Source organism: Mesoplodon densirostris, chromosome X (genome assembly GCF_025265405.1).
Source record: "Mesoplodon densirostris isolate mMesDen1 chromosome X, mMesDen1 primary haplotype, whole genome shotgun sequence".
NCBI classification, from domain to species: domain Eukaryota; kingdom Metazoa; phylum Chordata; class Mammalia; order Artiodactyla; family Ziphiidae; genus Mesoplodon; species Mesoplodon densirostris.
Genome location: NC_082681.1, coordinates 85,271,132 through 85,343,220, shown reverse-complemented (window position 1 = coordinate 85,343,220; position 72,089 = coordinate 85,271,132). Strand labels below are relative to the sequence as shown.

At 41.2% G+C, this 72,089-nt stretch overlaps 1 protein-coding gene across 3 annotated transcripts; it reads right to left on the bottom strand.

The window, feature by feature from the left end:
• Positions 1 to 18,094: 18,094 nt before the first annotated feature.
• ZC4H2 (zinc finger C4H2-type containing) lies at positions 18,095 to 53,927 on the bottom strand. 3 transcript variants are annotated; one of them, XM_060087092.1, is made up of 7 exons: positions 53,782 to 53,849; positions 45,597 to 45,746; positions 43,144 to 43,190; positions 25,214 to 25,385; positions 23,215 to 23,387; positions 22,184 to 22,346; positions 18,095 to 19,541 (listed from the first exon to the last, which is right to left on the bottom strand). In XM_060087092.1, the coding sequence occupies exons 2-7, from the start codon at positions 45,690 to 45,692 to the stop codon at positions 19,428 to 19,430; spliced, it is 765 nt and encodes a 254-aa protein (XP_059943075.1). In that variant the 5' UTR covers positions 45,693 to 45,746; positions 53,782 to 53,849; the 3' UTR covers positions 18,095 to 19,427. The 3 variants fall into 3 exon arrangements, with proteins under 3 accessions (XP_059943075.1, XP_059943076.1, XP_059943078.1); XM_060087093.1 differs by lacking the exons at positions 43,144 to 43,190; positions 45,597 to 45,746 and having other exon boundaries at positions 53,782 to 53,927; XM_060087095.1 differs by lacking the exons at positions 22,184 to 22,346; positions 43,144 to 43,190; positions 45,597 to 45,746 and having other exon boundaries at positions 53,782 to 53,916.
• Positions 53,928 to 72,089: the final 18,162 nt, after the last annotated feature.

The following is a 72,089-nucleotide window of genomic DNA, read 5'->3' as shown; positions in this document are numbered from 1 at the left end:
TCTTTGTCTCTTCTAATAGTCTTTATTTTAAAGTCTATTTCGTCTGATATGATAATTGCTACCTCAGCTTTCTTTTGATTTCCATTTGCATGGAATACCTTTTTCCATCCCCTTACTTTCAATCTGTATGTGTCTCTAGGTCTGAAGTGGGTTTCTTGTTGACAGCATATATATATGTCTTGTTTTTGTATCCATGCATCCAATCTGTGTCTTTTAGTGGGAACATTTAGTCCATTTACATTAAAGGTAATTATCGATGTATGTATGTTCCTATTCTCATTTTCTTAATTGTTTTTGGTTCTTTATTGTAAGTATTTTCCTGCTGTTGTGTTTCTTGCCTAGAGAAGTTCCTTTAGCATTTGTTGTAAAGCTGGTTTGGTGGTGCTGAACTCTCTCAGCTTTTGCTTGTCTGTAAGGTTTTAATTTCTCCATCAAATCTGAGTGAGATCCTTGCTGGGTAGAGTAATCTTGGTGGCAGGCTTTTCTCCTTCATCACTTAAAATATATCCTTCCAGTCCCTTCTGGCTTGTAGAGTTTTTGCTGAAAGATCATCTGTTAACCTTATGGGGATTCCCTTGTCTGTTATTTGTTGTTTTTCATTGCTGCTTTTAGTATGTTTTCTTTGTGTTTAATTTTTGACAGTTTGATTAATATGTGTCTTGGCGTATTTCTCCTTGGATTTTTTCTGTATTGGACTCTCTGTGCCTCCTGGACTTGATTAACTATTTCCTTTCCCATATTAGGGAAGTTTTCAACTATAATCTCTTCAAATAATTTCTCAGTCCCTTTCTTTTTTTCTTCTTCTTCTGGAACCCCTAAAATTCGCATGTTGGTGCAACTAATGTTGTCTCAGACTTCTCTGAGACTGTCGTCAGTTCTTTTCATTCTTTTTTCTTTATTCTGCTGTGCAGCACTTATTTTCACTATTTTATCTTCCACGTCACTTATCCGTTCTTCTGCCTCAGTTATTCTGCTATTGATCCCATCTAGATTTTTTTAAATTTCATTTATTGCTTATTGTTGCTTGATTTATCTTTAGTTCTTCTAGGTCGTTGTTAACTGTTTCTTGCATTTTGTCTATTCTATTTCCAAGATTTTGGATCATCTTTACTATCATTATTCTGAATTGTTTTTCAGGTAGACTGCCAATTTCCTCTTCATTTGTTAGGTCTGTTGGGTTTTTATCTTGCTCCTTCACCTGTGTGTTTTTCTGTCTTCTCATTTTGCTTATCTTACTGTGCTTAGGGTCTCCTTTTTCCAGGCTGCAGGCTCGTAGTTCCCATTATTTTTGCTGTCTGTCTCCAGTGGTTAACGTTGGTTCAGTGGGTTGTGTAGGCTTCCTGGTGGAGGGGACTAGTGCCTGTATTCTGGTGGATGAGGCTGGATCTTGTCTTTCTGGTGGGCAGGTCCACGTCTGGTGTTTTTTTTGTGGTGTCTGTGGAGTTATTAGGATTTTAGGCAGCCTGTCTGCTAACGGGTTGGTTTGTGTTCCTGTCTTGTCAATTGTTTGACTTAGGGTGTCCAGCACTGTACCTTGCTGGTCGTTGAGTGAAGCTGGGTGCTGGTGTTGAGATGGAGATCTCTGACAGATCTCCTCCGTTTGATATTATGTTGAGCTGGGAGGTCTCCTGTGGACCAGTGTCATGAAGTTGGCTCTCCCACCTCAGAGGCACAGCACTGACTCCTGGCTGCAGCACCAAGAGTCTTTAATCCATATGGTTCAGAATAGAAGGGAGAAAAATTAGAAAGAAATAATTAGTAGAAGTAGAAAGAAAGAAGGAAAGAAAGAAAGGAGGGAGGGAGGGAGGGAGGAAGGAGATAAGGTAAAAAAGAAGAAAGATAAAGTAAAATAGAATAAAGTATGATAAAATATAATAGTTATTAAAATAAAAAAATATTATTAAGAAAAAAAATTAAAAAATTGGGAATGGATAGAACCCTGGAACAAATGGTTGAAGCAAAGCTATACAGACAAAATCTCACACAGAAACATACACATACATGCTCACAAAAAGAGGAAAAGGGGAGAAAATCATAAATCTTTTTTTTTTCTAATTGGGCTGGTTGGTGGCATCTTCTTTTTTATTTCTTTCTTTATTCATTCATTCATTCATTCATTATTTATGGCTGTGTTGGGTCTTCGTTTCTGTGTGAGGGCTTTCTCCAGTTGTGGCAAGCGGGGGCCGCTCTTCATCGCGGTGCACGGGCCTCTCACTTTCGCAGCCTCTCTTGTTGTGGAGCACAGGCTCCAGACGCACAGGCTCAGTAACTGTGGCTCACGGGCCCAGTTGCTCCGCAGCATGTGGGATCTTCCCGGACCGTGGCACGAACCCTTGTCCCCTGCATTGGCAGATGGACTCTCAACCACTGCACCACCAGGGAAGCCCGAAAATCATAAATCTTATTCTCAAAGTCCACCTCAGGCTTCCCTGGTGGCACAGTGGTTGCGAGTCTGCCTGCCGATGCGGGGGACACGGGTTCGTGCCCCGGTCCGGAAAGATCCCACATGCCACGGAGCGGCTGAGCCCGTGAGCCATGGCTGCTGTACCTGCGCGAACGGAGCCTGTGCTCCGCAACAGGAGAGGCCACAAAAAAGTCCACCTCCTCAATTTGGGAGGATTCGTTGTCTATTCATGCATTCCACAGATGCAGGGTACATCAAGTTGATTGTGGAGCATTAATCCTCTGCTTCTGAGGCTGCTGGGAGAAATTTCCCTTTCTCTTCTTTATTCTCACAGCTCCCGGTTCTCACCTTTGGATTTGGCCCCGCCTATGCGTGTAGATCCCCAGAGGACATTTGTTCTTCGCTCAGACAGGACGGGGTTAAAGGAGCAGCCACTTCGGGGACTCTGGCTCACTCAGGCTGGTGGGAGGGAGGGGTACAGAGTGTGGGGCAAACCTGGGCCGGCAGAGGCCTGCGTGACATTGCTCCAGCCCGAGGTGCGCCGTGCAATCTCTCGGGGAATCCGTCCCCGGATCCCGGGACCGCAGCAGTGGCGGGCTGCACAGGCTCCCCGGAAAGGGGTTGTGGACAGTGACCTGCGCTTAGAAACAGGCCTCTTGGTGGCAGCAGCAGCAGCCCCAGGGTCCCACGCCCATCTCTGTGGTCTGCGCTTTTAGCCGCGGCTCGCGCCCATCTGGGGAACTCCTTTAAGCAGTACTTTTAATCCCCTCTCCTCACGTACCAGGAAACAAAGAGGGAAGAAAAAGTCTCTTGCCTCTTCGGCAGTTCCTGACTTCTTCCCGGACTCCCTCCCGGGTAGCCGTGGTGCACTAACCCCTTCAGACTGTGTTCATGCCGCCAACCCCAATCCTCTCCCTGTGCTCCGACTGAAGCCCGAGCCTCAGCTCTCAGCCCCGCCCACCCCGGTGGCCGAGCAGACAAGCCTCTCGGGCTGGTGAGTGCTGGTTGGCACTGATCCTCAGTGCGGGAATCTCTCTGCTTTGCCCTCCACACCCCTGTTGCTGTGCTCTCCTCTGCTACTCAGAAGCTTCCCCCTCTGCTACCCACAGTCTCCGCCCACAAAGGGGCTCCTAGTGTGTGGAAACCTTTCCTCCTTCACGGCTCCCTCCCACTGGTACAGGTCCCATCCCTATCCTTTTGTGTCTGTTTATTCTTTTTTATTTTGCCCTACCCAGGTAAGTGGGAAGTTTCTTGCCTTTTGGGAGGTCTGAGGTCTTCTGCCAGCATTCAGTAGGTGTTCTGTAGGAGTTGTTCCACGTGTGGATGAATATCTGGTGCATCTGTGGGGAGGAAGATGATCTTCACGTCTTACTCTTCCACCATCTTCCCCAGAATCCTATCTCTTCTTCATTTAGTTGTTCTTGTGGGTTTTTATCTTGTTCCTTCGTTTGCAACATATTTCTGTCATCTCATTTTGTCTGACTTTCTGTGTTTGTGGTCTCCTTTCCACAAGCTGCAGGATCGTAGCTCTTCTTGGTGCACGAAGTTGTTGCAAGGGCTTGTGCAGGCTTCCTGTTGGCAGGGACTGGTGCCTTCCCTCTGGGGGGTCGAGCTGGGTCTTGTCCCTCTGATGGGCAGGGCCGTGTCAAGTGGTGCGTTTTGAGGTGGCTGTGAGCTCAGTACAACTTTAGGCAGCCTGTCTGCTGATGGGTGGGGCTGTGTTCCTGTCTTGCTGGTTGTTTGGTCTGAGGCATTCCAGCTCTGGAGACTGTAGGCTGTTGGATGGGACCGGGTCTTGGTACCAAGATGGGGACCTCTGTGAGAGCTCACGCTGATCAATATTCTCTGGAGCGTCTGCCACCAGTGTCCTTGCCCCCAGAGAACCTATCCTGGAACGACGATTTAAAAGATGGCTGCTGCCTTTTCAGCAGACTCCATGGAAGACCAGAGAAAATGGAGAATCTTTCCAAAGCTCCCCAGGAACGACAGTTTAAAAGATGGCTGCCTTCTCAACAGAATCCATAGACAACTGGAGATAATGGAACAGAATCTTTCTGATATAGATCACCAGTGAGTTATAAAAGGATATAACTCAGGAACAGCCATATAGATGAGATGCATAAGACAAGGTATGTGGGGATGGCGTGGATCTTCCGTGCTCTCTCCAGGCCTGCCTCTCTCCCCTCTCTCCATCAAATCCTAATGAGAGCCTTGCTGGGTAGAGTATTCTTGGTTGTAGGTTCTTCTCTTTCATCATTTAAAATATATTGTGCCCCTCCTTTCTGGCCTGCAGAGTTTCTGCTGAAAAATCAGCTGATAGACTTATGGGAGTTCCCTTGTATGTTATTTGTTGCCTTTCCCTCCTTGCTTTTCATACTCTCTTTGTCTTTATTTTTTGTCATTTTGATTACAATGTGTTGTGGTTTGTTCCTCTGTGGGTTAATTCTGTATGGGACTGTCTGTGCTTCCTGGACTTGGGTGACCATTTCTTTCCCCAGGTTAAAGCAGTTTTCAGCCATTATCCCTTCAAATACTTTCTCCGGGCCTTTCTCTCTCTCTTCTCCTGCTGGGACCCCTGTAATGTGAATATTAGCGCCCTTGGTGTCGTCCCTGTGGTCTCTTAAACTGTTCTCATTCTTTTCATTCTTTTTTCTTGTTTCTGTTTGGCAGCAGTGATTTCTACGACTCTGTCTTCCTGCTCACTGATCCGTCCTTCTGCCTCACTTAGTCTACTATTGATTCCTTCTAGTGTATTTTTCATTTCAGTTATTGCATTCTTTAATTCTGTTTCGTTTTTCTTTATATTTTCTAATTATTTGTTAAAACGTCCAATTTCTCACTCTGTGCATTCATTCTCCTCCCAAGTTCTTTGATCATCTTTACGATCATTACTCTGAACTCTTTCCCGAGTAGATTGCCTGTCTCCACCTCACCTAGTTCTTCTTCTGGGGTTTTATCTTGTTCCTTCATCTGAAACATTTTCCTCTGTCACCTCATTTTGCCTAAATTGCTACTTGTATTTTTATGTATGTGGTAGGTTGGCTACGTTCCCCAATCTTGGAGAAGCGGCCCTCTGTAGGAGACATCCTATCTGTCCCTGCAGTGCACTCCCCACTCATCCCCCCAAGGGCCAGGGGCCAGCTGGTCCCAGGGTTGTGTCTGGCCTGTGTTTGCAGACTTGATCTGCAGGCTGTGAGACTGTAGTTTTCTTGCTGCTGGTGTCTGCCTCCTGCTGGATGAGGCTGGTCTAGAGGTTTGTGTAGGCTTCCTGGTGGGAGGGGCTGGTCCCTGCACCCTGGTGGGTGGAGCTGCGTCTTGGTCCTCTGGTGGGCAGGGACTGTGTCCAGGGATATGTCAAGAGGCGGCTGTGGGATCAGGAAGTCTTTAGGCAGCCTGTCTGCTGATGGGTGGGGCCGTGTCCCCACCCAGTTGGCTGCTTGGCCTGAGGCATCCCAGCACTGGAGCCTTCAGGCTGTTGGATGGAGACAGGTCTTGGTGCCAAAATGCCAGCCTCTAGGAGAGTTCACACACGTGAATTCTCTCCGATATAGCTGCCACCATTGTCTCTGTCCCCAGGGTGGGCCACAGCCACCCCCTTCCTTCCAAAACCAGCAGTTAGGTCTAGTTTGGTGTCTTATCAAAGTACTGCTTTTGCCCTTGGTCCCAGTGCACATGAGAATTTGTGTGCGCCCTTTAAGAGTGAAGTCTCCAATTCCCCCAGTCCTGCGGAGCTCCTGCAATCAAGCCCTGGTGTCCTTCAAAGCCAAATGCTCTGGGGGCTCCTCTTCCTGGTGCTGGACACCTGGTATGGGGGTTGCTGACATGGGGCTCAGAGCTCTCACTCCTGTGGGAGAACCTCTGTAATGTAATTATTCTCTAGTTTGTGGGTCACCCACCCTGGAGGGTATGGGATTTGCTTATACCATGAGTCTTCCCCTCCTACTAGTCTCGTTGTGGTTCTGTCTTTATGTCTTTAGCTATGGAGGATCTTTCCTGGTAGGTTTCAGTCTTGTTCAACGCTGGTTGTTCTGCAGATTGTTGTGATTTTGGTGTGCTCATGAGAGGAGGTGAGCTTAGGGTCTTTCTACTCTGCCATCTCGGCTGCTCTCTCCTGGTCAGGGTGCATGGGATGGCCTCATCCAGGGCCACCTGCAGCCAGGCAGGAGTCTGCCTGCCCATCGGTCCCATCCTGTTTCCTCCTACTGCCCGAGTGAGCATAGTCTCGCTTCCTCCAGACGGCACTAATATGGTGACTTTAGGCAAATTACTTAACCTCTGAGCTTTAGTTCTTTCATCAGTAATGTGGATCAATTAATGCCTAGTTAGAACGATGGTTTGGAGTATAACAGATATTCCAAGTATGTTCACTTCAGAAGTCAGATAGAACTGAAATGCCAATAGGATGGCCCCTTCAACTCCACAGGAATATGTTTGCATATGAAACCAAGGAGCCTTCTTGGGAAACAGTTACCCTAAAGGGTGGGAGAGTCAAGAATAATGGCTCAGTGTTCAGTGGAAAGATTCTGAGTACAGTACAGGGTCTGCCACTCACATTTGCCCAGTCTCTGAGAACCCATTCCTCAGTCTCATGAAAGTTGGACTTAGAGATTTCACTGGCAACTTTGCTTGTGTTACATGGAACTAGTGAAAGTAGAGTCTGCTTTTCCTCATAAAACAGACCAAGTGGCTCAAGAATCAAGCATAGAAAGGGGGCATCACACCAGGGAGCAAGAGGAAAATGAAGTGAAATGACTGACACCAGGTAGTAATCAGAAGGAATATATTAGCAGAATACATGAGAACCTCCTGAGGATTCCCAGGTTTCCTTAGGAGGCATTTCAATGTCCTTGACTTCCCACTGAGGGAGTCTGGGTAGAGCTAGAAAGAAAAATGTTACTATTAATTTGTGGTCCATTTTTCCCCAGATGATTTTATAATGAAAATTTTCAAGCGTATACACAAATAGAGTATAGTGTGATCAAACCTCAAGCACCCACCTCCCAATTTTAACATTTGTCTGCACATGGGCATTCTATATCCCTCTTTACTCTCTCAACTCCTTATTGGAGTAGTCTGTAGCAAAGCCCAAACATCATTTCATTTCATCCTAAAATACTTCAGTATGTATTTCTAAAAGATAAGGACCCTTTTCTTTTCCTCCCAAAATTACTGCTGTATCATTATCACAGCTTAAAGTGTTTACAGTTTCTCATGTCATCAAATAGTCAATCAGTGCTCAAATTTCCCTGACTTTTCTTACACTTTACAGTTAGTTTGTTTGAATTGGGATCCAATCTAAGATCTAGAAATTGTATTTTGTTGATTCATATCTTAATTCTCTTTTAACCTACAAATTATCAGTGATAGGCAGATTAATGGCACCACCAACATGTCCACATCCTAATCCCTGAAAGCAATGAATGCATTAGGTTACATGGCAAAGGGAAATTAAGGTTGCAGGCAGAATTAAGTTTGCTAATTAGCTTATCTTACAATAAGGTGATTATCCTGTATTATCTGGGTGGGTCCAGTGTAATCACAAGGGCCCTGAAAAGTGGAAGAGGAAGACAGGAGAGAAGAATCAGAGGGAGATGTGAGTAGAGAAGAAAGTCAGAGAGATTCAACATTGCTGGCTTTGATGATGGAGGAAGGCGGCCATGAGCCAAGGTGTGTGGGCAGTCTCTAGAAGCTGGAAAGCACAAGGAAATGGATTATCCCCTAGAGCCTCCAGAAAGGGAAAGAGCTCTGTCAACACTTTGGTTTTGCCCCAGTGATACCCGTGTTGGACCTTTGACTTACAGAACTGTAAGATAATAAATTTGTGTTGTTTTAACCCACCAAGTGTGTGGTAATTTGTTAAAACATCACATTGAAAGCTAATTCATTCTCTTACTCTCTTTTCTCTCTCTCCATTATTTCTTGGTGAAACCACATTTGTCCTACAGAATCTCCTACATTCTGAATTTACTTGATTGCATTCCTATGGTGTCATTTAACATGTTCCTCTGTCCCTTGTATATCCTGTAATGTTGTAATTACATCTAGAGACTTGATCAGATTCATGTCAACTCATCAACATAGCTACTTCATAGGCATTGAGTGGTCTTCCTTTCCCAGGTGATTCTGTGGCATCCAGGCCATGGACCAGCATTTGGAAACCACTGATCTTGTCTGACTCCCAGGAATATTGAAGCCCAGAGAGAAGATGGGACACACACAAGATCACACAGGAAGTTAGTGGCAGAGATGTGACTATAATTCTGATTTGAAATTCACAATACCACCAGATCCTGGGGCTAGATGGCTCCTCAAACGGTCATTGAGGCAGAGCTCACATAATCAGCTTTTTAGGTGATTCAACATTTAGCTCATAGGGTAGCCTCAATCTTAGAAAAAGATTTCAAGTCTTTCACCCTAAACTGCTGCCAGAATGGAAAAAAAAAGAAGAGTCAGTTTAACTGGACCCTGGCTAATCTTGCGGTTTGTTCTTCTGGGGAAGCTCTTCCTCAGAGTGACATTCTAGCATGGTCATCCCAATGTTGCTTCTTGCCACCTTCTGAGTCAGGGTTCAAGAACATAGATAGCCCTTGTGACAGAATACACTCACAAACACACACGCGCGCGCACATACACACACACACGCACGCGTGTGTGCAACTAACATGAGGAGAGTTTGTTTGTTAAAATTCGTAAAATCACTTTATCATCCATTATGCCATTTGATCCTCCTCAAAGTCCTGGGAGGTGTTCTGAGCAATAACTATTACCCCCATTTTACACATGAGCAAACTGAGGCTCAGAAAGGTAAAGTGACTTACTCCAGGTCACAAAGATTTCAGACCTGTCTGACCCCAGCCTCTACATCCTTGGGTCCCCCAGCCATGTCTTCTTCGCAAACTAAGCCCCTCATGTGTCCACCTGCAGGCTCAGGCCCATCACAGGCCCTGAGCCAGTCCCCATCAGAGTAACAGCTTGGTCAGCAGCTTCTTTGTACTAAGCAATAAGACTTGGAATTAAGATGTATTGCTACCCAGATCACTAAGGAATAAAAGCCACCATTTATTGAGCACCTACCACCTGCTAAGTATTCTTCTAAGCCCTTAGATGGATTCCCCACCACACTATTTTCCACACTTTATGGAAGAGGAAAATGAGGCTTAAGAGAGATTATTGACTTGCCCAAGATCACACAGCCAATAAGTGGAAGATACAAGATTCAAATTTGAACGAGTCTAACTGTAGACTGTGCTTCTCCCCTACCCATGCTGCCATAACACATGAAATTCTGAGCACCCATGTGGCCTCTGGGTGGCAGCCCTCACTCCTCTTCACTGAAGGGACAGGAAATGATCATGATCAGGGTCTAACTGCACGGTGCTAAAGGCTCAGATGAGGTTAGGGACCATGAATGCTAAGCAGGGCCAAGCTACCCAGGGCTGGTAGGTGTTCCCAGCAGCACTTGGCTTCCCGGGAGAACATCAGCAATGATCTTTGATTTGAGGTTCTCCAGGTAAGGTGGAGGAAGGATGGGGACAAGGAGAGCTGAAGGTATTGGCAAATGAAACTCTGAAGCAATGGACCAGGAGGTCCAGGCTGGAGGAGAAAGGCGGGATGGATCCCAGGCCTGAGGTTTCTGTGGGGTCCAAGAATAGATAGGCAGAAGGAACTGAGAGAAAGGGGAAGGAGACTGGGAAACATGGTAGAGGTGTGAGGGGCAGAAATGGGGACATGGTGTCATAACATTTCAGAGGTTATGAGGTTATCCCTTTTGGATGTGGACAGATCTTGGAATTCCAAGTTGAGAAGGAGCAGAGATGAAGGTCCAACAAGCTTTGATCTGTAACTCGAGGGAACAAATTCCTTCTCTTGAGATGAGCCTCAGGCAGTAAAGACCATCCTGTTCCTGGAAGGGGTTCAGCCTCAGTCTTCCTAGATGGTATATGGAGCTGGATTTTTCCCCAAACACAGTTGGCTTGTCCCATGGGACTGAGCTCCTTTTTACCCCCGCCCCTCCATCACAGCTCACTGCCATGCAGCAACAATGGCCAGAGGCTACCTTTGGTCACGTTGAAGACAAGATCACTTAGGGATGCCTCAGAGAAGAGGGTATCCAGTAGAAGGACATCTAGCTACTTTGATGAATCAGGGCAAAGGTGGCATCATGAACCTAGAATAGGCTGGAACTCAGGAGGAGACCTCGGTTCTAGCTCTTCCTCTGCAGTAGACTGATTTGTGACCTCGTGCCAGTCCCTTCCTTTCTCTGGGCTTAATGTACCCGTTAGCATGAGGATGAGTTTGAGTAAGGGACTCTAAGTACCTTTCCAGCTCTAAATTCCTAGGCTTAAATCTAACAAGGGATCAGCTGTGTAAGGAATGGGAACTAATGTCTGGCAAGTTATTGAAGAGATTTTAATGGGATCACACAGGGATTATTGAATTTATTTTTGAAGCTTTAAGGTGTGCTGCCGTTTACTCCTCTGATTGTCCAGGGATAACTGCTGAGTTTCTTCATACCGAAGTTGATCAAGCTGGTTGCATAACAGAGTAGAGGCTGCTAAGAGCCCTAGGCTGGTTGAATACCTATCATATTATTGGGCTCTGAGGCAAAACTGAAACTGGGTTTTCTCCTTGCTTCCCTCCTCCAATCCTGAACTTAAGGAAGAGAAGGAGTGTGTCTAAATTAACATTTAGAAGATGGACTAAATAGATACATCAGGAAACCTCATTAATCTTCCAGTAGTCACCCATCAGCTGGCATTGCAGCATAGACTTAGGTCCTCCCATCTAACTCAACACCTTCTCCATGCTGTGGTTAATCATGACCCATCCTGCAGAATGCTTTGGGGGAAATTAAAAAGGGAGTTTAGAAGGCTTCTAGAGTGGCCTACAGGAAACAATATGGATGTCTACCAGCATCTATCCCCCTGCCACTAATGGCCACAAAAGAGAGAGTCAGAGAGGGGAAGGGAAGCACTGAGAGATACTGGGCAATTCCAGCCAGAGCTGTACCACTGTTTGGCTTGGGCAGTGCTTAGCATGATGGGAGGCAGGACAGGGGAAGGGGAATGGAGCAAGTGTATGATTACCATTTTCCTCATAAGACAGGGCCAGGACTGGGCCAGCTAGTCTAAAAAGTCTACTGACTGAGGTCAAAGTTGTATTCAGAGAGGCCACAACCAGAGCATAAGCCCCAAGACAGCATGCCAGTGGATGAGCTGAGGTTCCAGCATTGCTCAATCAACCCCAAACCCCAAGACCCAAGGGGGACCAAAGGTATAATCAAGGTCAAGAGCGAAGAGTGTGCATTGCAAAAAGATGAAATTGGGGCAAATGCAGGTCAGGAACAAGCAAGGGGGTGCCTCAGAGACTTGTCATAAACAGCCTTGTGGCATTTATGAGGCATGGGGTACCTAGTTTGTGCATTTCTCCAGTTGGCTTAAATGGTCAGACCAAAGATGGAGCACCCCTATCTCCAGCACATACATGCTATTCTCTGGTAAGGGTTGGCCCTTGACTTCACTTTATTGGTGAAGGAATCTAATGTGTTCATGAGCGTTCCTGAGATGGAAGGTGGCTTTTCACAAGCTTTCGCCTGGCCGCAAACCCTTTACTGCACCAGAAACTGGGTCTGACTGTGGTGCTAGTGGAAGTCCAGACTTCCTCCATTCTGCTCTCCAGTTCCCCACCTCAACTAGCTGGGGCTGGACACAGGGCTAGAAGATGGGGAATGTGCTCTAGGCAGGCCAGGTGGAGCAGTGGCAGATAAGTGAATCTTCATAGACGTTGGCAGCTGGAAACAGAATGCCATGGGGTTTGTTTCCTTAGTAACTGTTTCCAGATTTTTGCAGGGGTAAGGGTGATAAGGATGGCCTCTGTATGGAGATTGTCTTCTCTGGTGCTCAGGGATGAGTGTTGGTTTCACATTATTCCTCTGTAAACTCCAATGGGTCCTATAGAAATTTTTGAAGCTATGCTGGTCATGCAAGTGGCTGACGGCTGCTGGTGGTGCGCTGAGGGGTGGGGTAGTAGCAGAAGTAATTGCCACCATTGGGGTAGAATGGAGAACAGCAGCCAGTTATACCCATAGATTCAGCAGTGGTGAATCTAAGCTTAGTGTCAGTAAGAAGTGTAACATCTGAGGTACTCTCTTGCTAGGCTCTGATTATTCCTGGGTTGTGGATGATAGGCTAGAAAGACAAAGGTGGAGAGAGCACTGAACAATACTTTCCAATGTATCATCGCCCAGTCCTGCTGTGGCTTTAGGACGACACTCACGTCAGTTATGCAGTTCATGGTGATTGTGTCCAGGAGCACTTCCATTGAATATCAGATTGCGGATATCTTTGGAAGACTGGTTATGCACTTGAGTTTTGGTGTCTGATTTCTTAGGTTTGAGCCCCAGCTCTGCAACTCACTGCACGACCTTGGGCAAGAAACCTAACACACTTGGCGCCTCCGATTTTTGTGAAATGGGGATAAATAATCGCACATATCTTTTAGGACATCTGTGAAGGTTAAATGTGAGCATTATGTGAAGCACACAGTTCCATGCCTAGACCATAGTAAATGCTCACTCAATAAAGAGAAGCTATTATACTGTGTCTCTTTCAGGTCTATCTTCACCCCAATGCATGTGTCACAGAGGGACATACATTAGAAGGCATCGGACCAAAAGCAGAGCCATCAAGGGTCCTGGCAATCCATGTTTTTTAAGGGATATGGTGCCATGCCAGAGTAGCATTAGGCAGAAGGAATGCACTTCTCTGCACTTTTCTCTTGGGAACCAATAAACAGCCATTTGTATTCTTGGGGAACCCCTAGGCTGACTCTTCACTTTTTCCTGGTGCTGCCATGTATGGACATCTGTTCCTTGCTCCTTTTGGATGAATATAACTACCTGCCTGCTGTGCAATCATCCTCTCTGCTTTCTGGATGGAACCCAGAGGCCTCCTGGTGGGCAATGTGGTTACCTGGTCAGGATGTGGAAGAATGTCTGGAGTCAGGGTTGGCAGTAGGACTCAGGGATCAAGGGCAGTGTCTCAGGCCCTTGGAGTTGTCAGGGTTATGGAATTTCAAGCTCAGACGGCTAGGATAAGGTGATGTATGGAGGAGAACGGCGGAGGCATTAACTGCCTCTGCACTGGGTGTGCACAGCAATGTGCTGGGAGGTTCCGTAACAGGTTCTCCCCATCACCAGCAGGGGGCAGCATCTGCCCAGGTGGCAGGGTAAGTGGGTCAGGGCCAGATCTGAAACTGTCTGCCCAGAGCCCCTGAGCATGCTATGACATGAATTAGAAACAACAGGTGACAGCTGCCCTTAACACTACCAGAAAGAAAGAAGGCTCACAGTACTGCTGGGCCTAAGACTGTGGGATTTCCCAGGATGTAGGACTTTCAGTTTTAAAACCAGAGCAGTCCTGGGCAAACTGGGACAAGTTGGTCACCCTAAGTAGGAACGCAGCGCTGTCTCTCCCTCTCTCTCCATTATCATCTGTTCTACCAGGTGCTCTGCCAATTCCACATGGTGGGGGCGGGGAGGGGTGGTCAGTGAGAGCTATGCTGATTATACAAGAGGTCAAATTAGAAAGTGGGAATGCTGGGGAACAAACCAAGGCTTTTAGGCAGAGAAGTAACATTACCAGGTAGATGTATTATGGCCCCGACATTTTATTATGAAAAAAATTACATATACAGCAAATTTTACAGGTAGCACCCATATGCCCGCATCTAGGTCCTACAATTAGCATTTTACTGGACTTCTTTTATCACATATCTATTCTTCTATCCATCCACCAATCCACCTAAATTTTGATGCATTTCAAAATAAATTGTAGACAGCACTACACTCTTCCAAGCGTTTCTGAGGTTTAGTGGAGTCAGACAGACCCAAATTTGAAGGCATTTGACTTCTACCAGCTTAAATTTTCTCATCTCTAAGTTGATGACACTGAGTGTTGGTAGGAAGATTTGATTTGTTTACTTTATGAAACACTCAGATAATGCTTTCTGTGTGCAACTCATAAATATTATCTCATTTAATCCTAGTAAAAATCCAATGAGGTAAATTCTGTCATCACCCCCATTGTACAGATGAGGTTTCAAGAAGTTAATGAGCTCCCTGAAGGTCACACGATCAGCAAATGGCATTGCTGAGAGTTGAATCCAGACTCTCTGACTTTGGTATCCACGGCCTTGACCACTACACTATGTTTCCTCCCACAGCACCCACTAAATTATGGACATCCAGTGAATGGTGACCCTCGCCTTCTTTGTTTTTAAATCTTTCACTGCAACCCCACAGAGTAGGTATTATCTCCAGTTTACAGATGAGGAAACTGGAGGTTGGAAATGTTTGATAACTTCCTCAAGAATGCACTGCTAATAAGTAAAGAATTGGGGATTTGAACCCAGGAACGGCTCATTCCTGGGTCAGTGTCATTTCCCTGTACTGCACAGTACAGAAACCACTGAAGTGCACATGAGCCTAGACCACTTATGGGGGATTCTTTTTTAGGGATGGTCTTTCCTCTGCCATAGTAGAAAAGAATGTGGTGAAAAGAGGGGCTTCTGCCTAGTTCCCATGAGGGGCCAGTGTCTTTCTTTTTATAACTATGAAACAGACTCAGTGCCAAGTGGCAGCAGAGCCTCGGAATCTCATCAAGCTCCAGAAAAGGAGCCATGAATCTTAGCTATCAACTCTCCCTCTGAGGGAGGCCTTACATGGGGGCAACCCCTTCCCTACTGTACCCTGCCTCCTCTTCCCTTTTCTCCCCCACCCTTCTCCTCCCCCTCCCTTCCCTTTCTCTTCTTCCTCCTCCTCCTCCTCGTCCTCCTCACCATCATCAGGAAGCCAGTCATAATCATTATCATTTTCTTCCTCATAGCTATCATTTACTGAATGCTTCTCAAGTGCTGTTCTAGGCACTTTACATATATTATTAGCTCATTTAATCTTCACAACAATGCCATGAGGAGAGGACTACTACTATTCCTACCTCACATATGAGATATTGGAGCCCCAGAGGGGTTAAGTACCTAACATAAGGGCACCTGGCCCTGAGTTAACAGCCTTCCCAGAGTTCACCTTGGGAGATGTTGATCATTGCAAAGATGCTGATAATCGCTATGGGAAAGCTGGGGGCATAATAGTAACAGGGAACTGGACTTTAAGAGCCGAATTGCTAAAATTGCCTGGCCTTCCCCTGTGGAGTGAGCACCTATCCTCAGTGTAAAAGCGACCCATCTGTCACAAAGCATGTATACAATCACCCCCACTGTGTCAAACGTGTAAAGAGAGCCCCAAATCGGGTTATTCCCAGATTGGAAGGCCTGGGTTCTAGTTGTGGCTTTGCTCTTAACCTGCTAAATGACCTTGGGCAAGTCAGTTCCCCTCTCTGGGTCTCATTTATAAAATGTAATACTACATGCTCTACTAACAGTACAGGGCTACTTAATGTGAGCATTAAATGAGAATGTTGAAGAAGGTGCTTTTTACAGCATCTTACCAATATAACAAATAACTTCCCTTACTCTCCTCCTCTTCCTTCATCTCTCTCTCTTTCACCTGCCTCGTCTTCGTCTTTTACTCTGTTTTGTTCCTTCTCTTCCTTTCTTTAGTCTCCTCTAACCAGGTCTCAGACTTATCTGAAGAACTGCTCTTAGGCAGAAGAAACACAGGCTTTAAAGGCAGACACACCTAGCTTTGCCTCCTGGCTTTGCCCCTTCCTAGTTGTTTGTTGGGCAACCATTTTACCCTTTTTGAGCCTCAGTTTTATCATCTGTAAAAATAGACACGCATAATGCCTTCCTTGTAAGGTTGTTTTTGGATGATGTGGTAGGTTGTCTGCAAATACGACCAAGAATTGCCCCCATCTCTGGCATACATGCAGCTCCTCCCATCAAGAGGCGGAGTCTCTTTTCCCCACTCCTTAAATCTGGGCTGGCTCTGCGACTTGCTTTGACCAATAGAGTACAGCAGCACTTTTGCTGTATGACTTCTGGTCTTATGCCACAAAAGGCCTTGCAGCTTTTGTTTTCACCCTCTGGGAAGACTGCTGCCACATAAAAAAAAAATGTCTCACTACTCTACTTGGAGAGAGAGGCCCAATGGAGAAAGAAAGGCCCTGGAGAGTAAAATACTACAAAGGGAGGTGGGAGGCCCATCCAGCCCACAGCTGTTTCAGCCACCACAGCTGAGGTATCAGACAAGTGAGAGCACACATCTTGGGTCCTTCAGCCCCAGCCAAGCTGTCTGAGGCAACACCACATGGAACAGAAATAAACCATTCCCAGCAAGTCCTGCTCAAATTGCAGAATCACGAGCAAATAAACGGTGGCTGTTTTAAGCCACTAAGTTTTTGGGTGGTTTGTTTCACAACAGATAGCTGAACCGGAAAAATTAAATGAGATAGTAGCACCCCACCCAGTGGCTGGCAGGTATAGGTGCTCAACATTTGATTGTTCCCTTCCCATTCAGAGGTGTTCCCTGGGAAACAGCTGACCTGGCTAGTTGTGCTGCAACGAATTGACAGATCTGACCTCCAGTGTGCCAAAGATGCAGAGCAATGACCACTTCTCTTATACTTTACAGGGACCTGCTGAGAGCTATACAGGTTAAGGTGTACTCCAAGTTACACAGCTGAGTGTCCTCCCTTTGCCCAGACTGCGTCTAGGCCACCTTAAAAGCAGGCTCGTAGCTGAACAACATCTGGGGTGGTAGAGTCATGTCAGCTAAGACAAATAGTGTTTCTTTTGACCGCTCATCCGATCAACCTGGTGCCAGAGGCACAAGGGGTAGAAGTACTTACTATATGCCTGGCACTGAGTGCTTACTATATGCCTGGCATTGCTCACAACAGTGCCAGAAGTAGGTACTGTTATTTTCCCCATTTTTCCAGATGAGGACACTGAAGCACAGAGAAGTTGGGTTTCTGGAAAGCATTGGGACAGTTTAATGCACAGGGTATCAATTAGGGAGCCCTTGGGATCAACACTTGTAGAAGAAAAGGGAAGAGAAGGAGGCAGGATTGGACAGAGGGAGCTATTGAACTGCAACTCAGTCTTAATGGAAACCACAGTCCACCCATGGGGAGCTCTGAAGCTGGGATGACCCTTCGGAGTTTTTCCCTATTGTATCCTCATAGGAGAACAGGCCTTTACATCCCTGCATCAGTCACTGAATTCCTAGTCTCTGATTTCTAGTTCAGAGTTATTTCACCTACTCCTGTGTTCAAGCCATCCCAAAAGGGAGAAAAGCTTTAAAAAGTGATCATGGAGAAAACGTAGGAAAAAAAGTGGACTCTGGTACCAGACAAATCTGTGTTCAAATCCTGAATCTTCTCTTACTAGCTGTCTGTTTAACTCTGTACAAGTTATTTAACTTCTCTGAGCTTCAGTTTACATTTTTGGAAAAGGGCAATAAGAATACTTAGCTTGAAAGGTTGTTTTGAAAATCATATACAATCATCTATATAAAGCATCTTACATAGAGACTTGACACAGAGTGGTCACTGCATACATGGAAATTATTATAAAAATAGGGTAAATTATTATGCGGCGGTGTGCCTGGTTTTCTCACTTGTAGGGAGGAGTGAATAAGAGTAAAGAAGAGCTACCCAGAAGGGGAAAGGGCATTACATCTTTTCTGTTACCTGGTACTTGTAGGCACTGAGTCAGCATTTACTCCAATGAACAAATGTTTATTTAAAAGGATTTGTACAGACAGAACGCTCTTACTTTCAAAGAGCAGAGGAACCTTTTATATATTATGAACACACGGACAACTGTGGCAACTTAAAACTACAGCTAAGAAAGGAAGGAAAAATATCCCCCCTCCCCAGCCAGGAGCTAACACTTTTTCAGTCAGCCAGCCCCCATCCCTGTCCCTTAAGTTTGAGAGTGACTTGACTAGAGATGTGGCTTTGGAGGAGGGAAGAGCTGTAGGGCTTGGGGAGCCTGGTGCCTTTTATTTTGAGAGGGAAATCCACCTGCACAATCCACAGGAAAAGGGGTGGCCAAAAGCTGACCTGAGCTGAGGCTGCCTTAGAGAAGAGAGACTGGAGTAGAAGTCCCACCTACCTGCATGTGTAAAGTGATTGGCATTCACTTGAATTTCAACCCACTACTCTGACCTCTAAGATATACCATTTGAGTCAGTACCAGAGTAATGGTTTTGGATAAAAGGCAACACAAATGTCAGCCTGGGGCCTCTCCAGCCTAAGGCAGCCCCGATAGCAGAGCCCTCAGACCAATGACCTAGGCAACGAGTTAGGCGGGACTTGTGGAGTGGGTCTGGCTCCCTGATTTCACTGTGGGGAACATCTGCTACTGATTTTCAAAAGCTAGGGTTTATTATGGGAGAAAAGCCCACAGATTTTAGGATCCCCAGACACATAGCCTGGTACCTGAGAACTTTAGTATATCTGGGAAACTGCCAGGTGGTGGGGTGGTGAGCTCAATAATAACAGCCAGGCCTCCCAAATGAATATGAAAAGGAGAGCTTGTCCAAGCTACCTCGGGCCTTGAGGATGAGATGAGGTTGCGGGTGGGGGAGATAAATGCACCAAGCCTATTGAAACGTCCAGCAAGAAGACTGTGGTCCCTTCAGAGCCTAAGGCAAAAGTACAGGGAGGGGGCACACTGGTGCCTTCACCTGAAACAAGATATGGGCCTCTCCAGGCCCTCAGACCTTAGGCCCCAGGCCTCAGGCACAAGAGACAGGGACTCACATCTGGGACTTCCGCCTTTCCCTTAGCTCCAAACAAGGGCAGGGGTTGAAATGTGGGTGAGAGAGAAGGGATCTTCAGACACAACTGTCATTAGCACCTGAACCACATCTCTTCCTAAACCAGAAACTCCAAGAGCAAAAAGAAATAAGAGAAAAGTGAGAGAGGGGTTGTGCTTCCATCACATTAAATAGGAGACTTTGTAGAGGTGGGGAAGGGTGGTTTCACATGGAGACATCAATCACTCTGGCCAAGGGGAGGGGTTATGAGCAGCAGAGCTCTAAGTGTTCTCCTTCTTTTCATTCATCCTGCTTCCGTTTTGGCTTTTTGGGGTTCCTGGACCGACTCTTGGCTTTGCACAGAGGGCATATAGGTGCATTCCGGTGAATTTGTTGGTGACATGACAAGCAGGCCTGGTGGGGGGCACAAGACAAAGCAAGTTAGTGGTCAGATTCTTCTAGGCCATGGCTCATCTTTCCCAGGGGCCCCCACAAGCAATTGCGATTTCCCAACAGGAAGGAGCAAGACCTAAGTAGTGAGTCCCAAGTAGCGAGATCTGTGCTGGATGTAAGGGATGCAAAGGATGTAAGGGAGTGAAAGTCAAAGAGGGGTACTGAGGGAAAATATCCAAAATTTGGCAATAAGGCAAAATGTGAATTGCATATTCATTAAGCATTATACTGGAGCATGGTCTAACAGGCTCACTCAAGGATTATTTAATTCTCTAGGACAGGTATCAATAAACTTTTCCTGTAAAGGCCAAGATAGTAAATCTTTTGGACTTTCTTTTCAGGTCAAATGATTTTAGTTGCAACTACTCAGCTCTAACTGTCTTACATAAAAGAAGCTATAGACAATACATAAACAAGCAGAAATGTGTGTGGGCCAATAAAACTTTATTTACAAAAACGGGGAGCAGGTCACACTTGGCCTATGGGTTCTGGTTTGCTGACCCTTGCTCTAGGAGACTGTCTCTTTGTTTGACTATTTACTACTTATTTAAAAAAATTGAAGTATAGTTGATTTAAAATGTTGCATTAGCTTCTGGTATACAGCAAAATGATATAGATGATAGATAGATAGATAGATAGATAGATAGATATTCTTTTCTGTTATGGGTTATTACAGGATATTGAATATAGTTCCCTGTGCTATACAGTAGGACACTGGTGTTTATCTATTTTATACACAGTAGTCTCTATCTGCTAATCCCAAAAGCCTAATTTACCCCTGTCCCACCCCCTTTCGCCTTTGGTAACCATAAGTTTGTTTTCTATGTCTGTGAGTCTGGTTCTGTCTTGTAAATAAGTTCATTTGTATCATATTTTATATTTCACATATAAATGATATCATATGGTATTTGTCTTTCTCGGTCTGACTTACTTCACTTAGTATGATAATCTCTAGGTCCATCCATGTTGCTGCAAATGGCATTATTTCATTCTTTTATATGGCTGAGTAGTATTCCATTGTATATATGTACCACATCATCTTTATCCGTTCATCTGTCGATGGACATTTAGGTTGCTTCCATGTCTTGGCTATTGTAAATAGTACTGCTATGAACATTGGGGTGCATTTATCTTTTTGAATTAGAGTTTTCCCTGGATATATGCCTAGGAGTGGGATTGCAGGATCATATGGTAACTCAAATTTTAGTCTTTTAAGGAACTTCCATACTGTTCTCCATAGTGGCTGCACCGATTTACGTTCCTACCAATGGCGTAGGAGGGTTCCCTTTTCTCCACACCCTCTCCAGCATTTGTTATTTTCAGAATTTTTAATGATGGCCATTCTGACCGGTGTGAGGTGATACCTCATTGTAGTTTTGATTAGCATTTCTCCAACAATTGGTGATGCTGAGCATCTGTTCATGTGCCTATTGGCCATCTGTATGTCTTCTTTGGAGAAATGTCTATTGAGGTCCTCTGCCCATTCTTTGATGGGATTATTTGTTTTTGTGTTATTGAGTTGTATAAGCTGTGTTTATATTTTGGGAATTAAGTCCTTGCTGGTCACATCATTTGCAAATATTTCCTCCCATTCCGTAGGTTGGCTTTTCATTTTTGTTTATGGTTTCCTTTGCTGGGCAAAAGCTTATAAGTTTGAATAGGTCCTATTTGTTTACTTTTGCTTTTATTTCTATTGCCTTGGGAGACTGACCTAAGAAAACACTGGTACAATTTATGTCAGAGAATGTTTTGCCTGTGTTCTCTTCTAGGAGTTGTATGGTATCATGTCTTACATTTAAGTCTTGAAGCTGTTTTAAGCTTACTTCTGAGTATGGTGTGAAGGAGTGTTCTAACTTCATTGATTTACATGCATCTGTCCAGCTTTCCCAATACCACTTGCTGAAGAGACTGTCTTGTCTCCATTGTATATTCTTGCCTCCTTTGTCGAAGATTAATTGAACGTAGTTGAGTGGGTTTATTTCTGGGCTCTCTATTCTGTTCCACTGACTATAAATACTTTTCCATTAAATAGTATACTATTTGACTATTTACTATTGATCAGGGCCCAGATGCTGTGACTTAATGTTGATAAGGCACAAAAGGTTTTTGCCCAGTAGAGATGCAAATTATTTTTGTTACAAAGAAAAGGTAATCACAACGATTGCAGTTTTATTTTCCTGTAGGACATTAACCAGTTCTGGATTTAACATTGCAAACGTATTTTGACATTCCTTTCCTTTCTTGACTATATAATTATCTGTTCCTCTAATGCTTCTGGAACCAGCTTTGTAATGCTGCTGGCTCCCTCGTTAATGACACAGGTTCACTATATATTTGTCTGAGTCACGTTTCTAACGTTCTGAAAATTATACTTTAGCAGAGCCTGCCAATCTCCCTGCATTCTAACCTCTCTGAGAATATGAGGCAACAAGACCAGTGGCTCTACTACAGCACACATACACACCACCCCTTCCTCTGTGTCCCAAGTGAAGGCTGTTTTAGGAAGACCCCAAATAAGTAAGGCCAAAGCCCCAGACCCAACCTTCCATGGGGCTGCTTGAGGATACCTTGCTTCCTCCACAGTCCATACCCAGCTCACTCACCTTCATAGGTGGGGGCTGCTGCCTGAAGGTGGCTGTCTGCCGAGTGTCCTGCTTCCTAGCCACTTGGAGTTGTTGGGCGGCAGCGGCTGCGGCGGCCAAGGATTCAGGGATCGGGGGCTCCTGCGGCTCCGTCTGCCACTCTGCTTTCTGCTTCTCAAAGTAACTTTGGAGATGAGAGACATTAGCTGGATCATTCTGAAAGCAAGGAGAACCTTGCCCCTCTTAAGGACTCCATGCTACAGAATGAAGGGGGTTGGGTTGTGGCTCACTGTAGGAAATTCCTGCACCCTCTCCAGCACAAGGCTCTTCTCCCTGGGTACCAGGCCCCCTGTGTGTTGGGAAGGGTACTCCTCCTGCTCCTTGGCTCTGACAGGCCCAGAAAAATAAAAAAAAATCCCAAGGCTAGCCAAGTCCTCCAAGGGCATTTTTCTACCCTCCATCCCATGTTCCTTTGCAGTATTCCTATTAAGTGTCCTCAGGCCTCTGCTGGCATACCTCTAGGAATAAGAAGCTCACCACTTCCACAGGCAGCCTGCTCTACCTTAAGGAAGTATGTTCCCTTGTATTCCTTCTACTGAACTGAGCTCTGTATCTCTTTAAAGTAAGCTTAGTTCTTAACTCTAGATCTTAAGATAAAGTTCCAGGCTAGCCCCTGGCGGCCATGAAAGCTCGCCCTTCTGTGTTTTCAAGGTTTCTGGACACCCCTTCTAGACCTTGACTTGGGAGGTGACCTCTTAAGAGTCACAGACACATACACACACAAAGAGTCATAGACATAGTCTTGTATTGTCAAAATTGCACAAGGAACTTTAAAAGCCATCTAGTAATTCTAGTCTAATCATCTAACAGCCCAACACAGAGACTTACCCAAGGTCATGCAAGGAGTCGGTCGCTGACAGGCCTGGGTCTAGGACTGGGTACCCTGACTTTCAGACCAGGCTTTATGTGTGTATATATACGTGTGTGTATGTATACACGTGTGTGTGTGTGTGTGTGGTGTATGTTGCAGGGACAGGAGGCAGGCAGCTTACTCCAAGGAGAGCTTCTCCTCCTCTTCACATAGGTCAGGGAGCCTCTGCAGGCCCAGAGTCATGCGCAGGGCATCCACATGTTCCTTCAGTGGCTTATACTCATCATGTAGCCGCCGGGTCGACTCTAGCAGCTTGTTTAGGTCATTCTCAGACTGTTTGATGGTGTTTTCCATCTGGAACACAGAGTGAGGCAAGCACAGAGAAAAGACTCCAAGATTCTCAGTGAGGCTGTACAGCTCATTGGATAATAGCACAGGCTCCAGAGCCAAACCAATCTGTGATCAAGTCCTCAACCCACTATGTACTCTATGTGACTCTTGTCAAGCCTCAGTTTTTTCATCTGTATAATGGTGGTAACAATCATACCTACCTCGTATAATCTTGGTGAAGATTCAATGATTGAATTCATATAAGTGCTCAGTACAGGGGCTAACACAAAGTAAAGGCTCAATTAGTGGTAGTTATTATTCAAATATAGCATCTTAGAGCTGGAATGGCCCTTAGAGCTCACGTAGTGCACCCTACCACCATTTTACAGATCAGAGAATTGAGACTCAGAGAGAAGAGTTAACTGCCTCAGAGAAATGCTTCCTAGGAGCAAAGTCTACATAAAGACTCAGGGCTTCCGCCTCCCAGGCCGGTGGCTTTTCTCCTAAATCAGTGGTTCTCAAAATGCAGTTACCATGGGGCTTCCATGGTGGCGCAGTGGTTGAGAGTCCACCTGCTGATGCAGGGGACACGGGTTCGTGCCCCTGTCCAGGAGGATCCCACATGCCGCAGAGCGGCTGGGCCCATGAGCTATGGCCGCTGAGCCTGCGCGTCCAGAGCCTGTGCTCCACAATGGGAGAGGCCACAAGAGTGAGAGGCCCGTGTACCACAAAAAAAAAAAAAAAAAAAAAAAATGCAGTTACCAGCTCAGCAGCGTCAGCATCAACTGGGAACTCATTAGGAATGTAAATTCTCAGGTCCCACCCCAGATATAAGCAATCAGAAATTCTGGGGTGAAGTCCAACAATTTGTGTTTTAACAGGCCCTCTAGGTGACTCATGAGGCATGTTCAAGCTGGAGATCCACTGGCCCAGATTTTCAGCACCTCTGTGACTAATACCTTGTTTCTTTCTCTATCCTTAGTTAGCTGGCAGCAGAACTGCCAACTCCTCATGAGACCCTGATATCCTGTGATCTTGTGACACAGAAAATCCCAGGTAACTACTGTCCAAATTGCATTCATATTTCCTTTAAGGCCCTAGGCTTGGCAATATCAGGAAGTAGATATTGCCACAGAAATGAGTTTCCCAAGAATAGAAACTTAGCTCCTTCAAACGTGATTTAAAAAAACAAATCTCATTATCATAGGCTCTAAGGGTTAGAAAGGGCCTTACAGGTCAGCACCTCCAACCTCCCTCTTGGTGAAGGAATCACCAATACTGCAGCCCAGACAGGTGATCATTCAGACTCTGCTTTAATAACTCTAAAAAGTGGGGGTCTTATCACCATAGCAGGCAGTTCATTCCCCACATTCCAAAGTTCTCCAAAAGAGAGACTGTAATGAGGGAGCCCCAGTTGGGTAGGCTGGCAGAGGTGGTTTGTTTGGCTTAGCTGGAAGCTTCGGAGCCCTAAATGTAAGTTAGATCCCCAAGGCATTCTGCCTCCTCTGCTTTTCCCCAAGGCTAGCTCTCAACTCCTAGGCTCCCAGAATGAGAGCACATCAGTGCTGAATGAGACCTCAGAGGTGACTGAATCCCTCTCATGGTACAAAAAAGGAAAATGAGGCCCCGAGAGAAGAAGGAACTTGTCCACTGATATACAGCCGATCAGTGACAGAGCCAGGGCTGGATCTCAGAACTCCTCGATTCTTCCATTTCAACATAGCCTGATGCCTACTCCCCCAAGTTGGCCACAGCCACATCTCAAGGAGAGTCCACAGCACTCACTACTGCCTATTCCTCCTCAAAAGGCCCAGAAATAGGCTTCAGGCAGCCAGCCAAATACCACATACCACATTGATATCAGCGTGGATCAGTCGGAGTTCCTCCACGTGGGCCATCTTCTCCTGTAGCAGGAGGTCCATCTCCTGCTTGTATTCCTTCAGGTGCCTCTCCTCTGATTCAAGGGCCTCAAACTCAGCCTTCAAACGGGTCTTGATCTTTTCCATCTGCAGGGTCTTGTTCCTGCCATTCCCCCAAAGGAGGAGACAGACCAGCAGGAGAAGGCAGGAAAAGGGAAATGGAGTACAGAGTTAGGCCGTGAGCCAGGGCTAACTGGTTAAGCCATCTTTCTAAGCTTCCCTCTCTTCAGGCAGAGGCAGCCTGAAGCCATCCCCACAAAGGCAGGAGATTCTTTCTTCTAAGATAAAAGCTCAGTGTGTCCCGAACAGGGATGATTTTGTTCCTTGATGGAGCAGTTGCAAACGTGGGGCAGGTTTTAGCTGTTAGATTGATTCAAGGGAGAGCACTACTGGCATTTAGTGGATATGGGCCAGAAATGCTAAACAGCCTCTCAATGCACAAGAAAGTCCCACATCACAAATAACTCCCACCCAAGATGCCAACCATGACCTCTTGAGAAACTCTAGAGCAGCACTATCCAATAAATTTTCTACAATGATGGAAATTTTCTGTATCTATGCTTTCTAATACAGTAGGCACATGAAGCTACTGAACATTCAAAATGTGGCTCGTGCAACCGAGGAACTGAATTTTGAATTTTATTTAATTTTAATCAATTGATTAAAATTAAGTTTAAACAGCCACATGGGGATAATGGCTCTCATATTGGACCGCACAGCTCTATAGGGTCCCCTCATCAGTTCCAGAAGAGGCAGGAGACAGGAAGATCTGCAGCTCATTTCTTTTCCTAGAAAACATAAAACCTATGTCTGGTTGTTAAATCCCAATTGCATACCCTCTGGCTCAGTAATCCCACACCTAGCAATTTATTCTAAGGAAATAAGTCAGGGAAGCAAAATGTTAATACACAGGGATATGCTTTCTGGTCTATGGGCAAAATTGGAATATTTGGCAACCACTAAAAGGAATCATTATGAAGACTTGTGACATGGAAAATGTTGAAGATACTCCATGAAAAAGGTATATACACTAGGATTGCAATTTCAAAATACACATGCATGTGACTAAACAAAAGGAATTGGCAAGAGTACAGTTTCAAGGACCTTTGAGACCACTGAAGCCTGCCTAAATGAAAGAGCCACTAAACTTTGGAAGGAAGCCCCTCCAGGGCACACTGTTGCCCTCCCACTTACTCTCTACTATCTGGTTCTCAGGTTCTGTCTAGCCATCATCCATTACTCAGATTAGGCAGCTCCTTTATTCTGCCTCAGTAGCTGGCTTTCTCCTCCGCCCCAGCCCATCCCATGGTTACTCTTGCTCCACACCCTGGCCTCTGGCCTCTGACCACAGCCTGCTTCTGTGTTCATTCTCTCTCCTTTCTTCAGCATTGCCTGTGGCTCCTGCCTCAAGAGGTGGCCCTCAATGGCACAGAGCCACAGAAAGAATTATGTTAGGTGGGTAGGATGAGAGGCGAAATTTTTCTTTCAATATTCAAAAATCTCTTTTCAAGTTATTATATTGCTTTTACCTTAGACAAGGTTAAAAGGATGGGTGTTATTTTCCCATCTGTAAAGAAGGAAATTGGGAGTTCAGGATGGTAAGTTGCAGTAAATGGGATGTTGGGATTTGAACCCAGGGCTCTCTAACACCACCCACTACTACACACTGCCTGACTGGGGTTACCCAGACTAAGGGGCATAAACATACTGAGGGTTCTCGGTATACCTGTTTGACTGCCTTGAAGAGGGATGATAGTGATTTCTACTGGTCAGTTAATCCACTACTTAGAGCCCCCTCCCATCTAGACTTCTAGTCTCTTCCTCTAGATTGCATACAGAGCAGTCTAAACTTCACCTATCCCTTCACCTATCCTTTACAGATGGGAAAACTGAGGTTCAGAGTGATATAGTGTCTCACCCTGATTCATACAGACATTTTGTGGCAGTGCTAGGCCTAGAACCCATTTCTGCAGGCAGAGCCATAATTTGAAAGGATTTTAGATTCAGACGTGGGTATAATTCCTGGTTCTGCCCATGACTAGCTATTTGCCCTTGGACAATAAGAATAACAACTACATTTAGAGTTTAATTATATTCATTGAGCACCGATTATGCACCAATTATAGAAGGCTTAAAGATACATTCATTCAACAAATACTTATGGAACATTTTTCATGTGCCAGCCACTGTACTACGTGCTAGAGATAGAGCAGAGAACAGGACAGCCTGTGGACAGGAATCTTCATCTAATGAGGAAAATAGACCCTGAACACATGTAAAACTAAATGATAAGTAATATGGATGAAATGCAGAATTCAATGGAAGGACACACCAAAGGGTTCTAACATAGTCTGAGGGACACTGTAGTCAAGGGGGCTGTCACAGGAAGCTCCCCTGAGAAACTAAGAGTGTGACATCTAAGCTAAGACCTGGAGAATGGGTCGGAGGTAGATGGTGTGTAGCAGGTAGACATAGAGGAGAGCAGTCCAGGCAGAGAGAATACTATTTGCAATGGCCCTAGAACAGAAAAGAATATGGCACATTAGAGGAAGTGAAAAAGGGTCAGTGTGGCTGGAACACCTACTGCAAAAGAGGTGTGTGTGTGTGTGTGTGTGTGTGGTGGGGGATGTCTGAGATAAAACTAGGGAAGTTGCCAGAACACAGCCTGGATATTAAGATGAGGAGCAAGTACTTTTATCTTCAGGAGAAGGGGGAATCATTGTAGAACTTTAAGCAGCAGGAGAGTGACATAATCTGATTATCTCTTTTCACTTCTCTCAGCCCTGGTCTCCTCATCAGTAACACAGGAATAATAATAGCACTTACCTTACAGGTTCTTTGCTGAGGGCTAAATGAGCTAAGACATGTAAAGTCCCCAAGCAGAGTATGTGGCACGTGGTGAGCAGTCAACAAATGATAGTACCTATCCCTCCCCACACTGCCCAACTCTTCTGCTATGGTTATCTCCTTTACCACAGTGGTTTAAATTTTGTTATAAAGAGCCTACAATGGGTAGGATGTGTGTATAATGTGTGTGTGTGTGTGCGCACACATGCATGTGTGCACATGTACTAGCATGAGTAGCAAGGTATATTACCACTTATGAAGACTATAATAATAATCACTGACATAAGTCACCTCGTAATGTCAGTATGAATAATGGCATTTTATAGGGCTGGCCCAAGCCTTCCTAATTTGTAATCAATTCAGTTAAGATGCTAGCAACTACTACTAAATGAAATCAGGGGTGAGAGGTCTCTCTCACTGACACTTCATAGAAATCCACATAGTACATGTTTCCCTGCTTGGATGAATCCCTTTTATCTAATCCTCCCTCCTCCATCCGTGTCCAATTCTGCTTATAGACAACCCCATGTTGTCGGGCAGGGGACACTGCAATCCCAGATTAAATCCAAATAAACCAAAGGTTTTCACCTGGTGGGGTCACAGTTAAAGTGCTGCCTGGAACTGGAAAATCAAAGGCACAAAGGCTTCCTCAAAAGCACCGTGGTATTTCCTCTCCTTCGGGAGGAGGGTTTTCACCAGCAAAATGGCAGCTTTATCCTTTGGATACGAGGGCCAGGGTAGCCACAATCCAAGGTGTTTTGGAGCCTTTTTCTATTGTCCACTGTGGCAAGAAATGGCAAGGACTAGGGACCCTGACTAAGGGGCAGAAGGGTTAAGACTCCTCGTTATGAGAGGGAAGCAGAGTTAGGAAGATGGAGTTCAGAAATAGCCTCTATTTACTGCTATTTCTAAAGTCAGTTTCTTGGGGGCTGGCGGGGAGCCCGGCCTGTGATTTAGTGGAGGGACAGCGGTGTCACTGCAGCCTTTGATGGTACCACTGTTACCTCTCAGCAGTGGTTTACCAAGGGCCGGGCAGTGAGAGCAGTCCACCCCAGGTGTGGAAAATAAAGAGGTGCATTGTGTGCAGAGAATTAAGAAAATAATAATAGAACCAACTAAAGTTGGTCTGCTCTTTATTATCACCAGGCACTGCCAATTCTAAACAATGTCCTCTGAAGGACATCTGGGCTGATTCCAGTTTTTGGCGATTATGAATAAAACTGCTATGAATATCCAACTATGAGTTTAGTGTGACCGTAACTTTTCATTCCTCTAGGATAAATGACCAAGACTGCAATTGCTGGTTTATATGGTAATTGCATGCTTAGTCTTTTTGAGAACTTGCCAAACTGTTTCCCAGAGCGGCTGTACCATTTCACATGCCCACCAACAATGTATGAGTGATCTAGTTCCTCTATGTGTCCAGCCATTTTGCTTGAACTGTTTTAAAAGGTATATGGTGAGACCTCAAAGTGATCTTCATTTGCATTTCCCTAGTGGCTAGTGATACTGAACATCTTCTTATGTACTTATTTGCCATCTGTCTGTCCTTTTCCAAAAAAATGTCTGTGCATGTCTTTGGCCCATTGGATTGCTTGTTTTCTCAGGATTGAGTTTTGAGAATTCTTTATGTGTCCTAGATATGAGTGCTTTGTCAGATATGAGGTATGCAAATATTTTCTCCCATTTATTAGCTTGTCTTTTCATCCTGTTAACCAGGTCCTTAGCAGAACATTTAAAAATTTTTTGATGAAGTCCAATATATATATATATATATATATATATATATATATATATATATATATATTTATATATATATATATTATGGATAATGCTCTGGTGTCATGTCTAAGAGTCTTCACTAAGCTCTAGGGTCTGCAAATTTTCTCTTGCGTTATCTTCAGAAAGTTTTATAGTTACATTTGTGTCTACAATCCACTCTGAGTTAACTCTGGTACAAAGTTTGAGGTTTAGATTGAGATTCTTTTTGTTTGTTTGTTTGTTTTTGCTTATGGATATGCAATTGCTTCAGTACCATTTGTTTTAAAGACTGTCCTTCCTTTGTTGGATTACTCTTGCACCTCTGTCAAAAATCAGTTGGCCATACTTGTGTGGGTCAACTTCTGGATTCTCAATTTTGTTCCAATTACCTATGTGTCTGTCCCTTTGTCAGTATCACACAATCTTAATCACTGTAGCTATATAATAAGTTTTGAAATCAGGAAGAGCGATTTCTCCCATTTATTTTTATATCTCAAAATTATTTTTGCCATTCTAGTTATTTTGCCTTGTCATATAAATTTTAGAATAATTTTGTCTATATCTACCAAAAATCTTTCTGGCATTTTGATGGGAATTTTATTAAATTTGTACATCAATTTCAGAGGATTGGCATCTTTACTATATTGACTCATCTTCCAAACCCTGGATATAGTGTCTCTCTATTTAGATCTCCTTTCATTTGTCTTATTAGCATTTTGTAGTTTTCAGCATAAAAGTCCTATACATCTTTTGTTAAGTCTTTGTTACACTTAAGTTTTTCATGTTTCTGAGTGCTTGTGTTTTCATGTTTTGTAATTGTAGTTTCCACGTGCATATTGCTATTTTTTTTAATGCTGATCTTACATTCTGCAATCTTGCTGACTCATGTATTAGATGTAGGAGTTTTTTTGTTTTTTTGTTTTCTTTTTGACTTATCAGGATTTCCTACATAGACAAATCATGTTATCTGCAAACAAAAACAGTTTTATTTCCTCCTTTCCATCTTGTACGTCTTTTATTTACTTTCTTGCCTAATTGTCCTGCCTAAAACCTCTAGTGCTATATGGACTAGCAGTGCTGAGAGTGGACATCCTTGCCTTGCTCGTGATCTACGTAGGACAGCATTCATTCTTTGACAAGTAAGTGTATTGTTAGCTAGCTGAAGGGTATTTGTAGATGTACTTTATCAAGTTGAGAAAGTCCCCCACCCCCATTCCTAGTTTTTTAAAGAGATTTTATCATAAATATGTGTGGACTTTTGTCAAGTGCTTTACCTGTATTAATTGACATAATCATGAGATTTCTCTTCTTTAGCCTTTTGATATGATAAATAACATTGTTTGATTTTTGAATAACAAACTAACCTTGCATCTCAAGAATAAACCCCTCTTGGTCATGGTGTCAATTGTTTTTAAATATATTGCTGAATTCTATTTGCTAATAATTTGATAATGATTTTTATATCTATAATCATGAAGGATATTAATTTATGATTTTCTTGTATTGTCTTTGCCTGAAATTGTTTCAGGGTATTAAGGGCTTCATAAAATAAATGGAGATGTGTTCTTTCCACTTCTGCTTTTTGGAGAGACTGTTAAGAAATGGGGTTAATTATCTTTAACCATTTGGTAGAATTATCCAGTTAAACCAAATGGGCATGGAGGTTCTGGCTTTGAGGGTTGTTACTTTACAAATTTAATTTTCTAAATAGTTTCAGGGTTATTCAAATTATCTATTTTATATCGGGTGAGTTGTGGTAGTGTTTTTTGAGAATCGGACCATTTCATGTAACTTGTTTAATTTATACGAGTAGAAGTGTTTATAGTATTCCTTTGCTATTTTTTTGAAATCTGTGGGGTTGGTAGTGACATTTTCGGTTTCATTCCTGATGTCTGTAATTTGTGTCTTCTTTCTTTTGTCTTTGTTAGTGTTGCTAGAGGTTTTTCAATTTTATATACTTTTTCAAATATTCAGCTTTCCATTTCATTGATTTCTCTACTTTTCTTTCTGTTTCTAATCATCAATATCTGCTCTTATCTGTATTATTTCCTGTTTTCTGCTTGCTTCGGTTTTATTTTGCTCTTCTTTTTTAGTTTCTTGAGGTAGGAGCTTAGATTATTAATTAGAGGCACTTCCTATGTTCCAAAGTAGGCATTGGTGCTAAAAATTTCCCTCTCACCACTGCTTTAGCGTCATCCCATTTTGATATGTTCATTTTTCATTTTGATATGTTTCATTTTCATTTTCACTCAGTTCAATGTATTTTTTATTTCCCTTGAGACTTCATCTTTGAAACATGTGTTATTTTAGTTCTTTTTTTATTATTATCCTTTTTCCTGGTATTTTTTCTGACTTCTTTATTTCTAGTTTGACTTTATTAATGTCAGAGAACACACTGCATTTCCTGTCTTTTAAATTTGTTAAGAATTTTTTTTGTATCCCAGAATATAGTCTATCTATATTGGTATATGTTCCATGGACACTTGAAAAGTATGTGTATCCTGTTGTTGGGTGGAATGTTCTATAAATGTTAATTAGATCCTGTCACTGATGGTGTTGTGGAGCTCTATACTCTTGCTGATTTTCTGTCTAGTTCCATCAAATGATAGACGTATGTTAAAGACCCCAGCTATAATTGTGGCTTTGTTTATTTCTTCCTTTGGTTCTGTCAGATTTGGCTCTCATATTTTACAGTTCTGTTGTTGGTGTATACCCATTTAGGACTGCTAGGTCTTCTTGGCAGACTGACACTTTTGTCATTATCTAATGTACCTCTCTGTACCTAGTAATTTCCTTTGCTCTGAAGTCTACTTTATCTGATATTAATATATCCATTCCTGCTTTCCTTGGATTAATGTTTCCATGGTATATCTTCTTTCATTCTTTCAACATACCTATATCTTTATATTTGAAGTGAGATTCTTGTAGACAGCATAAAGACGGGTCATATTTTCTAATCTTCTTGGCTGATTCAGTATTCGAATTGCAGTATTAAGGCCATTTATATCTGGTGTACTTATTGATAAGTTAGGACTTAAGTGTATCATTTAATTTTTGTTTACTATTTGATCTCTCTCTTATTCGATTCTCAGTTTTCTTTTTGCTGCCTTCCTATCTTTAATTGAATGTGTTTTGGGATTACATTTTACCTATACTGTTTTTAAGTGTATCTCTTTCTATAGTTTTTTCAGTGGTTGCTCTAGGTATTATATTTCATAATTTGTCATAGTCTTCCGTGTCATCTTTTTATTAGGGTGAGTGAAGAGTAGAAACATTACCTCCCTTTATGCCCCCTTTGCCCTCCACCATTTATAATATAACTATCTGAAATATTTCTCCTACATAAGGGTTATGTTTGTAGAGAACCATATTACTGCTTCCACCATCAGAAATGATTTAGAAAACTAAACAGGAGAAGGAAAATGTACTGTATTTTAATTATATTTTTACTCTTTCTCTTGGTTTTTCTTCCTTCCTGATATTCCATGTTGTCTTCTTTTAGGAAAGATTCCTTTAGCTATTATTATTTTAGGGTAGACCTGCTAGTGACAGATTCTCTTAGTTTTCTTCATCTGAGAAAGTCTTAATTTATTCCTCATTCTTGATGGATTTTTTTGCTACATGTAGTATTTGCGGTTGATAGTTCTCTTCTTTCAAGACTTGAAAAATCTTGTGCCACTTCTTTCCGGCCTGTATTTTTTTTTTTTTTTTTTTTTTTGCGGTATGCGGGCCTCTCACTGTTGTGGCCTCTCCCGTTGCAGAGCACAGGCTCCAGACGCGCAGGCTCAGTGTCCATGACTCACGGGCCTAGCTGCTCTGTGGCATTTGGGATCTTCCCGGACCGGGGCATGAACCCGTGTCCCATGCATCGGCAGGTGGACTCTCAACCACTGCGCCACCAGGGAAGCCCTGGCCTGTATATTTTCTGATGAGAAATTCACTGTCATTCAAACTATTTTCTCCTATAGGTAAGGTGTAATTTCTCTTTGACTAGTTTAAGGCATTCTTTGTCCCTAATTTTCAGACACTGACCATTATGTGTATTGGTGTGGATTTCTATGAGTCCATCCTCTTTGAATCGGTTGGTGTATATCTCTTGATAAATCTGGGGAATCTTCAGCCATTATTTCAAATATTTTTTTTAATTTCACCCTCACTTTTCTCTGTAGACAAGGCCTCTCAGTTGTGTAATTCCTCCTCCTTCCTTCCTTATGCCTTCCTTTCCTTTTATCCCCATTTCCTACACCATTTACACCCCACATAGGCAACCATTCAAAAGTCCTTAATGCCTATTTATTGGGTTGCATGTGTTCTTCTAAAGGGTAAATTATTGATGTATATTAAGGAGAGAAAAGGAGAGGTGGAAGGAGAGGGAGAGGGAAAGAGAGTGTGTGTGTGTGTGAGAGAGAGAGATCTAGAGAGTGTGAGTGTTATGGACTGAATCATGTCCCTCCAAAATTCATATGTTGAATCCCTAATCCCGAATGTGAGTGTGTTTAGAGGGGGGCCTTTAGAGAGGTAATTAAGGTTAAATGAGGTCATAAATGTGGGGTACTAATCCAAATGGACTGGTGCTCTTTGAAGAAGAAGAAGACACACCAGAGGTTGCCTTCTCTCTCTCTCTAATGCACAGAGGAAAGGCCATGTGAAGACATAGCAAGAAGGCAGCTGACTATAAGCCAGGAAGAGAGGCCTCACAGGAAGGCAAATTTTCTTGCACTTTGACCATGGACTTCTAGCCTCCAGAACTGTGAGAAAAAAAATGTCTGTTGTTTAAGCATCTCAGTCTGTGGTATTTTGTTGTGGAAGACTGAGCAGATTAACACAGATTTTGGTACCATGAAGTGGGGTACTACTTTAAGAAAAACCTAAAAATGTGGAAGTGAATTTGGAACTAGATGAGGAGTAGAGGCTGGGAGAGGTTTCAGGAGCATGCTAGAAAAAGGCTATATTGCATTGAAGTGACTGTTGGTAGAAATGGACATTAACGATGCTTCTAGTGAGGTCTCAAAGACAAAACAGCAACATGTCATTAGAAACTGGAGAAAAGGTGATCCTTATTATAAAGTGGCAAAGAATTTGGCTGAATTTTGTTCTAGCGTTCTGTGCAAGGTAGAGCCCATGAGCAATGAAATTAAATATTTAGCTGAGGAGATTTTTAATCAAAGTGTTGAATGTGAAGTTCAGCTGCGTATAGTAAAATGCAAGAGGAGAGAGAGAAATCAAAAGAATCATTAAGCAAGATGAACCAGAACTTGAAGATTTGAAAAATTCTCGTTCTATCCATATTGCAAAAAAATATAAAGCATCTTATGGAGAGAACACCAAGGATGTGGTTAGAAAACCAATCTTTGAGGAGATTACTCATGATTTTAATTAGGTATCCCAGCAGAAGTCAGGAACAGACACGAGATTATACAAGCACAGACACTGTCAGTATGAACCAAGGGGAGCAGAGAGAGGATGAAATAAAGGAAAGATTTTGGAATCTACAAGGCAGGACAATAGAGTTACTTAGCTGCAAACATGCTTCATCCTTCAAGTAAAGGAAAGAATGACACCAAAGGTGATTAAGAGATCATCAGGGCTGCCATTCCCACCATTGGGTCTAGAACTAATGGGCCCTGGGGCCAAGGCTGTTACCTCCTCAGTTTCAGTAGGACAAGCTTCCTCTGACTAGTGCCTCAGGAGAAAGGCAACAGCAAAGGGCTGTGAGGGTGGGGGTGATACTGCCCAAAGAATCCAGCCAAAGATTATTCTCCAGCCTGAAAAATCTAACGAAATTTGCCTTGCTAAGTTTTGCACTTTCTCGGGATCTATCATCCCTCTCTTCTTTCTGATTTCTCCCTTTTCAAAAGGGAATGTCTATCCTATGCTTGCCCTACTACTATACTTGGGAAGCAGATCATTTGTCTGGTTTCACAGCTGGAGAGGAATTTTGCCCTTTAGATGAATCATACCTCAAGCCTCATCCAAACCTAAATTAGGTGATATTTAGATGAGACTTTTGACTGGACATAGGTTCTGCAGTGCATTAAGACATTTGGGGCTGTTAAGAAGGGATGAATGAATTTTGCATGTGAGAAAGACATGCATTTGGTGGGAGGCATAGGGAGGAATGTTATGGAATGTATTGAGTCCCCTAATATACATATGTTAAAGCCCTAACCGCCAAAGTACTTCCAAGTACTTTGAGGGAACTTTCAGGGAGGTATAAAGTTAATCTCCAAAATATTTGGAGAGAGAATTTTAGGGAGTTGTAAGTTTAAAGGAGGTCATCACAGTAGACCCTTAATCTGGTTGTATTGACGTCCTTATAAGTAGAGGAAGGGATGCATGAGCTCTTTCTTTCTCCACACAAGACCAGAGGAATGACCAAATGAGTAAACGGGGTGGAAGCAGCCATCTACAAGACAGAAGAGAGCCCCTACCAGAAATCAAAATTTCTGGTATCTATATCATGAATCTCTAGCCTCCAGAATTGTGAGAAAATAAATGTCTGCTATTTAAACCACCCAGAATGTGTTATTGCTTTGTGGCCGAATAAGCTGATTAATACACACGTGCCTGGGTGCAGGCGTGCATGCACACACACAGACATACACACACACACACATGCACACACACGGTATAGACTAATGATAACATATATTTTTCACATGGCACTCTGATGTTAAGATCCAGGATTCCTTGCTTCGAAGTGTGGTCATCCACCACATTTTACCCGTCCACCCTTCCAAGGATAAACTCTCACTTTGCTTCTATCTCCCCCCTCCACAAACAATACTTTGATGAATATTCTTGTACCTGTCTGAGTAAATTTAGGGGGCTATATCCCAGAAGTGGGAAATCTGGTGCACAGGTAACGTGTATTCTTATATCATGTAAGCAGTGCCAATTCGCTGTGCAAGATGGCTACACCAGTTCACACTCCCACCAGTAGTGCATGAGGGCACCTGTTATCTGTGCGTGAACTCAGAATGGAGGAGCAATGGGGAAGCTTAGGGGATGCCCCAACTGGAGACCTGTAACAGAATGCACCCTAAGCTGGTCTCATTTCTCTCTTGAACAACCACTGCCTGACTCACCTAGCAGCTCTATCATACCACCATCAAGATCTGATTAAGAGCTTTGTCTAGTTATTGCTGCTCTGCCCACCCCATGCCCCATCCCTGATCTCTGGGGGTTAAATAGAATTTTATCTGGAGGTCTTTGTATGTATTTGGGCATTTTCAGTGAAGCCAAAGCCTTGGCACAGACAGCTGCCAAGTGATTCACATAGAGCCAGTGGGACTCACAGACCAATGTGGGTAGGACCTGAGCACATGTGACTCTCCAGGATGGGAGGGACCTTCGAAGGCATCTATCTTCCCTTTGCCAACCACTGCTTAAGTGCTTTCTATAATATCACTTCCAAGTGTTCAATTAGGCCTTCCTTGAACAACTTAGTCACAGAGCTCTCACTGTTTCTCTAGAAAATCCATTCCTTCTATAGGCAGCTCCAACAATTTGAAAACCCTATGGTCACACAGAGCACAGATCAGATGTTCCTTGTTCCCCCCCAACCACACTCATTCTCTCCCCCCCTCCATAATAATAGAGCCTCTGATTTTCATCTGGGCATGTGACAACTAGACTAAGGGCTGTGTTTCCCTCTCTCCTTTGCAGCTGTTTGTGGCCATGTGACAATGTTCTGGCCAATGGGATGAAAACACATGTGATATGTGCAACGTCTAGGCTGTGACCCTAAAGGGAAGGAGTGTGCCATTCACTTCTCCTTTGCCCTCTTCCCACTGCCTAACATGTATACACAACACCAAGCCATCTTTAACCCTGTAGATGAAGGCTACACCCGGCACATGGTGAAGCAACAATATAAAAAGAGCCTGAGTCCCCAACACGGAATAACAACACAAACCACCGGTCACTTGTTCCCAGACTGTTAATGTGAGAGGGAAATGAAGTTCTGTCTTGTTTTAACCACTGTTAATTTGGAACCAAGTTGGGTTAGCTTTACCAATAAACATCCCAGTTAATTGGCTACTGTATTTAATTGAATCTAAAATGCCATTGGACATAGAGTACACGTTATCTTATGGACTACTAAGAGAAAAAATGTTACCTATTATATTATGACAAAATGTTTTCTTTTAATTTAAATGTTCGTTCAATAGTTTTTGAAAGAGCTCTGGTAGACTGATTTAAGACACTATTTTTGTCAGACTTTTCTAATCTGAGTCATTTCTCATACACAATAACTTTTTATTTCAAGGGAAAACCGTGATGAAATCTTTTTGAAGATACTTTAAATGGCAATTAAACTCAACACATACAGTGATAATTATGCACGTAATTCAATTGAAGGGATGATAATATGAACAGCCATGGCCAATTTCGCATGTGCTCATGCATGAACAATAACACAATTCCCTCTTGGCCAATGGCAGTTGTAAGGTAGAATTGTATTTAAGACACATCCTGACTTTAGATTTTTGAAATATAAAATATGTGTGTATTAACTGGTGAAATCTGGTCCTTTAAAACCAAATTTGGGGAATAACGTTCACTTCTACTCTAGTCAAGATAGAGTAACAGGGACCAGATTTCCCCATCTGTGCAAAATAACTAAAAGCAAAGCAAACAAAAACACCAAGACAAAATATATGAAAAAAAATGGTGCTCAAGTCATTGGACATCAGGCAAGTAAGGTAAGTGATCTCTGAGAGATGGAAAGGCTTAGATGAGCCTGAAGATTGCCCCGTCCTACTGCCTAGAGAAATATTCTAGCCTGCAAGACAGGGACAGGGAACTCAGACAGAGCCTGGCCATCTCCCTCAATTGAGGAAATGGAGCTATGAGTCTGGAGAAGCCAAAGAACCTTGAGTTCACAGGAAAGAGTTTTGGAGAGGGGAGACCTGTGTAGAGAGAGAATGCTTACAATTTTCAGAGGCTCCCCCTCCAGTACTCACTGAAATATTGATCAGCACATGTGTGTAAGGAAACTTACTACCTGAAGCCAAGGAAAGAACCACCTCAAAGGATTAGAGGAAACAGTGACCAGAGTCCACAAAGGGCTGAGAATAGTGACTGTTCCAAACAACCAAGGTAGAAAATATTAACAATTTGTATAGCATTAGAATACAAAGACAAGTTCTTCATGAGTAATGAGAAAAATGAGCTCTACACTAAATGCTGCTATGGTCCCACTTAACTAAGTTGAAAAGCAAGGCCCAGAAGGATAAAACAGATTCCAAGTGTCTTAATGACATGCCATAAGGAAGCTCAAGAATATTTATAGGAATGCAAAAATATGCAGTCAACAAGGTAAATTTGAAAATGTCTGGTATCCAACCAAACCTTGCCAGGTGTGCAATTTGAAGCAGGAAAAATGCAATCCACAATGTTGAGAATAAAAATCAAAACTGACCAAGAAATGACACAGTTGATAGAATTAGTAGCCAAGGATACAAATAGTTATTATAAATGCATTTCATATGTTCAGAAAGCTTGAGGAAATACTGGCCACATTAAGTACAGTTGTGGGAGAGATGAAAAATACCCAAATAAAATATCTAGAGATGAAAACTACAATGTCTGAGGTGAAAACTACATTAGTCAATTTAGACAATAAAGGAGAAAAGATTAATGAACATGAAGACATACCAATAGAAAGTTTCCCAAATGAAATATGTAGAGAAGAATGGTCAAAAAATAAACAGCATCAGCAAACTGTGGGACAACTTCAAGTGGCTAAAAGTACAAGTAACTGGAGATGAAGAAGGAGGAAGAAAAGAAAAATATTTGAAAAATTAATAACTAAAAATGTTTCAAACTTGATGAAAACTATACATGCACTGATCCAAAATGTCCAACAAATCTCAAGCATGGGAAGCAGGAAGAAAACTACACCAAGTCTTATCACAATGAAATTGCTCAAAACCAATGATAAAGAGAAAATCTTAACAGCAGTCCAAGGAAAAAAGTCATGCTACCCAAGAGGAATGAAGTAGGATAGAATCAAGATGACAGTGGCATATTATTTTTAAAGTAATGGGGAAAAAAGAAAAATAAAAAAAACCTTTGCCGATATAGAATTATTTACACATTGAAAATAACTTTTAAAAACAAAGGTGAATAAAGACTTTCTGAGACATAGAAAAGTTGGGATGCTACATCACCAGCAAACCTGCTCTATGATAAATGTTAAAGTATGCTCTTCAAGCAGAAGGAAAATAGTAGCAGAGGAATACAGAGCATCAAACACAGAAAAATATGACTCTTTTTCTTGTTATTTAAATTCATTAAAAAGATAATCAACAGTTTAAACCAAGAAGTGCATCAATGTAATAGCACAGAGGGCAGAAAGGGAGAAATAAAAATACAGTGCTGTAAGTTGCTTATACTATATCTGCAGTAGCATGAGATCACTTGAAGATAAACTGTGACAAGTAGAGATGTATATTATGGACTCTAAAGCAACTACTAAAATAATAAAAACCAGAATAATATCTAATAAGTCAGAAAAACAGATCAAATGGGACCATAAAATATACTTAATCCAAAATAAGGCATAAAGGGAGGGGAAAGGGAACAAAAAACAAATGAGATAAATGGAAAACAAAAAGGTGGTAGATCTCAACCTAACCATATCAACAAGCACATTAAATATAAATAGTCTAAACACCCTCAATTAAAAAGCAGATTGCCAGATTGGAAAAAACAAGCAAACAAACAAACAAACCAAACTGTGGACTGTCTATCAGAATCCCACTTTAAATATAAGGGAACAAGTAAATGTGAGAAGACACACCATGCTAACACTATTCAAAAGAATACTGTCTAAATGCAGTGTGGTATCTTGGAAGTCCTATCAAAATCTCAGCAGGAATTTTTGTAGAAATTGATAAGTGAAACCTAAAATTCACATAGAAATGCAAAGGGCCTAGAGTAGCCAAAACAACTCTCAAGAAGAATAGCGAAGTTGGAGAACTTACACTGCCTGTTTAAAGAATTATTTTAAAGCTGCAGTAATCAAAACAGTGAAGTATAGGCATAAAGATACACAAATAGACCTATGGAGCAGAACAGTGAGTCCTGTAATAAACCCACAAATATATGGAAAGCTGATTTTTTACAGTGATGCAAAGGCAATGCTGTGGAGAAAGAATGGCTTTTTCACCAAATGGTCCTGAAACAACTGGATATCTACATGCAAAAACAAACAAAGAAGCAAAAAGCTTCAACCTATACTTTGCATCATATACAGAAATTAAGTGAAAATGGTTTATAGGCCTACATGTAAAACCTAAAATTTCTGGAAGAAAATATTTGTGACTTTGGCTTAGGCAAGGTTTTTCTTTATGTGATACAAAAATCACAATCCATAAAAAAAAGAATACTGATGAGTAAGACTTCTTTATCAACATTAAAAACTTCTGCAATTCAAAAGACACTCTTAAGAGAATGAAAAGACAAGTTGCAAACTGGGAGAATATCTTTGCAAAGCATGTATCTGATGAAGGCCTTGTATCCTGAATACATAAGGAACACTCAAAATTCACAATAAATAAATATATAAACGAACTGAAAAATGAGCAAAATGTTTGAATAGACACTTCGCCAAAGAAGATAGATGGGTGGCAAATAAATGCATGAAGAAGATGTTCAACAGGATTAGAAATTGGAATCTTCATACTCTGCTTCTGGGGATGGAAATTGGCACAACCAACTTGGAGAACAGTTTTGCATTATTTTAAAAAGTTATACACATGACTGTCATATGACCCAGAAATTTCACTCTAGGATTCTAACCAGGAGAAATGAAAACATATTTCCACACAAAGACTTATATGTAAAGGTTCAGAGCAGCATTCATAAGAGCCAAAAGGTGGAAACAACCCCAATGTTCATGTGGTGAGTGAATAAACAAAATGCAGTATATCCATACAATGGAATACTGTTTGCCAATAAAAAGGAAAGAAATACTGATATATGGTACAATGTGTATGAGCCTAAAAAACAATGTGCTAAGTTATGTGCAATGTCCTGAAAAGGCAAATCTACAGAGACAGAAAATATATTACTGGTTGCCTAGACCTGTGTGTGGGAAGAGAGATGGACTGATACTGGGCATAAGGGCTCTTTTGGGGATGCTGGGGATATTCTAAAATTGTATTGTGGTGATAGTTGCACAACTCTGTAAATTTACTAAGAGTCATTGAATTGTACAGTAAGTCCCCTACATATGAACAAGTTCCGTTTCAAGAGCACGTTCGTAAGTTCAATCTGTTCGTAAGTCCAACAAAGTTAGCCTAGGTACCCAACTAACACAATTGACTATATAGTAAAGTACTGTAATAGGCTTATAATACTGTTCACACAAATAATACATAGAAAACAAACACAAAAAAATAAACATTTTTAATCTTACAGTACAGTACCTTGAAAAGTACAGTAGTACAGTACAACGTTTGGTGCTTCTTAGCAGTATCAGCTGCATCACTGCAGCTTTTACGCTTCTGGACATCCTGGGCTTGAAATAAAGATACTTACTACTGTGCTCTATACAGTACTGTACAGTAAAGTACACAAAAGTACAACCACTTGCAGAAGATGCGCCCACATAACAATGCACGCCAGACACGTGAACTAATTTATATGATTGGACATGTGAACACAGGTTTGCATCTTTGAAAGTTCGCAACGTGTAGGAACTTACTGTATACCTAAAATGGATGGTTTCTATGGTATGTAAATCACAACTCAATAAAGCTGTTAAAAATACATCCTCCAATGTCTTCTTACTGTACCCAGAATTAAATCTAAACACACAAATTCTAAGCTCTTTGTACCCCTCTGCCCCTGTTTTCCCAGGAAAATGAATGATTCATCAAAAAACTTGTGTAAAAAAAACAGATTTTAAATAGATTTGGACAAATGAGGTACCCGGGAGGAATGGGAAGTGGGTTAATGATGAAAAAAAGAAATGGGGACTTGTTACCCTTGTGGTTGATTGTCTACACCATGCTGTTCAGGCTTAGGATCTAATGCCCAGCCTTCCATGCTCTATCCAGCAACTGGGTAGTTTGGGCTAAGATTAAATGTAAGTAAAAGGTCATTCCTTTCACAGATCTACAGAGTGGGCATTATGCCAGCCACTGCTTAAATGCGCACACACACAATAGCTTCCTTCTCTTTTCATTTTCTATCAATCTTGCAGACAAAAAAAAATGTATTAAGCAAGTGCCACTTACCCAACAGTGTGCTGGATCCTGGGGGTGACTGAAGAGAAGACCCCTTCCTTCAAGTAAAATTATTGATTGTGGTCCAATATAGAAAATAGATCAAATCATAACTATTATGGTTCAAGTGGAAGTGGGTCCCAGAGTCTTTATTCTCTCCTCAAATCCAACCCTGCCGGACTCTACCAGAGTGGCCCCTGATGCACCTCCCTGCAACTTCCAGGGCTCCTCAGAACATTACTTCAAAGCCACCAATAAAATCTATCCTCTTCATTTCAGAGATGAAGAAACAAATGTCCAGAATGGGAAAGGAACTAGCCCAAGAGCATGCAGCTATGGTCCTCTGGGTCCTCTACATGTACAGACTTTCACATGAAACAATTTGAAATCTGGATAATTATATATATAAGAGCCTTCTAGAAACTGATACTATACCATATTTCTCTCTGTAAACTCCATGTCATCTATCACACTGCTTTGGCTCAAAAATTACATTTGGAGTGACAATAATGAATGCAAATAAGTGGTAAGTCCAGGGTACTGACTGTAACCTCAGTAGACTCAGAGAAAGAAAGATATTACCATGGGTGGGGGACTTTAATTCATTCAGTTAACATTTACTAAGAGTGTATAAGTTCCAGAAACTGGGAAGGAATTGGGTGTTAAGAAGGGATTTATTTAATAAAAATAGCTATCTATCTATCTATCTATCTATTTTTGGTGTCTACTATGTTCCAGCAACTGTGCTGGGCACTTGATACACTATCTAATTTAATCTTCATCATGACCACATAAATAGGTATGTTTAGCTTCATTTTTACTGATGAAGAATTTGAGGCTGTGAGAAGTAAAGTGACCTGTCCAACAACACAAAGCCAGGAAGTGCAGAATCCAGTGTGCTGAACCTGATGACCTTTCCACCATACCAAGGAACTTTCCTCATATGATTTATTTCAAGCCATGGAAAACAAGCCAATGTGGTGAATCTCGTCCTGGATCACTAAGTCACCAATATTAAGGGTGAAATAGGGCACATCATGGCACCTCTTGGAAGCTTGGAAATTCTATCTACCTGAGAAGTAGGACTCAGTGTACCCCTGCACAGAATTGTTGGATGACTCCATGAGATGGAATCTGTGGAATGTTTGGCCCTACAAGTGAGAAAAGCATCCAAGTCATTACAGACCCAAGTTTATATGGAAAATTTCCTAATGAAATCATCCCAAGAGGCTAAGGCACAGCTGGTATGGCCATGGAATCCCAGGAAATCTACAGAATACTTCCTTAGGGTTTCCCACAATCACTGGGGCTACAGTCTTACTTAAATCTTGAATGAAAATTCCTGACGTCCATAGGCCACAGCCTCTCCAGACAGAGTCCTGGGCCAAGACAAAAATATTCAGCTGGCTAACTTCTTTCCAATGGCTCTTTGCTGACTAATGTGGAGAAGGAAGGGTAGAGAGCAGGAGAGGTTCTAGAGCAACGGATCATCTATTCCTGGGACAAACTTGGCAGGCTCAACTGTCACCCAGCTTAAGGGGTGACTTAGCCCCAACACCCACTCAACAAGCAGAGTAGGAAAGCTGGGACCTGTAGGACTTGAGGATGGGCAGAACAAGTGAAGACACTGGCTAGCAGAGTTGGATGGAAAACTGCCCAGATTTGTTGATGAGCTAAGGGAATGATGGGAAGTGGACAGATGCAGAATATATTATATAGGCATAATCCACCAGGTCTTACTAATGCAGTGGTTTTCCCAAGTGTGTTCCCTAGACCAGCAGCAACAACATTGCCTGGGAACTTGTTAGAAATGCAAATTCTCAGGCCTTCCAAATAAGAGACTCTGGAGATGGGACCCAGCAATCTAGGTTTCAACCGCCCGCCAGGTGGAGCCTACTGCACGCCCAAGTTTGACAACCACTGTGCTAGTGTTTTGGATACATGGAGTAATAGAGGGAAGAATGAAGAATGATTCTGGATTTGGGGATGGGGGTGGTATTTACTACTGATGGGGGAGACTAGGAAAGGAGACTGGGGGTGGGGATGCGGGTAAAGTTGAGAGTTCTCTTGGGGTCTGTTTAAGGTGCCAGTGATATATCCAGTGGGATTGGTTAAGTGGGAAGTTGGATATGTGAGTACAGAACTCAGGGGAGAGATCAGAGCTATTCACCTTGATTCTAAGATCCTTGAGAACAGGTCTAATTCATCTTAGACTCTGAGAATATCCCAGCCCTGTGTATGGCTTAGAACAGGTGCTTGGTAAATGTAACTGAATGAAACAAAAAAAAGGAGCCAGCTTTTCCTGCCTACTCTAGTCTGATGAGAACACTGCCAAAGTACCAAGTGTTCTTTCATTTAATATCTATTTGTGCATCTGGAAAAGCAGCTACTGTTGGAAAAGAAGTTTTCTTTGAACAGTTCACCTTGAAGACTTTCTTATAGCTTAGCACCAAATGTCAACTCACTTGCATTCTCTCTCCTGTAGACAGAATTGGCTTGACTTGCCCATCCTTAAGTCCCAGAGTCGCCAGCTGTTCTGTGACTTGATGTTGAGTGAGCATTGGGGCCAAAGCTGACTTAGTTTTCAAGCGAGGTGACAGTGGAGCCTGCTGAAGCTGCCACAACAATGACAGAGGGAAGGAAGGAAGGAAGACTCATGTCAATTCAAAACTTTACCATAGGGGGCTTCGCTGGTGGCGCAGTGGTTGAGAGTCTGCCTGCTGATGCAGGGGACATGGGTTCGTGCCCTGGTCCGGGAAGATCCCACATGCCGCAGAACGGCTGGGCCCGTGAGCCATGGTTGCCGAGCCTGTGCGTCCGGAGCCTGTGCTCCACAACGGGAGAAGCCACAACAGTTAGAGGCCCACGTACCACCAAAAAAAAAAAAAAAAAAAAACTTTACCATAAGGCAGAATAACTTGAGTGCTATAATAAATCTCCCTGTGAGAGCCCAAAGTGGTAAGTGATTCATTTGGACTAGGGAATTTGAGGTTTTGAACAAGAGGTGGTGTTTGCTATGGGTCTTCCTTGAAGAATAAGTAGGATTTACAAGCTTGGAATAAGGGAAAGGCATTAAGAATGAGGAATCTGCCAGCTACATGTAAAAGAATGAAATTAGAACACTCCCTAACACCATACACATAAATAAACTCAAAATGGATTAAAGACCTAAATATAAGACTCGACAGTATAAAACTCTTAGAGGAAAACATAGGAAGAACACTTTCTGACATAAATCACAGCAAGATCTTTTTTGCCCACCTCCTAGAGTAATGAAAATAAAAACAAAAATTTAAAAATGGGACCTAATGAAACTTAAAAGCCTTTGCACAGCAAAGAAAACCATAAACTTAACAAAAAGACAACCCTCAGAATGGGAGAAAATATTTGCAAATGAAGCAATGAACAAGGGATTAATCTCCCAAATATACAAACAGCTCATGTAGCTCAATACCAGAAAAACAAACAACCCAATCAAAAAATGGGTGGAAGACCTAAATAGGCATTTCTCCAAAGAATACATACAGATGGCCAAGAGGCACATGAAAAAATGCTCAACATCACTAATTATTAGAGAAATGCAAATCAAAACTACAGTGAGGTATCACCTCATGCTGGTCAGAATGGCCATCATCAAAAAATCTACAAACAATAAATGCTGGGGAGGGTGTGGAGAAAAGGGAACCCTGTTGCACTGTTGGTGGGAATGTAAATTGATACAGACACTATGGAGAACAGTATGGACGCTCCTTAAAAAACTAAAAATAGAATTACCATATGACACTGCAATCCCACTACTGGGCTTATACCCTGAGAAAATCATAATTCAAAAAGTCACATGCACCCCAATGTTCCTTGCAACACTATTTACAATAGCCAGGTCATGGAAGAAACCTAAATGGCCATTGATAGATGAATGGATAAAGAAGATGTGGTACATATATACAATGGAATATTACTCAGACATAAAAAGGAATGAAATGGGGTCATTTGTAGAGATGTGGATGGACCTAGAAACTGCCATACAGAGTGAAGTATTGCTTTGGCCAAGAAGTTCGTTCGGCTTTTTCCATAACATCTTACAGAAAAACCTGAGTGAACTTTTTGGCCAACCCAATAAGTCAGAAAGAGAAAAACAAATCTCGTATATTAATTCATATATGTGGAATCTACAAAAATGGTACTGATGAACCTGTTTGCAAGGCAACAATAGAGACACAGACGTAGAGAACAAATGTATGAACACCAAGGGGGGAAGGAGGACGTGGGTTGAATTGGGAGATTGGGATTGACATATACACTAATATGTATAAAATAGATAACTAATGAGAACCTATTGTATAACACAGGGAACTCTATTCAATGCTCTGTGGTGACCGAAATCAGAAGGAAACCAAAGAAAAAGGGGATATATGTATATTTATAGCTGATTCACTTTTCTCTACAGCAGAAAGTGACACAACATTTTAAAGCAACTATACCCCAATTTAAAAAAAAAAAAAAGAATGAAGGACCCACATTAGCAAAGGCATGGAAGAATGGAAATATATAAAACAGTGAGGAACTTCTGTGTGGATAAAGAATATGGTGAATGAAAATGAGAGGTAGTAGATAAGATTGGAAAGGTAGGTCTGGGACAGACTTTTGGGGGAGAGGGGCATGAGTGCCATGACAACAATTATAGGCAAATGTCTATGGACGTACAGTAAGAAATGACTTACAATGAGAAATGAATCTTATATTTTGACCGAATACACACAAACACAGATAGAAAACTGAAACAAAAATTCCCACAGAGAATACCTACCATTTCTTATGCAATGTATGCTGATATTTTCTATCTTATTTTAATTTTTTTTTTACAAATCCTACTAGCAGCTAATTCAATTCATGACCTACTAATGGTTCACAATCTGTGTTTTGAAAAATACTGCTACAGGCAATGGGAAGTCGGTGCATGTGTTTAAGGGATAACACAGTAATCCCAGTGCTTTAGGAAGGTAGTTCTCATAGCAGTGTGGATGGAATTAAAAATAGGGGGCAGACTGAAGATAGGAAAGCAATTCTATAGGTAGAAAGTGATACAATATTATAATTATCCAGGTTGGTCATGATGAAGGCCTAAAACAGAACAGTGTGGAGGTTGAGAGTGGGGCATGAATATGAGTCAGATGTTGAAGGTGGGACTTGCTAACTGATCAAAGGTGAGTTATAAAAAAGCAAGGGTAATCAGCATCAATATCCAGGTTTCAATCTGAGGTAACTGTGCAGAGAATGATGGCATTAAACAAGTGGTTTAGTGGGAGGAGCTGGATTGGGGCAGGAAGAGACAAAGTCTTAAGGGTTGATTGACTTCAGCTGTGTCTGTGGAACAACCAGGTGGACAAGCCCAGTAGACTGTGGGACATATCAGGCTGAAGCTTGGAAGGAAGTTAGGGCGTAGAGACTGGAGATATGAAGATAATATTTGAAGCTGTAGGAGTATAAGTGGTAACTCAGGAGAATGTGTAGAGAGAGAAAAAGAGAAGACTTAAGAGGACCTACTTAATGCTACAATATTTACTTCCAAAATGAGTTTTTCCTTTCTTAAGTGAGGAAAGTTTATTGTGTATGGATATGTGTGCACTGGGGCATGGATGTGTGCAATGTGTGTGTATGAACAGCATGTGCATGCTAAGGAAATATTAGTATGCATTTGGGGAGCTGGTGAAGGGCTCTGGTTGCTCTAGCAGTGGCTACACTCACTTCCTTTGCCTCATGGCTTCTTCTCCTTTCTTTCCCTCTTTTCCATCTCTCCTCTTTTGTTCCATTCTTTCCTTCTCCTTTCCACATATCCAGATGCTCCTTCATCACCACTTGGAAGCCCAAGAAATTGATGGGCAAAATAGACCAGTATGGGACTTGGGGCCCAAGGTCTGCAGCATAGTGTTGGAGTGTGGTTGGGGTTAGGAGGAAAGACAGGGCTGTGAGCATGTGGTCAGAGTCAGAAGTGGGGAATGGTTTGTGGTGGGAGAATCCATTCCTGAGACATTTTCCACTTCAAATTCTGCCATCAGTGTGTATGTACATGAATGTGTGTGACTATGAATGTGTATATTTCTGTGCTTGTGCCTGGGGGTGTGTCTGACTCTTAGCTTGACTTAATCAGGTTTTTGGGCGATATTATCCTCATCACTGCTACTTCAGTGCAGAAGTAAAATTATTTTTTTAACAGAAATAGGCTGCTTTGTTTATATCTTTGAGGGATTTAGGATTAGAGTAGTTGAAGAACTGTGAATAATGCTTAATTAGATTATCAGCATTTGTTGAAATGCATATGCCATGTGAATAGAAGGATACATTCTCTCTTCCTTTCCTAGCTGTGTGACCATAGATAGGTTACCTAACCTCCCTGAGCCTTAGTATCCTTATCTGTAAAATGGGGATAATAATTCCTACCACAGATTTCCATTAGCAAGAGTTGAATATTAAATGAGCTAAGAGCTTTGAAATCAGTAGGTGTTCAACCAATGTTGGTTCCTTTCTCCAGTTCCTTCTACCCCTTCCTTCTCTCCACCTCTCATACATGTTTTACTGGTCCACATGTGAAAAGCGAGTTGTATTTGTAATACTTTCCCTATTTTCAGTTCTTAAACCAAGTGATATAACATTTGCATATTACTGTAAAATTATCAAAAGAAGGCTAATTTAAATCACTTTTGGTGCATACACATCTAGAATTATGTCTTCTTCTTGGATTGACCCTTTCTCATATAGTTCAGTCACATTTTTAAATCATTTCATTGGTGTATTTAGACCATTTATATTCAACATAATTATTGATATGTTAAGGCAAAGTCTGTCATTTTATTTTTTGTTACCTGTTTTTTCTCTCTGATTTAGTTTTTCTCTTTTCTTTGCTCTGCCTTCCTGTGGGTGACTTGAACATTTTTTTCAAATTTCATGTTGATATGTCTATATTTTTTTAACTAAAGCATAGTTGATATGCAATATTATATTAGGTTCAAATGTACATCATAGTGATTCAATATTTTTATAGATTATACTCCATTTGAAGTTATTATAAAATACTGGCACTATTTCCCTGTGTTTTACAATCCTTGTATCTTATTTATTTTATATATAGTATTTTGTTTCTCTTAATACCCTACCCCTTATCTTGCCCCTCACCCACTTTCCTCTCCCTGCTGGTAACCACTAGTTTGTTCTCTATATCTGTTAATCTGTTTCTGTGTTTTGCTCTGTTCATTCATTTGTTTTATTTTTTAGATTCCACATATAAATGACAACATACAGAATTTATCTCCTCAAAAAACTAAAAATAGAACTACCATATGATCCAGTAATTCTACTCCTGTGTATATAATCCAAAGAAAATGAAAACACTAATTTGTAAAGTTACATGTACCCCAGTGTTCATAGCAGCATAATTTACAATAGCCAAGATATGGAAGAATCCTTAGTGTCCATCAACAGATAAATTGATAATTAAGATGGAAATTTACCTCCCTTCTATATTCCTTTATACTCCCTGCTTATAATATAAATGTCTTAACTATTTCCTCTGCATACATTCAGAACCACATGAGACAGTGTAATAAATTTTGATCCAATCATCAAACAGGATTCATACAACTCAAGAGAAAAAGAAATTCTGTTGTATGTACCCATGTTTTTGCCTACTGTGCTCTTTCTTCCAAGGTTCCTCCTTTTATTGTTTCTTTTCTGTTTTAAGACTTACTTTTTTCATTCTTATAGGGTAGACCTCCTACTGATAAATTCCCTGTCTCCTTTCATCTGAGAATGTCTTGATTATCCCTTTATTTCTGAAGGATATTACCACTGCACATAGGATTCTGGGTTGATGATTCTTTTCCTTCAGCACTTGAAAAATGTTGTGCTACTTCCTGCTAGGGCCTCATCAGTTTCTGCTGACTTTCTATTTTTTCCCCTGAAGGTACAGGTAAGGTGCTTTCCCTCTTTGGCTGTTTCCTACATCTTTTCTTTGCTTCTGATTTCAGAAGGTTGACTATGATGTGTCTTGGTATGAATTTCTTTGTTTTTTTCTTTCTTTTTTTCTTTTTCTTTTTTTTTTTTTTTTTTTGATGGTGTTTGCTTAGCTACTTGGACCTGGAAATTTATGCCCTTTGCTCAGTTTGGGAAGTTTTAAGCCACTACTTCTTCAAGTCCTGCCTTATTTCTCCTCTCTTTCTGAGATTCTGTTGACATGACTGTCAGATCTTTTGTAATACTCTCACAAGTCTAGAGGATCTGGCTCTGCTCAATTCCTTCTTTTCCTTTTTCTTTCTTTCTTTCTTTCTTTTTTCTTTTTACATTTAATTTCCCTCTGTTGTTTACACTGGGTTATTTCTATTGTTTTATGTTTAAGTTGTCTGATTCTTTCCTCTGTCTTCCCCGTCTTGCTGTTGATCCCATCCATTGAGTTTTTAGAGATTCTTTTCCAGTTTTCAAACTTCCATTTGGTTCTTCTTTGTGTTTTATATTTCTTTTTGAGACTTTCTATTTAAATGCTGAGATTTTCTATTGTATCATTTGTTGCAAGTGTGTTGTGGTTGCTCCCTGAAACATTTTTATGATGGCTGCTTTAAAACCCTTGTCAGATAATTCCAACCTCTGTGTCCTCTCAACCCTGGCATTCTTCCTCTTGCCACTGAAACTGATAATCTTGGTATGGCAAGTACTTTTTTTCAATTAATTTTGGACACTCTGGATCTCTCTGAACACTTTTGTCTTTGCAGGCCTCCTCTGATGTGATACTTTTGCAGGGAAGGGGGGCAGTATAAGTCCAGGTTCTCCACTGGGTCTCTGATTGACATCCAGGTTGGGGAGAGGCTCTTTGTTTTTGCTGGTTGAGGGTGAGAGTTCTGGCCTCTCTTAGGCCTCTTAGGATCCCATCCCAGCTAGTAGTGGTAGGAATGCCAGGTTTACCACTGGTGAGGGTCGAAGTCATGGCCCCCCATTTGGTCTGTACTAGAAGGGGTCACTTCTCCTTGTTCCCAACTGTTCCTTCCCTTGGGGTTGGGTAGGGATTCCTTTAAAGTCTGGTAAAAATAAGTCTAGGCTCTTCACTTGCAGGCATAAGTTTCTTATTAGTTGCACTGTTATTATGACAGCTGACTTTTTCCTGCACCAAGGTGTCTCACTCCCTATATCCTGATTCTTTTGCAGAAAAAAAATTGCAATATACACCCTGTCTACCCTTTCCTAGGCCCTGAAGGGATAGAGTGAGAAGACCGGAGCCTCTGCACACAAATAGACTGGGTTCTTGTCAAAATCTGGCATTTTCCAACTGTCTGGCTCTGGAAAAATTACTTAAATTTTTTGAGCCTCCATTTTCCCAGTTGTAAAGGAAGTGTAGGGAGTTCTCAGGATTGCCGAATGTACAATAGTAGGTCAAGCGGCTTGGCACACCAGGGGCTCAATAAATAATAGTCCCTTGCTTTTATTCTCCAGCAGAAGTAGAAATATAACCCCTGCAAAGGACAAAAAAGCCAAGGTGCTTCCCCACCACCACCATCATGTGTGAGTCTCACCCAAGGCATTCATTCCAAGAGTTAAACCTCTTGGTCAAAGTCTTATTTCTTAAAGGGACACACTTGATATCCTCTCTCATTTTTCTTCAGGTTCCTGGAAAACACTAAAGGGAACGGCCCAACCCAGGGCACCCTCAGAATGAGGGTGGAAGCCGAGGCAGAGTCAGGTCGGTTGGGGGGAGGGGGTCCTGGCAGAGAAGAGCGGGTGAAGGAAGGCCTGGAATTGGCACAGGCAGTCCACCCAACTGGCCTTATTGTGCTCTGAGCAAGGACAGTATCATCACCTAGCCAATGCCACTCCTGGAGAAAAGGGGTAGGGGACACAGGCAGCATGCACTTTGCATCCCGCCCATTAGCCCATCACCTCTGGGGCCTGAGAGCAACTGTTGCAGGCGGCAACTGCCTCCCCAGTCTCCATCACTCCCATCCCCCTTCCCAAGCACCGGGTAGGAGAGGAAGAAAGTGGTAAGTGAAAGCAAAAAATACATAAAAGCAAGTGCTGTCTGTCCTCCCTGTCCTGGCCTGCAGGGATTCCTCCGCATCCCCAGTCTGCAGCCCCCAGCAGCCACCACCAGCCCCGATGTGTTAGACTCTGCTTTCAAAAGGCTCGCCCGAGCTGGAGGTCCTGAAGTTGAACAGAAGACTGAAAAAAAAAAATCTAGACACCTAAAGAGCAAGGAGGCAAATACATCTTGGAGCCTACAAACACTTTAAAAAATAATGGGTCCAAGAATGCCATTCCCCCAACTCCCACCCAAGAAGCATAAAGCTGTCACCCACCCACCCCCGTCCCCCCCCAACACAAACACACTTACACCGTGTGTCTGCCTCTGGCTTTCTCAGACACATCTGGCAAGAGATCCCTCTCGGTCGGTCTGTTTCTCTGTCTGCCTCTCTCTCTCTCTGCAAGTCTCAGTACCGATTCTCCCCTGCCTCATTCCCAATCTTGAATTCTGTGGTGAATGGGATCCTTTTCAGTCCCCCTCCGCAAATAGCTCAACAATAGACACTTTCCGTAGCTAGCAGCCCTCTCCCGCAGTGAGGGATTTGGGTAGCTTCGGAGGGGACTGGGAGGGTGCTGCAAAGTTCCACTTACCTGATCTCTTTAATGCTTTCCAATTTGCACATGATTTCTTGTTCATCTGCCATGCTTTTCACTCTCACTTTCACGTCCTGAGAAATGTACAAACACACAAGCCCAGGGATACAATAGACACAATGTAACCACCTCCTCCCGGCATGGGGCTCTGAGCCTGTGCGGTAGGGACATGCAGAAGGCCTGGGAGCTGTAGTCCGCAGCTCCAGGACCAGCCAGGCAGCCCGGGGGCCTGCAGGACTACAACTCCCAGAAGGCCAAGCGAGACATTCCTGTTTCTCTTCCTGCAGCTGCACTTTAAGTCAATTTGTCACAGATAATTGTGTCAAAGGTCGTGAGGAGTACAAGGGAATAGTGATATTCGTTTGGCCCGTGTGAGCGAGAGGTTGAGTGTTCTGGCAGCTGTCTGGGAACTCGTGGCTTTGGCATTCAGATGGAGGTGGAGAAGAGGTGGAAGGGAGGAGGGAGCAGCTCCTAAGGCTGAAGGATGGGGAGGGGTTGACCACGTTCCTTCCAGCCCTCCATCCATTCTAGTTACTGAGTTCAAACTTTGTCAGTCAACGAAGGAGGTACTGGGGGAGGCACTGGGTGAAGCAAAGATAAATAAAAGCAAGTCCTTGCCTTTGAGGAGCAGGAGAGAATGAAAAGTAACCCATTAATTACAGTGCACTGTGCTGTCGTAATACAGAAATGGATAAAGTATAATCTGAGCAGAGATGTAAATAGATCTCAAAGTATAACTGAGAATTTTCCAGTCCACTGGGGAGGACTGACTTTCCAGGACAGGGCACGACACATATAGAAAGGAAAGGACAAGTGGGCCAAGGTTTTTGGAACATAAGGTTCATATATGGAGTGGGGAGGTGGGAAAGAGAAATGGGAGATGTACCTAGAAAAGCTAGGTTGGAACCAGATTGTGAAAGACCTTTAACTTAATCTAAAATAGAGTTTGGATTTAATCGTATAGGCACACATTCATCCAATACACGTTTATTAAGTGTGCTAAATAATGCCAAGTTATTTTATGTTTCAAAGCACGGGGGTGATAAGGTTGGAAGGACGTCTTAGGGAGGTAACTCTAGAGGCAAAGCGGAGAATGACTGGGAGGAGATGAGAGCATGTGAGAAGAGGTAATTGCTCAGAGAGAATGGAGAGGCTCAGAGAGCTGGGTTTTGGACACATGGAGGACTTTGACTCACTCCCAACTAAAAGTAAGCTGGAGCTCTCTCTGATTGATCTTGCCCTTTCTTTTTCTAGGCCTCAGTTTCCTAATCTGAAAAATGGACCTACTTAGCCCCACGTCAAAGGCCCATTGTAAGTAGTCAGTGAGATCATTCCCAGATAGAGCTAAATACAGGGCTTCATATTTTGGGGAGTGGGACAATAGTAGAACATGAGTCTCCTGACATTCTGGATATCCACACTGATTTTAAGAGTTTTCTAGGGAAGGAACTGAGCCTTTCTCTTCTTTGGATCCCAGACATAATAACTTTTACAACCAGGAAATTCTCCATGGTATCCTGCCTAACAGTTTCCTTGTGGTTTTGAAGATCCTTGTTTTGTAGTGTCACTAGCAGGCATTTGAAGACTGTTGAGTTGGTTGGTCAGAAAGACTGTGGGTCTGAGCTACTCTACCTTAGAGTCCAGAGCCAAGAATTTGCCGCAGCCCTGTTCTATAAGAGGAGGGGGAAGGGAAGAAATCCATGTAAGTGCCTGGCATGTATCAGCTACTGTGCTGAGAGCTGTATGTACAGTCCCTCATTTCATTCTCTCAATCTCTGTGAAGGGGATAAATATATTTATCTGTTTTTACAAGGAAGAAAACTGACTCTGGAAAACTGGCTTGGCCAAGGCCACAAAGTAAGTTACAAAGCTAGAGCCTGGGCTCAGGTTGGACCAAGGGACTTGGGAATATCTATGAAAAAAATATGAAGAACAAAAGTAAAATGGCATCTTAAGTGTATATATTTATGTCAAAATATCACTTTATAATTTAACTCTTGTTTGAAGAGAAATGGAAGGTGTGCATGGGGATGTGGAGGGAAAAATTTAGGAATGGCCTCTGAGGTTTTAAAACTAATTTATCTTCTTCTGCCATCCACTTCCTCTTAAAATCTTTACCTCATGCTGTGTTCACACGTCTGGTTAGGGTCTAGAGATAGCTTTGGATCTGTTTGAATTAAATGTGTTAATAGATTTACAATATGATTTTCAAAGTAATTTAGCAAATGTCTATCAAGCCTCACCAAAACCCTATTTCACAGATGAGGAACAAGGCCAAGAGAGGCAATGGACTTATCCAAGGTAACCCAGACTGTCTGATGCAGAAACAGAACCCTGGACTCAGGGACTTGTGCTCTTCCCATAGCCCCACACTACCTGTATCAAGCTGCTGCTACCCCAATGGAATCCAAACTCTTCTGTTACTTGGGCCAGATATTACACCCAATAAAGGGAGCCTGCAGAGAGCCAAGTGTGTTCCATGCTCCCAATCCAAGGACATTAAAGGTAGATGACAGTTAATCTAGGTGAAGGGGCCCTGGGATCATCTGGAGCTTGGAATAAGTTTTGTGCTATTTGTAACAGTTAAAGTATCCAATTAAGAAAAGGGTCCATAAGCTTTGTAGCTTTCATGGATTTGTCGTGGCTTCTTGACATCCTTAATAACAGGTGTCTCACCTGCACCTTGCTGAGTTGTAAGAAATCAGGCTAGCAGTGAGAGGAAGGTAAATATTACAGGTAAAGAGAGGAGAATAGAAAGAAACCATACCTTCTGCTTTTGCTCCTGAAACTGTACTTCAAACAGTATCTTCAAGCCAAACTGGTAGCCATATAGTAAGAGGGGTTCAATGACTCTCGATTGATTGGAAGGTTGTAACAGATGAGAGAATATTTTGGAGTTGTGCTAGCACTGAGTTATAATGTGTTATTTTATTAGAAAAAGTTCATTGATTTGAGGTGGTGGGAATAAAATAGCTCAGTCCTATCAGGATCAATATTCTCTGTATTACTAAGAAACAGATAAGGAGGCAGGATTTGTTGGGATGAATACCATTAAAATGTAAGGAGTTAGCAAAGGGGAAGTGAGCCAGTTTCTTCTTAACTTAATACTTTCAGAGAACAGATCAAGATTTAAAGAGTGGAGTCCAGAATGTTTGAATTCATACAACTTTTCCTCTGTTTCAATAATGAACTGAACTAAGACAGGAAGCAGAGATGCAACAACAGCTTTCAATCTGAATTGCCTTTCAAAGCGTGATGACAAAAAAAAAAATTGAAGAAGGAGGAACACTCCCAAGCTCATTTTATAAGGCCACCATCACCCTGTCACCAAAACCAGACAAAGATGTCACACAAAAGAAGCAAAATTACAGGCCAATATCAATGATAAACATAGACACAAAAATCTTCAACAAAATACTAGCAAACAGAATCCAACAACACATTAAAAGGATAATACACCACGATCAAGTGGGATTTATCTCACGGATGCAAGGATTCTTCAACATACACAAATCAATCAATGTGATACACCATATTAAGAAACTGAAGGGGGCTTCCCTGGTGGCGCAGTAGTTGAGAGTCCACCTGCCGATGCAGGGGACACGGGTTCATGCCCCGGTCCGGAAAGATCCCACATGCCATGGAGTGGATGGGTCCGTGAGCCATGGCCACTGAGCCTGCGTGTCCGGAGCCTGTGCTCCACAGTGGGAGAGGCCACAACAGTGAGAGGCCCGCGTACCACAAAAAAAAAAGGAAAAAAGAAACTGAAGGATAAAAACCATATGAAAATCTCAATAGATGCAGAAAAAGCTTTCAAAAAAAATTCAACACCCATTTATGATAAAAACTCTCCAGAGAGTGGGCATAAAGGAAACCTACCTCAACACAATAAAGGCCATATATGACAAACCCACAGAAAATGTCATTCTCAATGGTGAAAAACTGAAACCATTTCCTCTAAGATCAGGAACAAGACAAGGATGTCCACTTTTGCCACTATTATTCAACATAGTTTTGGAAGTCCTAGCCATGGCAATCAGAGAAGAAAAAGAAATAGAAGGAATCTAAATTGGAATAGAAGACGTAAAACTGTCACTGTTTGCAGATGACATGATAGTATATATAGAAAATCCTAAAGATGCCACCAGGAAACTACTAGAGCTAATCGATGAACTTAGTAAAGTTGCAGGACACAAAATTAATACACAGAAATCTCTTGCATTCCTATACAATAACAATGAAAGATCTGAAAGAAAAATTAAAGAAACAATCCCAATTACCATCACAACAAAAAGAATAAAACACCTAGGAATAAACCTACATAAGGAGACAAAAGACCTGTATGCAGAAAATTATAAGACACTGATGAAAGAAATTGAAGATGATATCAACAGGTGGAGAGATATACCATGTTCTTGGATTGGAAGAATCAATGTTGTAAAAATGACTATGCTACCCAAAGCAATCTACAGACTCAATGCAATTCCTATCAAACTACCAATGGAATTTTTCACAGAATTAGAACAAGAAAATTTACAATTTGTATGGAAACATAAAAGACCCTGAATAGCCAAAGCAATCTTGAGAAAGAAAAACAGAGCAGGAGGAATCAGGCTCCCTGATATCAGACTATACTACAAAGCTACAGTAATTAAGACAGTATGGTACTAGCAAAAAACAGAAATATAGATCAATGGAACAGGATAGAAAGTGCAGAGGTAAACCCACGCACCTATGGTCACCTAACCTATGACAAAGGAGGCAAGAATATACAATGGAGAAAAAAAACAGTCTATTAAATAAGTGGTGCTGGGAAAACTTGACAAGTACATGTAAATGAATGAAATTAGAATACACCCTAACACCATACACAAAAATAAACTCAAAATGGATTAAAGAGCTAAATGTAAGGTTGGATACTATACAACTCTTACAGGAGAACATAGGCAGAACACTCTATGACATAAATAATGACAAGATCTTTTTTGACCCACTTCCTAGAGTAATGAAAATAAAAATAAACAAATGGGACCTAATTAAACTTAAAAGCTTTTGCACAGCAAAGGAAACCATAAACAAAAGGAAAAGACAACAGTCGGAATGGGAGAAAATATTTGCTAACGAAGCAACTGACAAGGGATTAATCTCCAAAATATACAAACAGCTCATTCAGCTCAATATCAAAGAAACAAACAACCCAATCCAAAAATGGGCCGAAGACCTAAATAGACATTTTTCCAAGGAAGACATACAGATAGCCAACAAATACATGAAAAGATGCTCAACATCACTAATTATTGGAGAAATGCAAATCAAAACTATAATGAGGTATCACCTCACACCAGTCAGAATGGCCATCAACAAACAATCTATAAACAATAAATGCTAGAGAGGGTGTGGAGAAAAGGGGACCTGCTTGCACTGTTGGTGGGAATGTAAATTGATACAGCCACTATGGAGAAGAGTATGGAAGTTCCTCAAAAAAACTACCATATGACCAAGCAATCCCACTCCTGGGTATATACCCAGATGAAACCATAATTCAAAAAAAAAAAAAAACACACATGCACCCCAATATTCATTGCAGTACTATTTACAATAGCCAGGACATGGAAGCAACCTAAATGTCCATCAACAGAGAAATGGATAAAGAAGATGTGGTACATATATACAATGGAATCTTACTCAGCCATAAAAAAGGAACGAAATAGTGCCATTTTCAGAGACATGGAGGGACCTAGAGACTGTCACACAAAGTGAAGTAAGCGAGAAAGAGAAAAACAAATATTGTATAATATCGCTTATATGTGGAATCTAGAAAAATGGTACAGATGAACTCATTTGCAAAGCAGAAATAGAAACACAGTTGTAGAGAACAAACTTATGGTTACCAAGGGGTAAGGGGGGAGGTGGGGTGAATTGGGAGATCGGGATTGACATATATACATTATTATATATAAAATAGGTAACTGATGAGAACCTAATGTACAGCACAGGAACTCTACTCAATGTTCTGTCGTGACCTAAATGGGAAGGAAATCTAAAAAAGAGGGAATATATATATATATATATATATATATATATATATATATATATATATATAACTGATTCACTTTGCAGAACAGCAGAAAGTAAGACAACGTTGTAAAACAACTATACTCCAATAAAAATTAATTTAAAATGTGCTGCAAAATACTAAATTTCTCAAGTCATGTTTCTTAATCAGCATTTCTAAGAGAAAAATGAGCCAAAGTTTTTGAGTCATTCAGCCAAGAAATATTATTGTGTACATTTCGTGTCAGGCACTATGCTAGGCAGCAGAGATCCCATAGTAGATATGACAGACATAGGCCCTTCCCTCACAAAACTTGTAGTTAAAGAGACCAGTTATAACAAAGATCACACACACATAAATATACAACTATACCCAGCAATTAAGGATTGCAAGAAGTCTGGGTTCTGTGAGCACACAAAATAGGAGAGCCAATTTAGTCCTAGAAAGTAGGGAACAGTCAGAGAAAGCTTCCTGAAGGAAGAGTCATGAGGGGAAACTAGACAGGAAAGGAGGGAAGAAGCAGGAGGCATCAGGATTCAGTCAGCCATTAAATACTTCTTAGGCACCTGCTACATGCCAGACACTTTTCTAGGCACTAGAGATAGAGTGCTTTGCATGTATTAATTCAGTTTAATCCTTGCAACGACCCTATAAAGTATTACTATTACTGTCTCCATGTTACAGAAGAGGAAGCTGAGACATAAAGAATTTAAGTTAATTTCCCAGGGTCACTCAGCAAATAAGTGGCAGAACTGGGATTTGAATTTAGACAGTCCGACTCCAGAAGCCATGTTCTTAACCACTATGTTCTATTGCTCCCTTCATGAAGTTTAGTTTCTAGTGGGAGGTGTCACACAATAATCATGGAAAAGAAAACAAACAAATAAATGTGATAATTTTAGGTACAGATAAGGCCAATAAAAAAAACTAGAAGAAGATAATGGAGACAAGGGCACCCTCCTACATTGTTGGTGGGAATGCAAACTGGTACAGCCACTATGGAGAACAGTATGGAGGTTCCTTAAAAAACTGAAAATAGAGCTACCATATGATCCTGCAATCCCACTCGTGGCCATATATCTAGAGAGAACTGTAATTTGAGAAGATACGTGCACCCCAATGTTCATTGTAGCACTATTTACGATAGCCAAGACATGGAAGCAACCCAAATGACCATCAACAGAGGAATGGATAAAGAAGATGTGGTACATATATACAGTGGAATATTACTCAGCCATGAAAAGAAACGAAATTGAGCTATTTTTAATGAGATGGATGGACCTAGAGTCTGTCATACAGAGTGAAGTAAGTCAGAAAGGGAAAGACAAATACCGTATGCTAACACATATATATGGAATATAAGGAAAAAACCCAATGTTATGAAGAACCTAGGGGTAAGACAGGAATAAAGACACAGACCTACTAGAGAATGGACTTGAGGAAATGGGAAGGGGGAAGGGAAAGCTTTGACAAAGTGAGAGAGTGACATGGACGTATATACACTACTATATGTAAAATAGATGGACCTAGAGATTCTCATACTGAGTGAAATAAGTGAGACACAGAAAGACAAATATATGGTATCACTTATATGTGGAATCTAAAAGAAGGCTACAAATGAACTTATCTACAAAGTCGAAATAGAGTTGCAGATGTATAAAATAAACTTATGGTTACCAGGGGGTAAGGGAAGGGGGAGGGATAAATTGGAAGATTGGAATTGACACATACACATTGCTATATATAAAATAGATAACTAGTAAGGACCTACTGTATAGCACAGGGAACTCTATTCAATACTCTGTAATGGCCTATATGGGAAAAGAATCTAAAAATGAGTGGATATATGTATTCATATAACAGATTCACTTTGCTGTACACCTGAAACTAACACAATATTGTAAATGAATTACACTCCATAATAATTTTAAAATTTTAAAAAGGAAGATAATAGAATAGAATGGTGGCAGAAAAAGAAATGTTTAAGTTAGGATGTTAGCGAAGGATTTTCTTCAGGGATGACATTGGATTAGAGACCTGAGAAGGAGTCAGTCATGCAATGATCTGGAGAAAGAGTATTTCAGACAGAGGTAATAGCCAGTGCAATGGTCCTAAAGCAGGAACATGCTTGGCCTATGAAAGAAAGTAGGCAGGGCTCTGGCTGATTGAGGAGGACAGTAGTAGACTGAGGAAGGCAGAGACAAACAGTATTTTGTAAATCATGGTGAGGAGTTTGGATTTTATTCTATTTACAATAGGCAGCCACTGAGTGTTTTAAGTAAGGGAGTAACATCATCTAGTTTTTAAAGATCACTCTGACTGCTCTGAAAATAGATTGCATTGGGACAATAATGGCAGCAGGAAAACCAGCCAGGAGATTATTGCAGTTATGCAGGAAATAGATGATGGTGACTTGGATTGGAGTATAACAGTGCATATAAAGAAAAATAGATTGATGGGAAACATATTATTGGATGCACAACTGATATGATTAGCTCACGGATGGGATGAGGAAGTACGGAGGGAAAGATAGGGGCATCTAAAATGACTTCTGGATTTTTAGCCTGGGTAAGAGGGTAGTGCCATTCACTGAGACAGGAAAGACTGGGAGATAACCATAGTATGTTAGAATTTGAGGGACCCCACATGTGGCACATGGAAAAACTGAAGAGCAGAAATTGTAATTGACCTGCTTTGGGCCAACCAGTGAGTTAGGGGCAGAGATAGGTAATCCCATTTTCACTCTTCCAGAAACTTGCACGTCCTTCATCCTTTCAATTAATCTGGCCTATTAATTCATATAATGGGGGGGGTAATTGAAGCCTTAACCAAGATTCCCCTAGTAGATGGGAATTGTGAGTAATTAGCATATAATTTGCTTCTGCCTACATGGATTGTGCTAGGTATTTTCAGGCATTGTTTCAGCTGAGATTTTTGCTATTTTTGATGGCTTTGTGTCACTGAACTTTCTCACTTCTCTATCCTTTCTCAACTACCCAAAGTCACTGACCTAGATCCTCCACATGTAAAGTGCAAGGTATAAAGAAGAGCTGGTAGAGTAGGGGAGCCTCACTCCAAGTCTGTAAACCCTATTGTGAAAAACCCTATTAGAAAAGTAACCTAGTATATATCTATTGAATTTTCTTAATAAACATTACCAGCTTCCTCCAGAACGCAAGGGAGGAGAAGAAACACTGGCTGCAAAGTCCAGGACCTTGGATTCACATCCCAGCTCTGACACTGCCTTAGTCTTACCATCTTTACAACAATAGGATAGAACTCTCTAATGTCACCTGGAACTTAAAATAAAATACCTAACAGAGGATACATGCTTAAAGCCTCATTTTCTAAGCCCCAAAAGATGTAAGCCTAAGGTCCTCTCTGGTTTATTTCACTGTGTCATCCATCCTCCCAACCCCCAGTAGATGTGAGTCATTTAGCCCATCTACCCTTGTCCTTTTTTATTTATCCTCTTCTAAATGATGTAGTCATTCTCTCATTTCCTTGAACTTTTTGTCCCCACAGCACTTGCATTCTGATCAGGAGAGGTGAGAAATCATGTGAACAACTACTTTTGTTGTATTTGTTTCTTAAATAAATGTATGCAGGTTTTCTAAATCTGTGCTGATCAGCTTCCATGAAGAGGTAGACTAAGAAAGCAGAAGAGTTATGTTGAGGGACTGGCTGCACCACTAAACAGCTAAGCCTTCTCTGGGTCTGTTTTCTCATTTATAAAATAACATCATACTAGATGATGAACTCTAGGGACTTCTGTAGTGCTGACATTCTTGAGATTCTATTTTTTACCAGATATGCTTTTAAAAATTCATCAACTTACTGGAAACATTTGCCACCAATCCTTTCCTCATTAATTTCTCATCTGCTCAGAATCACTCAAATGGGAGGAAGAGGAGGCAGGAGACCTGGATTCTCTGTCCAGCTTTGCCATTAACTCCCTGTGTGGCCTTGTGCAGGTCTGTTCCTTTCTCTGGGCTTTTGTTCCCACATTTCTAACACAAAGGGATTGGACTAGTTGGTCTGGTATTCTAGCTCAGTCATTTGGGGATTCTATGATGCTGTAAATAGTATCCTTTAGGACTGCTGGGCAGCAAAAGGAGCTGGTTAATTATCTTTGTAATTTTTCTGACTCCTTGGATAATTCCCTTCCACCAAAAAATAAGCTGGTAATGGTCAGAAGAATTTGCCAAGACATGTGTTCACCTGTGTGTGAGAATATTTACTGTTCACCAAATGCTTTCATCTGTGTTTCACTTTTGTGGCAATCTGTCCTAGTTCTTATTGGCATCTATGGTAGAAGAGAAGCAGGCTAGCTACTGGGCTCTGTCTGTATTGTTGCCAGAGGAGATGGTCATAGCCATGTTCCCAGAGTGATGTCATGCTGAAATGGGGTTTCTTCCCTTGACTATCAAGCCACAGCACTGCCCTCATCGCCTTCTTCTCTGAGTGCGCTTTTCCTTCTTTAGTTCCTTTTCTTTCTCCTGACTTCAAAATAGAAGTAATCGCCAAGGTACTGACATCAAATCTTTTTTTCTTCTGCTTTCTCCCTCAGGGAACTGACAGTACCCCTTCCATCATCCTTCAACTCTTACTTCTTTGAGGATGACCAAACTGTATGTCTTTCTTCCAGTAACGTTCAGATCCTCATTTTAACTGCTTTCTTTATATTGCCAGGACCGGGTATGCATCTGGGCTTCCAGAAGGGCTGAATCTTGCCAGGGTCCCCTCATACCTTTCCCAGTCTGGAACACCCTGAAACCACCTATATAGGTCTCTACTCCCCCTCATAGAGATCTTTAAGTATTAGATGAAAAGAGATAACGTGTGAAAAAGCACCTAGCACAATGGCTGAAATATAGTAGGAATTCATGTTAATACCTTTCACCTTATTCTCCACTCCTCCTAATTCTCAGTCATTTTGTGCCCCCAAATTTGTAAAGGATTCAGTGAACAGAAACAGAATCAGAGCATGAAAAATGATAAGTTGTTTTGATTTATGCTCAAGAAGAAAATGATAGAGGCTTTATTTAGATATCTCAAAGTGGACATTGCAACTTATGATGTGAAGGTTGGAGTTTGTCTCCCCTCAGTCCAGGGCAAAAACAGCTTTAATTATAGTAGAGGTTTAGAGGGATGATAAGTTGTAAAGCCACAGTGACATATGGAAAATATGGAGAGATTCAACTATATAAAGATCAAAACTGTACAATGAAAAGTGACACTCATAAAATAAAAATGAAAACAGACTGGGAAAATAAAAATAACTCCTAGGTCTTGGTGTTACCTCACTTAGGGGTTGGTTGCATTATAAACAGTGGGCCAAATCTTAAGTCAAATAAATGAATCACAATAAATGAAACACCAGGCATCAGAAAGTAAATAGTTAGGGAGGTGAGTGGGAAGGCAAATGTCCCTTCCCTGAGCCTTCAAAATCCCCTTGCATAGACTCCATATAATTGCCTAGCTTGGCTGCCCCAGATATTCCTTCGTTTCTTAGCACTGGTGGAAGTATGCAGAGTAGCGAGGCACCCAGACTCCACTGTCAAGCTGCCTGGGTTTATGTCTGGGCTCTGATATTTTTAGCGGTTTGACAGATGGACAAATCATTTCCTTTCTCTGAGTTTTAGTCTTCTCATCTGGAAAATGGAGATGATGATAATTATAACTACCTCTTAGGGTTGCAGTGAGAATTAGATTGAGTTAATATTTGGAACTGGCTTAACATTAGATCCAGTTCCTGGCATAATAAGCACTATAGAAATACTGTCTATTATTATTAAGATAGATATTCTTCAATAAACTTTCTTGTCACCTCCTTGTTTTCCACTATTAGCAGCCTAGCGCTCCCCACCAGGCAGGTTCCAGTATCCTCTAAAACTTAAGAATTAAAAGAAAAATATGTGCTTATCTGCTTAGGAATGGAAATACCAATTAAGTGTGCTGTTGATATGGTCACCAATCTGTCATAAAATTGAGGATACAAAAAATTTAAACCTCAGTATTATTTAGAAATAGGAAAATAATATTCCCATTCCTATAAAGTTGTCATAATTTTACTATACACATTGATTACATGATCTACTATTCATATTAATTAATTTCATATAAATCCTACATATAACACATTTGCACATAAAAATATATCTCAACTATATCATAAATCAGATACAAATTAATATATTAGCTCTATTGAACACTATTTAAACATTTAATTAAAATAATTTTGCTTCCTTAAAATTTAGATATCTCAATTGGGGAATGATTTGGGTTTCTTGGGGGAAAAATAAATTCAAGGAACAAAGGAATTCAAGAAATGATTTCTTCTTGATCCAATATTTCACTTTGACATATGTTTATTTATTATTATTATTATTTATTTTTACATATGTACTCTTTTTATTCAAATGTTACAGTTGAGGAAACAGACTCACAGAGGGTAGGTTACACCCAAGGTCACACATCTAGGAAATGGCTAAGCCAGGTTTTAAAACCCTGACTGATTCCAAAGCATATGTTCTTTCCACAAATAAGAGCAGTGTAGCTTCTTCTAGTTCCTACCCCATAAAATTGGGAGTGAGTGTTGACAACAGGCTTGCTCCACCAGAAACATATTCCCAGCAGAACCACCTTCGACTGGAAGTAAATGTTGTCAGCATTGTCAAGCCTGAGAAAATAATCTTGGCACATCCAGCAGCCTTCTTACAGATGTCCTCTTCTTGAGGGAAACTGATCTGTGCCAAAATATGACAAAACTGGGTACACATATCTGTTCTTTTGTTTGTTTGTTTATTATAGTTTTCAAAAATCTTTGAAAAGAACATGTACATGAACATTTAACATCTGGATTAAAAATTATATAATCATAAAACTTGGTCTTACTGCATATTGAAGGCAAAAGGATAAGATTACAGAGTAGGCAAGTATTTGTGAGGGATATACAATGATAAGACATTTATGGTATAAAACACACAATGCCTAATGAAACACAGATTTTAGTTATAATATCACTACATATTTAAGTGTGTATAGATCAAATAACAGCTGTTAGAACCAAGTATAGTAGTATGATTTTTTCTGTAATCAATTAATTTTATTGTGAAAGACATATAAAAAGGAATAATAAGTTTATGATGTAAAAGCTTTCTTAAATGCTTGTGGGAATTGTACACATTAGATGTCTAAATAAAAGGAAACAACTAGACAACTGGACATGAGGAGGCCCAATTTCCTTGTTTACTACCAACCAGCTATGTGACTTAACAGAGTCACCTAAAGAAATTACTGTTCATGGAGCATAGATGATGTACAGAATGCTTTACAACTGCATTGAGTTTTTACAGTAGATTTATGAAGTAAGAATTATCCCAATGTTACAGATAAGACACTGAGATTCATTAACTATTCAAGGTCACACCATAAGTAAATGGTAGAGTCATGTTTTGAACTGGAGTCTAACTTGTAAGCTGATACACTCTTTTCATGACTTAATGCCTACGTTTCTCAGGATCTTTTTTTTTTTTTTTTGAGCAGCCAATCCTTTTTATTTTTCTTACTGTTTGGTAAACACTAATCTGATCCCAAACCAATTTGTTGAGCATCTATTGCAAAAGTGAACTCAGATCATATTTTTAAGTACTCATCAGACATTCATGGGCACCCATATATGTTTTTCTCCAGGTAAATATAGGCAACCTTAGTCATCCCTGAGCAATTTTCTTCTCTTTTTAAAAAATATTTTTTATTTATTTTTCTTTTTATTTTTTCACACACACACACACACACACACACTGTATTTTATTTTTACAAGAGAGAAATAAACTGACACCAAGCATTGTAAATGGATGACCACAACAAAAGCAACAATGATTGCAATTACCAAAGACAAGACACACTCACAATGTCATAATATTGACATTCAGTCCAGTAATCCTCCACGGTAACAGCTCCTTTACTTTGCAGTGAGAATTGACTTGTATATTTTTTGCCTCTGAGTCCTTGTGGAATTTTTTTTTATTCAAACAGAAAGTCACAAAAAATAAAATCATCCTCATCAGTTCACTCAGTCCCATGTAGTTAATTTTTTTTTTCATCTTGGTCTTTGTTAGCACTTTTATGAATTCATCAGTCTTCCATTAGAGTTCTGAAAATGCCTATTCATTCTGCTCAGCAGCGTAGTCAGTTACCAGAAACCTGTACTTGTCAGGGTCTTTTCCATGAATTCCTTGAAGATGAAAACCTTTTATAGGAACATTTTTGCAAAAGCATCATAGTACACACAAAACTGTCTGTAAATGACAAAAGACTTAAAAATGACCACGGTTAAAGATTTGATGAAAGTTCATAATAATGCAATTGACAAGGAAATTTAGTTATTTTTGAGATATACATTTTAAAGTAATAACTAGAATTATGACTTATAACGTTATACCAGAACATATAAGATTTTTAGAAATTTCATGTAATGTCTGAAACATTTATATTAACATATTTCCATAAAAATAACCCAAAGAAAGTTTAGTATCAGTTGTATTTTTTTGTTTGTTTGTTTGTTTGTTTATACTGCAGTTTCCTATTAGTCATCAATTTTATACACACCAGTGTATACATGTCAATCTCAATCGCCCAATTCAGCACACCACCATCCACAACCCACTGTGGTTTTCCCCTTTGGTGTCCATAAGTTTGTTCTCTACATCTGTGTCTCAACTTCTGCCCTGCAAACCGGTTAATCTGTACCATTTTTCTAGATTCCACGTATATGCGTTAATATAAGATATTTGTTTTTTCTCTTTCTGACTTACTTCACTCTGTATGAAAGTCTCTAGATCCATCCACGTCTCAACAAATGACTCAATTTTGTTCCTTTTATGGCTGAGTAATATTCCATTGCATATATATACCACATCTGCTTTATCCATTCGTCTGTCAATGGGCATTTAGGTTGCTTCCATGACCTAGCTATTGTAAATACTGCTGCAATGAACATTGGGGTGCATGTATCTTTTTGAATTATGGTATTCTCTGGGTATATGGACAGTAGTGGGATTGCTGGATCATAAGGTAATTCTATTTTTAGATTTTAAGGAACCTCCATACTGTTCTGCATAGTGGCTGTATCAATATGCATTCCCACCAGTAGTGCAAGAGGGTTCCCTTTTCTCCACACCCACTCCAGCATTTGTTGTTTGTAGATTTTCTGATGATGCCCATTCTAACTGGTGTGAGGTGATACCTCATTGTAGTTTTGATTTGCATTTCTCTAATAATTAGTGAAGTTGAGCAGCTTTTCATGTGCTTCTTGGCCATCTGTATCTCTGCTTTGGAGAAATGCTTATTTAGGTCTTCCACGCAGTTTTAGATTGGGTTGTTTGTTTCTTTAATATTGAGCTACATGAGCTGCTTATAAATATTAGAGATTAATCCTTTGCTGTTGATTCGTTTGCAAATACTTTCTCCCATTCTGAGGGTTGTCTTTTAATCTTGTTTATGGTTTTCTTTGCTGTGTAAAGGCTTTGAAGTTTCATTAGGCTCCATTTCTTTATTTTTGTTTTCATTTCCATTACGCTAGGAGGTGGATCAAAAAAGATCTTGCTGTGATTTATGTCAAAGAGTGTTCTTCCTGTTTTCCTCTAAGAGATTTATAGTGTCCAGTCTTACATTTAAGTCGTTAATCCGTTTTGAGATTATTGTCATGTATGGTATAGGGAGTGTTCTAATTTCATTCTTTATATGTACCTATCCAGTTTTTCCAGAACCAGTTATTGAAGAGATTGTCTATTCTCCATTGTATATCTTTGCCTCCTTTGTCATAAATTAATTGACCATAGGTGCGTGGGATTATCTGTGGGCTTTCTATCTCGTTGCATTGATCTGTGTTTCTGTTTTCATGCAATTACCATATTGTCTTGATTACTGTAGCTTTGTAGTATAGTCTGAAGTCAGGGAGTCTGATTCCTCCAGCTCTGATTTTTCCCTCAAGACTGCTTTGTTTATTCGGGGTCTTTTGTATCTCAACACAATTTTTTTTTCTTTTAGCAAATAGGCTTATTTTGTTTATCTTTTTTTTACAACTTTATTAGAGCATAATTGCTTTACAATGGTGTCTTAGTTTCTGCTTTATAACAAAGTGAATCAGTTATACATGTATATATGTTCCCATATCTCTTCCCTCTTGTGTCTCCCTCCCTCCCTATCCCACCCCTCTAGGTGGTCAAAAAGCACCGAGCTTATTTCGCTATGCTATGCGGCTGCTTCCGACTAGCTATCTATTTTACATATGGTAGTGTATATACGTCCATGTCACTATCTCAATTTGTCAAAGCTTTCCCTTCCCCCTTCCCATTTCCTCAAGTCCATTCTCTAGTAGGTCTGTGTCGTTATTCCTGTCTTACCCCTAGGTTCTTCATAACATTGTTTTTTTTTCTTATATTCCATATATATGTGTTAGCATATGGTATTTGTCTTTCCCTTTCTGACTCACTTCACTCTGTATGACAGACTCTAGGTCCATCCACTTCATTAAAAATAGCTCAATTTCGTTTCTTTTCATGGCTGAGTAATATTCCATTGTATATATGTGCCACATCTTATTTATCCATTCATCTAATGATGGACATTTAGGTTGTTTCCATATCCTGGCTATTGTAAATAGAGCTGCAATGAGCTTTTGGTACATAAATCTTTTTGAATTATCGTTTTCTCAGAGTATATGGCCAGTAGTGGGATTGCTGGGTCATATAGTACTTCTATTTGTAGTTTTTAAGGAAGCTCCATACTGTTCTCTATAGTGGCTGTATCAATTTACATTCCCACCAGCAGTGCAACAGTGTTCCCTTTTCTCCACACCATCTCCAGCATTTATTGTTACTAGATTTTTTGATGATGGCCATTCTGACTGGTGTGAGATGATATCTCATTGTAGTTTTGATTTGCATTTCCCTAATGATTAATGATGTTGAGCATTCTTTCATGTGTTTGTTGGCAGTCTATATAACTTCTTTTAGAAATGTCTATTTAGGTCTTCTTGCCATTTTTGGATAGCATTGTTTGTTTTTTTGGTTATAGAGCTGCATGAGCTGCTTGTAAATTTGGAGATTAATCCTTTGTCAGTTACTTCATTTGAAAATATTTGCTCCCATTCTGAGGGTTGTCTTTTGGTACTTTTTATGGTTTCATTTACTGTGCAAAAGCTTTTATGTTTCTTTGGTCCAAATTTTAAATTTTTGTTTTAATATCCATTTCTCTAGGCAGTGTGTCAAATTGGATCTTGCTGTGATTTATGTCATAGAGTGTTCTACCTATGTTTTCCTCTAAGAGTTTGATAGTGTCTGGCCTTGCATTTAGGTCTTTAATCCATTTTGAGCTTATTTTTGTGTATGGTGTTAGGGAGTGATGTAATCTCATACTTTTACATGTACCTGTCCAGTTTTCCTAGCACCACTTATTGAAGAGGCTATCTTTTCTCCACTGTACATTCCTGCCTCCTTTATCAAAGATAAGGTGACCATATGTGTGTGGGTTTATCTCTGGGCTTTTTATCCTGTTCAATTTATCTATATTTCTGTTTTTGTGCTGGTACCATACTGTCTTGATTACTGTAGCTTTGTAGTATAGTCTGAAGTCAGGGAGCCTGATTCCTCCAGCTCCGTTTTTTGTTCACAAGATTGCTTTGGCTATTCAGGGTCTTTTATGTTTCCATACAAATTGTGAAATTGTGAAATTTTTTGTTCTAGTTCTGTGAAAAATGCCAGTGGTAGATTGATAGGGATTGCATTGAATCTGTAGATTGCTTCTGGTAGTAGAGTCATTTTCAAAATGTTGATTCTTCCAATCCAAGAACATGGTATATCTCTCCATCTATTTGTATCACCTTTTATTTCTTTCATCAGTGTCTTATAATTTTCTTCATGCAGGTCTTTTGTCTCCTTAGGTAGGTTTATTCCAAGATATTTTATTCTTTTTATTGCAATGGTAAATGGCAGTTTTCTTGATTTCACTTTCAGATTTTTCATCATTAGTGTATTGGAATGCCAGAGATTTCTGTGCATTAATTTTGTATCCTGCTACTTTACCAAATTCACTGATTAGCTCTAGTAGTTTTCTATTAACATCCTCAATATTCTCTATGTATAGTATCATGTCATCTGCAAACAGTGACAGCTTTACTTCTTCTTTTCTGATTTGGATTCCTTTTATTTCCTTTTCTTCTCTGATTGCTGTGGCTGAAACTTCC

Bases quoted from the DNA above. Each gene is read 5' to 3' on its own strand.
- ZC4H2 (XM_060087092.1), bottom strand. From the start codon at position 45,692: ATGCTCACTCAACATCAAGTCACAGAACAGCTGGCGACTCTGGGACTT. The intron at 43,191-45,596 runs GTGAGTTGACAT...TTTTACTTGAAG, and splicing joins CTACAGGAGAGAGAATGCAA to GAAGGGGTCTTCTCTTCAGT. The intron at 22,347-23,214 runs GTAAGCTGCCTG...TCATCTCCAAAG, and splicing joins GAGGAGAAGCTCTCCTTGGA to TTACTTTGAGAAGCAGAAAG.